The 72,089-nt window shown below is 38.3% G+C and overlaps 1 protein-coding gene across 1 annotated transcript; it reads left to right on the top strand.

The window, feature by feature from the left end:
* Nucleotides 1-16,231: 16,231 nt before the first annotated feature.
* Nucleotides 16,232-49,480, top strand: LOC149780412 (nose resistant to fluoxetine protein 6-like). Its single transcript, XM_089937334.1, has 15 exons — nt 16,232-16,736; nt 17,520-17,713; nt 18,439-18,526; nt 19,414-19,513; nt 22,477-22,742; nt 23,942-24,109; nt 39,583-39,679; nt 40,305-40,403; nt 40,737-40,902; nt 43,009-43,088; nt 43,739-43,861; nt 44,700-44,808; nt 45,695-45,881; nt 47,150-47,292; nt 48,797-49,480. Exons 1-15 carry the CDS (start codon nt 16,403-16,405, stop codon nt 48,917-48,919), a joined length of 2,277 nt encoding a protein of 758 aa, XP_089793460.1. The 5' UTR covers nt 16,232-16,402; the 3' UTR covers nt 48,920-49,480.
* Nucleotides 49,481-72,089: the final 22,609 nt, after the last annotated feature.

The following is a 72,089-nucleotide window of genomic DNA, read 5'->3' as shown; positions in this document are numbered from 1 at the left end:
ACTAATTGTTTTACCGTTCCATCTGTTGCGGCTCATTTCGCCAGAGAAAGAAATTCATGGAAACCAACACGATTTGATTTACTCGAGGACGTACGCGCAAGTTGCGTCGAATATGGACATGGCGGATTATGGAATACCAAATACAATTACAATGATGTTATTTCGGTTGATATGGTTGCATGTTATCCAGGAAGTTTTCTGGGATACGGAGATTGTTCTACGTACTTTGAAAGATTTGGTCACCCTACAAACGAGATGACGCGAGTGGCAATTAATGGACCATTACCTGATTTTGATCTGACTGGATTCGCCTGTATTGAATCATTCGAGTTTAACGAAAATCTTCACAAGATTTGTTATGTTTGGTTTGGTAGACATTTTTGTGAAAAACGTTGGGCACCTATAGTTTTGTTGCGATATATGCTAGATTGTATGATACTGACATCGTTGGTGGTCAGTGAGGCAATTATATCATATCATGCACAGACCAAAGTTTGGTTGCCCATGTCAGATTCTGAAGTTATTAGCGAGTTTAAGGATGTTTCCGAAGATGATATTCCTAATAAACTCAAAACCGCAAAAGATCTCGGTAGAAAAATTATAGGTAAATTTACTCAAGGAGGTGCATATGATTATAAAAGACATCACGCACGATTAATTCTAGATGATGCCGAGTACGATTTTATAATCGCTGACACAACAGCGAAAAATATATTTGTAAATCGAGAAAGTGTTTATTTATCCGACGGAACAAAATTAGGTACGATCGTTAGTTACATAAATGACGTCTCCCCGCAATATACTCATCTAAGATCTTCCATGTTGGCTTATGTTTCTATAAATTTATTATCGATGATTAATAGATTTCCTGAGACCGCAGTCAGAGTCGCAACAGATTCGTTTTATATTTCAAGTAAATATTTAGAATCTGTTATGAAATTTACAAGTGATGATGAACGATGGGGTTCGTGGAGAATAAAAAAGGAACTATTACACAATTATGTAGAATCATCAGATGTTCCAATGAGAGATTTTTATCGCGAGAGTAATACAATATCAGAAATGTCGAAAGCACCATCGTTGAGTGATCCAATAACTAGATATAAGACAGTATATCTCAATGGACCTGGTGGATGCGGCAAAACAACTCGAACGATTAATGTTTTTAGAAATTCAGATATAATCGTGCTGACACCCACACATAGACTTGCACGTGAGATGAAACAGCGGCAAGTACAATCGTGTACGTATCATAGTTTCTTTCGGTGGCGCGGAGATACAAGGACTCCTGAACGGATGGGAGAAAAATATATACCTAAAATAATTATTTGGGATGAGATTTGTACGGTCTCATTGGATACATTAAAAAAGTTTCTTGATTGGTTGTTGACGAAAAATACCGCCATAATAATGTGTGGCGATCATGGTCAACCGCCGCCCTTTGTTGGACCATCTCCACATGATTGGTTAAAAAATTTCGTTGATTATTACGAAGAAATAGATGATGATCATAGAGCTCTTGATGCAAATTTGAGGGAGTTTAAAAAATTAATCAGATTACAATCAAACAAAATTCAGTGTGAAATAATACGTGGAGTGATCTCAGAGACCTCAATGAGTGATTTTTTGAAATTATGGAGACCCACCGATTTGATCGTAGCAAGTAGAAAAATAATCAGAGACGCTTTACAACAGCAGTTATTTCAACTACATAAAGAAAAATATTCAGAATTACCCGTACCGTTGTGTTATAGACCATCAGATACACGAAAACAGAATATTAATGTTGATATTCCAGGACAGACTGAGAATCAAAATCTCGTATTAAATGATATTGTCGCCGTTGATATCAGTGTGGTCGAAGATGCAATACACGCTGACAAATCTCCATGGGTGTTGGGATACGCCATGACGATCCACTCGTCTCAGGGATTAACTATTTCTGATACACGAGTCTGGATTGTAGACGATCGCATCGAGTGGTCAAATTTAGTTTATTTGGCGGTATCGAGGGTCAGAAATATATCACAATTACGTAGAATTATAATTCCTGAAATCGTTGATAAATTTAACATCATCGATGATGATATAATAAGATAAAAATTAATCGGATACAAACAATCTGATAAAAAAATAAACACGACTTTGATCTTGATGTTGAATTTATTATTGAGTTAAAACAGCAGCAGAATAATCATTGCACCAGTTGTAATTGTATAATGTTATGGCGGTATTCGAGCAATGATTCAAGACAATTTACCGTAGATAGAAAAGATAATAGTCGCGGTCATACACGAGAAAATACCATGTTAACCTGTCTTGAGTGTAATCGACGTAGAGGCGCTAGCGCCTTGGGTGCTAGTTAAGTGATCGAAATCACCGGAGTGATTTTGGTGATAGTTGTGTATCCGCGGGAATTATTTGTAGTTGTTCACGTGTAAATCCACGTTGAGGAGCGGCCGAATCTAACCTGTAGATTGCAGGTCTGGAAACGCCTACATTTCTTCCAGTGGATCTTGTCACGGTAGATATTTTGTGTGTGGTAACACTCCAAATAGGATCAGTCGCTCTCGCTTTACCACCTTCAAGTTCACCAGGCTCATATAAATATCTGACTGTGACATCACCTAATATTTTTTGTTTTCCAACATCTTTTCGTTGTGTTGGTATATTTTTTTTTTGTGACCACGCTAATGGGTTTCATGTTGGTTGTTCGTGTGATCTCATTATTTAATGCAGCTATCACGCCTGGTAATCTTGCAACCCATTCGCGAGATCTTTTATCCTGAATAAATTCCCTCGCGTATTGATATCCAAATAACCGCTCGGCAAGTGTTCGATTAAATCGCTCAACAATTGCCTGATCACGGTGAATTGCAGTATGCCCTCGTCGTATTTTGGTATTATGTTGTTTCATCAACGATGATACTGGACCAAGAAATTCCTTACCAGGATCAACCTGTAATAATTGTGGCCATCGCAGACCACCTCGTGGTCCACCATCTCGTTGATAAATTCGTTCAAACGCATCGGCTACTTCAGATGATGTTTTCGTCGATAACGGTTCTGCTTCTTTATATCTACTTGCAACATCAACTACGGTTAACACGTATTTGTATGTTTTTCCACGCACAGTATCATGCAGTAAAAACAGAATATCAGCTTGATGAACTTCATTAGGAACACTGACATCGAAATACGCGTACTGAATTTGTTTAGGACGTGGTAGATAAATTTGCCATATTGCTTGTTTAGATAACCACGTTTTAGCAGTAGAATGTTTAACCGCCGCTGCATCAGCGAGTTTACCAATTGCTGCTTTGCCTCTCCAGTATCCTCTCGGTGAATAATAAATTGATTCCATTATTAATTACCAGCCCCAATCGCTAATTTACCTTTCATCGAGGATCTTACTAACCAATTAGCTAATGATTCTCTAATATTTTTATTTTTTATAGAATTTAATGAATGAATTAATTTTACATCTGCAATATGCCTATCTTGTAGATTTTGACTTTTATAAGCTACATCATGAGCATGACAAGCTCGATCAATAGCGTTTACTGGTTCCTCGCCTGGTTTTGGTTGATCCTGATTATCGAGCCTGATATCGAGTCGAGTACCAGGACCGCAATAATTATATCCTGGTAGATGTTTTTCTCCACTGTATTTAGCCCATGGAGCACCTGGAAACTTTGACATCAAATTAGCAATATCACCACCGCGCTTATTAGGTAAAAACGAAAATTTCTTTCTACCGCACACAGAACATTTTCCACCGTACGCTATTTTTTATTTTTTGTTATAACCGTGGCTAAATCAGTAGTTGGAGTTTTAACTCTACAGCGTAAACAATATAAATTCATGTTATAACATATATGGATATAATTGATTTCTCAGCAACTCGGCAACGAGAGCCAGTTAAGCATCATCCTGCGCTACCGAATTCCATCAGAATGATTATCATAGGACCATCTGGATCGGGTAAGACGCAATTATTACTTAATCTGATAATGAGATGGTTGAAATGGGATAAATTATATTTAGTAGCACCATCCGTTGATGATCAGCGATGTTATGATGTACTTAAAGATTTCAATGAAAACGCGCGATTACTGGATGAAGATAATGATGTTATAGAGTTTATAACCGATATTGATGAAGCACCATCCGTAGATTCCATAGACGGATTTATTAATAATTTAGTTGTATACGACGATGTGATGCTAGATAAACAATCAAATCCAGCCAGAATATTTTCCCGAGGTAGACACAAAAATACAGACGTGATCTATGTTACTCAACGATATACACAAATTCCGAAGGTGATCAGAGACAACTGCAACATTTTAGTTGTGTTTAATGGCGTAGACACACACACGTTGCGAAATATTCATCAAACTTGGTGTGGTGGTGACATGGATATAATTAAATTCAAAAATTTCTTCTCACGAGCGCAAGCTACCCCACATGGATTTATAACAATAAATTTACATGATCCAAGAACAAGATATCGTGTGGGTCTTGATAAAATATTTGGGTAACAGGGGTGATGATAAAATTAAATTAAATTAAACAGATATCATTAATATAATGAACAACTGTGCGTGGCTGCGTCACGGAACCACTAACAAATGTAATAAAAAATGCCGTGGAGAATATTGCAAGAAACATAATTATCTTATAAAGAAAAACCTTCATGCTGGTACACGAAGTTGTGTTGGATGTAACAACGGCGTTAGAGGATTATATCAGATTTGCAAAAATTGCGGTGGAGATCGATATCGAAGTTTGATGAACTATTACAGAAAAAGAAAGAACATAAATCCAAAAATAGAAAAACCACCATCAGAACTTGAATATTACTTGAAACATAGAACAAATTCCGAAGATTCAGATGAAGATGAAATAGATGAGGAGAAAGGACAGCGAGAACGCGTTGAAAAATATTCATCAAACTTGGTATGGTGGTAAATTAATAGCAGCAGAGAGGGTACCTACCAACGTTGGTCGTCAAAAAAATAAACAAGAAATAAATAAACACGTAGAGTACTTTATTTTTTCAGATACTATTTCGAACTGAGGTTTTATTAGTACAATCGGTCATTGCAGAAATAAAACATCTCAAGGAAAAGTTCATTTGTAAAATCTTGACCTTTCTACGAGATGTTTTATTTGTTTGTTTTATTTGTTTTGTCGGAATTCTATGGTCTGTTCACCCTCTCTGCTGCTGCCTTTCTTTCCAACTAAATTAATATAGCGCTGCAATCCTGCTATTTAGTTAGCATATTCAAAACACGGTATTCACCATGTAGTCGTCGCTTTTTCACTCTATATAAAATTCTTCAGGTTTTGTAACCTTTTATGAATATTTTCTAAATGGAATCTAGCTATATATGCTGATCTTAGAAAAATAAAAAAATAAAGCTAAATGTATATTTGTTATGTGTTGGAAGTGTTGCTCTACCAGTAGAAAAAGCCACGTGCTTTTGTTTATAGCGCTCATTAAGAATAATAGGTGAATAGGGGCAATGGGGTGACCTGTCGATTATAAATAAACAAGTTTTACGCGTGAGAAAATATAAACAAAAACTTATTTGGTATTATTTCTGTATTATTATAATTACTTTTTTTTATACGATTAGGTTTTAACTTTCAACAGTTCTAATTTGAAAAACTTTCTATGGTAGGCAACGGTACGATATTGCACAGTGCAATATGCGTATTGTTTGCAGTTCTAACCAAGTTTAAAGTGACATCAGGAAATTCATAGTTCATGACTTCTTTGGAAATTTATCTTATTTTTGTCTCATAACATGAGGACTGATGGTTGGTAAGTGCTTGAGTTTTTATTTGCAATCAAATTATTATATTTGATTCAACTGGGGTGGATTGTGGGTGTTCGACAATGTTATAAGCGAGCAAGTTTGTTATAACACATTTCTAGTGCTTACCGGGTTTAGAGTTGCACTTGGTTTTGTGTGACCAGTATTGTGTAATGTTTACAGGCAAATACGTTGATATCTTGATATTGTGCAATGCCTGTTTGACGGAAGCTCTATCAAAATTGTTCTGTCAGGTAGTGAAGAAGAAATCAAGGGTTTATTTCTAAATTTAGTTCCTAGAGAGTGGGTAATACAACTGAGACGACAGGTCTAAGACAACCTGACTGAGATAGGAATAGTAAGCTTAGTAAAACAGGTAGCAGCGAGTATTATTTTTTTTTATAAGTCTTCAGTATGGCTTGGCTGGGGTTCGAATCCAAGACCTCCAGCATTCGAAGCGGACGTTCTAACGTACGTGGGCCACCAGAGCGGTGAAGCAATAGGAGAGGGGGTAGGAGAACGCCGTCGTATAATAAAATTGTGCATCGAAGATACAGATAGGTATTGAAAACGTTATTTTAAATATAGTTATACATCTACCTTATGCATATACCGCTCCGGTGGCCTACTGGTTAGAGCGTCCGCCTCGGATGCGGGAGGCCGTGGGTTCGATCCCCGGCCAAGTTATACCAGAGACTTAAAAAAAAGGTACTAACAGCTGCATCGCTTGGCGTTCAGCATTAAGAGGTTAGTGTTAGGACTGGTTGGCCTGGTGTCAGTATAATGTGACTGGGTGTGACATCATGCTACATGTCTGCGGCATGATGCCCCTGTGCTAGACATCACTATAAACTGCCACATTGCATACATCGTAGCGATATGACTGAAAAATTGTTAAAGCTACGTTAAAAATAAAAATCACATCAAATCACCTTATGCATAAAGTTCACTTGAATGTACATACAAATAGACACACACACACACACACACACACACACATGTATGTATATATATCGTGACATGTGTGTGTGACTTTTAAAAGCGATTACGTTCACTGACAGAGGCCTTACCATAGGTAAAATTCAGTATGTGTAAACTTTACTAAGTCTCGATATCAATGCATTTCATGAGGTCACCTTGATAAAAACATTCAATGTCATAGTGGATTTGTTTCGTTCCTTTTAATAGATTCTCACAACAAGTTTAATCTACTGGATACCTTGCGGAATAAAGTATGCACCCACATATTAGTGGCTCTACATTGATCGGTTAGTTACATTGCTTCTCTTTGCCATCAAAGGCTGGAATGTTAATGGGATGTCAAGAGCAATATCTCACTCAGTACACATTCCCTCTGTCCGAACTATCGATGTCATGCATAAACCCACTCACTCTTTCAATCATGTATATGGTTTTAATTACGTATGTTTCAGTCCCGACACTAATACGCAAAGAATGTTCTGTAGAAACCTTATTGATATTGCAAAACGTGTTATTTAGTTAGGATGGCTTATGTCGTTTTCCAGCGTTTACAACCGTTTAAAATTATTCACCTTACTTGTCAGCATCTTTGATGTTTAATGTAGAAAAGATATCTTATTTGATTACACAGGTGTCGTCTGGGGGGGGGGGGGTATGGCATTTAGAAAAACCCTCGTGACCATAGCATGGGATGGTTATTGAAAATCCTTGATGCACACCTTTCAGTCAACAATATTAAATGCAAAGGTACACAGAGCTTTCAAGGTCTGAGGTGTTTCGTAGAAATTATAATATATCACCCTAACATTCGAGGAGGAAGGCTCAAAATCTTCATTTGAATCATGAGCCTTAATAAACTATCGATACTTTGTATTGCTGTTTAAACTTTAACATGACACTTAAAAATCGAAGACTTGAGTAAACAGTAACAAGAAAAGAGTGAAGACAACAAGCTTTGTAAAATTTAACAAATAATTTATTTTCGATTCAAGTCAAAAAATGATCGAAGAATAATCCGAGAATGAACATTAGACGTTCTAGTAATACAATTTTCTAATGAATTTGAGTTCGAATCCCCCAGAAAATCAGAAATGAAAAGCGATGACGTATGCTATAGCCAGTGTAGAACTGATGTGTCTACATTTCTTTGTTTTACCACGAAACAAAAAATATTCCAGTTTTGAATTCCGAATACAATTTCAATAAATGTCTTTGTCCATCAGTTCTGTATCATCACTTAAATATTTTCCAGGGAAAATAATTAATCTCTTAGAATCAAAATAATTTGAATTATAATTAAAATGTAACTCCAACAGAAACAAAATCTTGATATCTAAGTGTTTCAAGGCCCATCTGACTAAGTTCTGTATAGAGAAGGGTTATACACTAATTTAAGACGCAAAACAGACTCACGTATGAGGGTCACATGATCACTTTCTAGAAACATATAGAATCCTTTCATCACGTACATCCAGTACAGCTTAGATTTCACTATAATAATCATACATGAGGAATGAATGAAAAAAGCTGTTTACTCAAACTGCTACATATTATGATCAAGGTGAGGAACTAGGTCGGCATAAAGATACAAATTTCTACTATTAGGTGTTTACGAAAAAAATGTCAGGTCAAACTAATTTCTAGAAAATGTCAAATTCCAGTAAACAAAATTACATTACTATATCAAGTAATGGAGTAAAATAAATTAAAACTAACAAACATATATATTAAATCAAATATGAATTTAATCAGATATACATAACACTGCCCCCATAAAGGAAAATAAAGATTTAAATGATAAAGTTTTCTTTCTACCATACATTAATAATACAAGAAAAACATAAGAACTCTTGTTGTCATAGCCTGAGTGAACGTTTTTCCTTCCTAGCAATCACATCCTTGTTTTGGCTGTATATTAAATGTATAAGTCCCTTTGCTATTATTGATTTATATTGTAAATCGATCAATTATTGATTTATGTTGTAAATCGATCAAACTAAAATATAGCTCGTGATATGCGGAAGCATTTACACTGAGGTGATTTAAGTCCATTTTGTCTTACATATTTTTCACTTGGATTGATAGTGACTGAGTGAAAACTGTAACGTAACATCGAATGCGTGTCTTATTTATTGCCATAAAGCCAGAAAAGTAAAGTGAAACGCATTTCTAGATTGTCGATGACATTGCTTGAATAAAAGTGTATATGTATGTAAAGGTTTGGAATTTCTGTAAGTATGGCAGGAGGGCCTTTCAAAAATCGCCATCTAGGATATATGTAATGTAACAAAGGCCGCCTGGCATATTTGTTGTAGAGCAAATATTGCTATATCTTAATCTCATTCAACAAAAGAAATAATAATTTGTCGGAGTTTAACAAGAAACACAATTAAATCAGCAGCAATTGTACTGCCCTTTCACATAAATTTTAGTTGATATTATAGGAATACAGCAATTCTGCTATAATGGTGTAATTAGCAATATTTGTTTCAACTTTGTACAGGTTCCCTTGCTTACATATTGTTGGCCTTTTCTGTATACATAAAAGCCGTTATGATCCTCAATACAAAATAGGCGGCCGGAAATCTGAGTGCGTTGAATGGCATCCGCTTTCTTAGCATGTCGTGGGTCATCTTAGGCCACACGTCCACTTTAGGATGGCGTTTTGGCTGTGGGTGTTTGGTACTTTCATTTGCTTTATCCATTTTGTTTACTTTTTTCTCAGCTAACATAGGCACCTTTATTCCAAAGATGACAAATACATATAATATCCATGACATCGAGAACGCCACTGTTTCCGTTGATTACTTTTATGTCCTAAGGTACGTAACGGCTGAAGAGCATTATATACCAATCGGACATGCAGTAAAATGAAACGTACCGATATGTTAAACAGAATTAATAATTATATTTACATACTTTATACACTCGTTGGTTTAAACCATATATGTGAGTTGAAAGAATGAAATATGTCCTAACGCACATCAAGTTTTGTCTCCCTTGTACAAGGTAAGATCAGTTGTTATTGTGGGATTAAATTAGGTAAATTTCACTCGTTGTATAGTACACGCCGACATCAGTCTAATGTAGCTGGCGTAATTAGTAAGATCATACAAGCTGTACAAATTGTACAAAACCATTATCGTGTTTGTTTCTTAGTTTCATGTTTTTTTTTATTCCATTAATGTAACTATATTTACTGAATCTGACATTTTCCAGATTAGTTTGACCTGACTGTTGTTTTTTGTTTATCACTAACAATATAATCTTAGTATCTGATCCTAGTTCCTGACCTTGATTCAGAATCAGGAAGAGATGACATAAACAACTTTTAATATATTTTTTATTCTTTGTCAGAGTAAAAGGATTGGTTTTAGTCAAGGCCGACTGGGAGTAAGTGATGTTAGGCGTGTAAAAGGCTTCCCTCTTGTTCTAGAAACATCATCGAGTGACCCTCATACGGGAATCTCTTTTGCGTCTTAAATTAGCGTGTAACTGTTTCCTATAGAGAATTTAGTCCGTTGGGGTTATAAACCATTGACATTTAAAGGTGTTTTGTTGTGACAAGTTTGAGGTGGAATTCTATTTACGGAATTACGATTTTTTTTCTTTGGTAATATTCAAGTGCTCATACATAATTCTTTGGCAAAGATATTTCTTGAAATTTTATTTTGAATTCAAAACTGGAATATTTTTTCTGTGGTTCAACAATGAACTATTGACACATCAGGAAAACACTAATTTATGCATACGTCATGGTCCTTCATCTCTGAACATTTTTTTCAGGACGTAACTTAGATTCATTTAGGACTTTTTTTTAGGGCTTCTATTTTTTAATTCTATGATTCTTTTGGATTTGATTCGTAAAACCGTAACTTCTTTTCCTTATTTGTACCTTGTTTTTCTATGGAAATAAATTATGTTTTAATTTTACAAACTTATTGTCTTCACTCTTTTTTATTACTGTTTAAAATATCTTATACACGTGACAACATCATTTTACATCATTTTGATAAATTAGTTAAATAATTAAGTATGAAATAAATGTCTGACAAAATAAGACTTATTCTATGACATGTAGCACTGGAAAAGATCTAAAGGAGAAAACGTCTATAGTTCAGTCACCAAACATTGCTTTAGAACGATACAATGTTTTCCTAAATGCGGGTGCCTACAAATGATATATAGAGTAAATATGTACGAATTGTGCTTCCGTAGTACGAACTGAGGACCGTAATGGCTGAATGTCATGTGATACAAATATTAGCTCTCCTATTTAAACCGTAATGGAAAGGTTACAGAGCGACACATAATCGCGCGATTATCTTGCGTTATAGGAAAATAATTTGCATTTGCAAGGGCCAACAATCCAAAAAGACGTTGCTATGTATTAACAGCAGGATAGATGTGGTTGAGTTGTATTTTAAATGCTGTTTCTAAAGACAGTTTTATTGAATGAAAGCAGCAACTCTGGACAAACTTAAACACTTGGTCGTAATTTATGCTCATTTCAAATGCAGTTGTGTAATTGTTCAATAGAACACAGGTATGTGCATTTATTTATCAAGTAACAAAGATGACTGATTTAGTCAATAAAGCACAAAATTGAAATTTATAAAACTCTTATAAAAGTTATTCTGTTGTTTGTCAAGGCGTACAGAAGGTAAAAAAGGTTTAGTTCCGATAATAAATATAATTTAAAATAACCACACATATAAGGCAAGTTTAATCTTTTCTTTAGTGTATGGCTTAAAACTGGTATTTGGCAAACTATATTCGTAGCGAGCCATATGCGTTTGAGAGCACTATACATGTAAGTAGTCATTTGTAGTTGCCATTTGTAGATGTGTGATTTTTGTTTCCGTTAAAGATATAGAAAAGCCGCATACAGACCCGTCTCCGTCATAAAAGCGTCACACAGGGTTCGTATCAGTGTCGTACAGAGTTTGCTAAAAGTATCGTTTAAATTTAGGAGAGTGATATCATTTAGATTCATACTTAAGTAGGTACACTACAAAAATGTGAATGTTAACATTAGGAAACAAGCCTATACAGGATAATCAGATCTTCAGTATACGTTATATTTGTTCCTATTGCTTTCTATACGGCTTTTACACTAGATGTTACATTGACATTGTGATTCCATTTCCACGATAAATGTGCATCGTGATTCTTCCACTTGACTACATTATTCTATGAAATGACCATCATTTATGCAGTCACGAGTACTAAACTATCCTTAGATGCTATAGATATATTAAGAGTAACAAAATATCATTTTCCGCTGTTGATTAAAAAAAAAATACTATAATAATTCATTATATCTTTATTAGAATTTTTCATGGACTATCTACACTGGTATAGTTTCAGTAAATGTTGAACTTGAGTTTCAGTAACAAAAAATTAAGTTTACTTGTATACGAAGATTTCTTACTTATTGGTTGATCACACGATGTTTGAGTCCGGTATATTCCTGATGTTGGAGTCCGGTATATTCCTGATGTTGGAGTCCGGTATATTCCTGATCGCAACTTACATAAATCTGGAGTTATTGCATCCGTTATCAACGTTAGTGCTGCCATCATTGCGGGAGGTCGAAGGTTCACTCCCCGGCCGAGTCATACCAAAGAATTACGAAAATGGTGCTTACAGCTGCCTCGCTTGGCGCTCGGCATTAAGAGGTTAGTGTTAGGACTGGTCGGCCTGGTGTCAGGATAATGTGACTGGGTGGGACATCATGCTACATATCTGCGGCATGATGCCCCAGTGCTGGACATCACTATAAACTGCCACATTGCATACATCGTAGTGATATGACTGAAAACGTGTTAAAGCTTCGTTAAAAATCCAAATCACATCACAACACACATAATTGTTTGGAAAAAGAAATTTCCATATATATTTTTGATTTCCATATATATTTTAGATTTCCATATATATATTAGATTATTCCAATGAATATTTTCTTGAGCATATTACTTGCCTTATTATTATATTGCGTATAATATTATTTAAAATTTCGTATGCATTTTATTATTTATAAACAATAGCGCTTTGAAGTTAAATCACATACTTTATTTTATGTGACGTTAATATGTGAGAATAGTAATATGTGTGGTAGCTTCTTCACGTTCTATTACAGACAAAAATCAGGAAAACAAAAGATTCTTTCTATCACATACACAGAGATGAGAAACAACGAAACCCCATATCAGCAACGGAGTATCCATCCTTTATTTGTCCACAGCCAAATTTATCAAAACTTGTCACATGCACCGTGTATTCGCCATCTTGGCAAAATGCAGCAATGATACGAAAACTAGTTTGTTTTCACTGCAGTGCCGTTAACACAATCGCTATGAATGATGTGTCGGTGAAAATGTGTCATAAAATCAAAACTTCAATATACTTACACCTTTGAAATCAGCATTAAGGATTAGTGTATAATCAGGCATAAACTCTATTTGAAAATGTGTCTTGCAATATTTTTCAGGTTCGGTTAACGCACTGGTATTATGGAATACCAGTGTTACAGTACTATGGAATGGACCGTAATAATCTTTCATGTCTGGCTATGCGTTTTAAAGCCCAATAAATGCTGGCGGCTAATTTAGGAACTGGCTATTGTCAGTGAATCATTGGCCATCCAGTATCAAAGTGTGAACAGTGGAAATGTATTGTAGGAAAAACATTTATTTCAAGACTAACCAAATGTAATTGATACTATATATTTGGTTATAGGTGCCTATTTGATACTAATTAGGTTCTTGGTTATGTGTCCATTTCTAGATAGGTAGTTGCAGCCAGGAGAGAGAATGAGAGAGAGAAAGAGAGAGAGAGTGCGACAAATAGAGATTGCATTAATATTAGACACAGAATTGGTTTACTATAAATTTTAATCTTATTCAGTCTCGTGTGTAATTGCAGTTAAACATTATTAAAATGATTTAGCCCTTTTTTTATAAATATATCACAATAAAACCTCACATGAATTTTTAGTGGATTTTTTGGGCCAAAGTGTATTCATTGTTTTATCAAACTTCATTCTTACGCGTGATCGAATCGGATCTGAAGGTTTGACATCGTGAATTTTATTGAGATCAGCTGTAATTGAAATATGACTTTTGCGAGAAATAGTAAGAACATTTCGTCCTCCTCTGTGTCACGGTGACTAAGAGGAGTGTCTCTTCATCAATGCCGAAGAATTAAAACCGAAGAAAGAAAAGTAATATTGTAGATAAAAAGGTGGGGACATTTTTACAAAATGAAAATGCATTACACACTTCATTCATCCTAGGAAAGTAAGAAAAAAATACAATAATAGGCTTGTTAGTAGATCCGATAGTGCCTTTGCATCTGTTATCATAAAATTGCAAAAGGCAGCACTAAAATATTTAACGTCATTGGCCACGGTATATAGTTTCGATTGAAGAGTCCTCCATATTATATTTATATTTGTCTTCCTCATTACTGACAGTGGTGTCTATAATTCACACACGAAATGGGGATGATTCGAGTACAACAACAACTGGGTAGAAAATATAAGCTTGAATTGGACGCCAATTGTCCTTACGGGAAATTTATTGAAAATAGTCCACTCTTTTTTCTTTGTTATAGGTTTGCAATAAGGTTGAAAATCTACAGGCTTATACCACAAATTTAACAGGACAAAACCAAACCAGGACATCCAAAACATATTAACAGACAGATCAAACACCAACGCCAGAAACAACTATAGCTGCAAGCAATGCAATAATTAAATAAAACAAAACAAAACAAGCAAAAACACAAACGACAAAATACAAAAACAACTTTCAAAGCAAAACAATGGAGAATATTAATTAAACCTACACTTATCAATACAAAATAATGATTTGCAAATATTTATTGTTTGTTCAAAAAATCAAATATGCATTAGCTAAATGTTAGAATAATCAGAAAGTGGCACTGGATGTTTATTTAATTTGTGCTCACACCTTTTCCTTTTCAACTGTTGTGAACAAAGAAGGATGTAGCTACTCTAAGACGGTGGATGAACGAAGAATAAGGGGTTGGTTATATCACTCACGCTGAGCCAAGCCAACCCCACTGTCACATGCTAAAAATGATTCATTCACAAAGAGAGTTGGCTACGTATGCTCACAAATTAGTCACACCTGTCCCAAAAATATAAAAGGTCAGAAGAAGGCTAGATGAGAATACAAAACATACTAGGTCTGCAAAAAGAAACAACCAAAACTCACCAAAAATATATAAGACTAATATAAAAGCGAGGTAACACAGCTGGATGTAAAATAAAGTACTATGTGGCCATGTTCTTTTAATATGGCGTGAGGATGATGAGACAATATGTTATCATCATGGCGTCACGAGAGTAGACAGACTCACTTGGGACTCTCACAAAATTCTAAATGAAATATGCTTACAATAATTTATTCAGTTCAAGACACTCATATCTATAGGATTCGTATTTAATCCACTCAGAAGAGACTCGGTCAATGTAAATGCCAGTCCTGGCATATTCACATATTAAAGAGTCAAATTACATTTTCCACCAAATATAAGCGTAGTTTGCAAACATGAAAAGCACACAATAAGCACGTGCATCTTCTATTGTAAGTCACAGGCACAAGTAAGAGACCATAAACCATTCAAACGAGAGCAAGATTGTATTTAAAAACTTAAATACACTAAGAGAGAGAGAGAGAAGGATATGAGGAGGAAAGGTGTTGTCTTATAATAAAATTGTGCATTCGCGATACCATTCAGCATGTATCTATGAAATTGGTTACACATCGACCTTTCAACTTTGTTTAGCATAAAATTATCTTGAATATTTAAAGATAAAAGGTCTGCACTGTTGATGATGATGGCGATGAGGATGAGGTAATGTTGATATAAACATTCAGTGTCATGCTGAGATTGAGTCATTCCCTTTGATGAAGTCGCACACCAAGTTAACCTACTCGATATCTTGCGGTATCATTCGGGTATGAAGTGAACACCCACATGTTAGTAGCCAAACTTTGGTCATGTTCAAAATATCGTCTAGTTACCTGGCTTTAATTTGCTATCACTATTTACAGTCTTAATGGAAAATCATGAGTAGTATGTCACGCACCACCCTCTCCCTTGTCTGAATTATCGATTCAAGATATAAAATTAATCGCTCTTTCAGGCAAATATATCGTTTTATTTGAGTATCTTATAGTCCCAGAAATAATGCACAAAGAAGTTTCTGTAGACATTATACCAATCTTGCGAAACATATTACTTAGTTCACAAGGCTTATGTCGTTTTCTCCATTGTCTTATCTTATTCAGCTAACTTGTTAGCATCTTGAATATTTAATAACATCGGGGTTTGAGGTAAAGATGTAATGTTTAATCACATAGGTGTCGTCTGGCGGAAAGATATGGTGTTTCAATCAAACCCTCGTGACAAAACATGGCGAAGGATAATGCAAAACCATAACGCACACCTTGCGATCAATATTATTAAAAATACACTCAGGTTTAAAAGCCTGATGTGTATCGTAGAAATACAATATATCATACTAAATTCGAGGAGGAAGACTCACGACCTTCATTTGAATCATGAACCTCCACATACTATCGATAATTGTAGTACTGTTTAGACTACAGTCACTGACGTACAGCCATGACACGTTTAATACAGCAGACTTGAGTAAAATTCACACGGAACTCCGGAAGCTACAATTTGCGCTAGAATCCATAGTAACGGACGGTTCCCCTTTTAGCGATGTAATGGAATCTCCTGCCGCGAAGAACATTGGTAACCGTGCTAGCAGCCTAGCAGACGAGATGAGAGTGGGCTCATCGCTAGGTTACAATGTGAGTGACACTTGTCTTAACCACACAAGAATTTTGATTGACGCTTTGTCTGGTAGAGAAGAATGGGCGATTCGATGTAAGTAGTTTTAGATAGAATTTCATCTAAATTCTTTGTATTACGTTTATGATAGCTTGTAAACTCGTTTGCAATACTGATACTGACAGTAATATTTACAAGTAGTGCAGACTATATCAGCCAAGATGGAAACATTTGAAATCTTGATATAAATTTTGCAAGAGAAATAACGAGGGAAAGTGACTTCAGCCATGTCTAAAATCTAACCTTACGTACATTTCGTTAAATAGCAATACATCCTAGATTTGAAAATCGTTACAACTTAGCATTATAGTTCAGTGAACTCGTCACCCACGATAGACAACTCTGTCTTTGAAAAAGTAATTCAGTATTTATCCTCGTCTACATTTTTAGTGCTGACGGGTATATTGATCGGATATGTGACATAGATAACATGAGTCAGGTGTAATGTGTAATTTAAAACTGGTCGGGAATAAGGACATATTTATTAGTTCAGAAATAACGACACAGTTATAATTGAATATAAACCGATAACTAATGATATTGTATTAGTGTAATGGTTTGTTGATTTCAGTTTACCAAAGTGTGTGTGTGTGTGTGTGTGTGTGTGTGTGTGCGAGAGAGAGAGAGAGAGAGAGGTGCCTTGGTTTGAGTAGACAGCTAAAATCCTTTGAAAAATGACGGACATATATATATATATATATATATATATATATATATATATATATATATATATATATATATATATATATATATATAGTTGTCTTTTGATTATTATATTTATCCATAAAATTTAAGATTTTATTAATTATTTCTCACCAGTTATCGATGCCTTTGGAAAAATTGAGAGTGGTATACTTGACGGAAACTTGCTTTGGCTCGGGTCGTACGATGAATGTATCAAACTAAAGGCGGTTGTTTATGAGGACCCGACCAACAAATCAGGGCCTAAGTATCCCTATGGGGGACAGTATTGTTTGGCATCTATAATTCTTCCAAACTCAAAAGGTGTAACGGTTAGTAAATAATTATTAGATTGTATAAAGTTTATCGTACTGTAAACTTATATATATATATATATATATATATATATATATATATATATATATATATATATATATGGCTTAATTCCATTCAGCTGGGGCAGTAGTTACAGACTCAGTGCAGATTTATGTTGGTTAATTGTTCGAAATATCGAGAAAGCGATTCATATCTGAAGCGAATTAATAGCCTAGTTGCGTTAAAGTTGGACGAAAGATATAGTTCCGTAGCCGATTTCTACAGGTTCTTATCGTCAATGCTGGATGAAAAACTGCGGACAAAGCAGATTTTACTCTTTAAATATACAGTCGCAAGTCAGAAATAGTAATGACAATTTTGACTAATATTGGGCCACCATTTCTTAACTCGACTAAAAGTTACACCATTGTATCTACTGATTCAAAATTACTAGATTATCGTAAGTTTGATTCAAAATTATAACATTACAACTTCTGATTTAAAATTAAAAGACTGCAACTTCTGATACTCATTTATAACATAGTCTGATGTTTTGATTCAAAAGTATGACATAATAAGAATTGTTTCAAACTTATAACATAGTCTGTAAGTTACGATTCACAGATGTAACATTGTCTGTAAAGTTTTATTCAAAGTAACAATACTGTAAACAAGTTTTGTTTTAAATGGGTCTTACAACTACATCTAGGTCATAATTAGAAACTTTCAAATTATGTTACAGGCATCTGCCGGTCCCTCAGCGTTGTCGGTTGGTATATGTCTCCCAGAAACTTGTAATGAAAACGACGTTGTTGCTCTTATTATAACAGGTACTGTAATAATATAATAAGATGCCGTGAATTTAGGCACTTTTGTTCAGATTAAATTGAGTGATATAGCCGTTGCCACTTAAATTGGTGTATTGTTAAGGTCTTATCCCTGAGTCATTAAACTCAGAGTTTGACGTAGCCATGAAAATGTTCTACCTCACACATTAACTCATTAAAAGTGCATTAATTAAGAATAAACAATGGTTGGATATAATTGTGAGCTTTTTGTTACACACGTATCTAGGCCCAGAAAATTTTTTCAAAAATGAAGTTGTCTAGTCATCAGTAATGCAAGCTCATCAATAAAATGGTTATAATAAGGTAATCATAGGAAACTTTTAAAGTGAGTGAGACAACGAGTCATGTTTAACGTTTAATAAATATGTGATTAGATAGAGCAAAAGATGAGTCATTTGAGAGTTTTAAATCAAATGCTGAGATAATTAATTAAATCGGAAATATTGTTTTTGTTCAACAGCTAAATAGTCAGTAAAATCCAGAAACTTAGCACTTTGATCAAAATAAAGTGAAATAAATATTAATATTATCGAAACATAAAATGAATTAAACATATTTTTTGATAAGCTTCAATCAGTTTATCAAATGTTCCTTGAAATTTGCATGTTAACGTAAGTTTATATCACAGCTTAGTTACATTGTAAAATTAAGCCTCACAAATTCAAGATATTTGTGTGAGTTTTAAATTTTGAATATCGTTTTCATAGAATATACCTCATGTGTAATGTTGTCTATGTATTATTGTGAAATATAGTAAAGAGTGTTTTCATTGTTATATTAACTAAGACCATATATTTGTCACAACAATCATTGCGTCAGAATATACGAACATAAAGAACCGGCAGTTTTCGTCTCTATTCGTCTTTAAGGACTTAGCAAGTTACCTTTGAATGGCACTGCAAGCATAAACCCTATAGTACAATGTCAAGAACGAGACAAAGAGTTTGACGGTCGAGCCACAGCTGTGACGTGAGTACCTATTTTATATGTTATAGTCGAGATTCGAAACCTGTCGAAAACGCTAATATTGGTTGCAAAGTGTGCTTTTGAATTATTATTGGTTGAGTAGGTCGAACTTAGTTTCTTAAACATTTCTAAGTGCGACAACACAAAACATGCTGGTCTATCTATTGATGTACTGAAAATTAGGCTTATTAGATACCCCATTCTCCATTGTCAATCAAGGTTTAAGAAGAAAACACCAATGTTATAATAAGTTGATTATGACGTGATATAGAAAATGTTAATAAATTCAGAATGAATCAGTCTCTCTACCAACAATTTCACCAATATTAAAGTCATTGTGTGGATCCTTAGCTATTCAAATATTCCAGTTTTACAAAGAAAACTAATACGGGTATCCACTACATTATTGTGGCATTTTAAATTAGGCCACATATATCGTATGTACGTTTGGACAAAATCAATAACTTTTTATATAGAAGCTGGTGCCAGTGTTTACTTTAAGATATTTTTCGTGTGTATATATGTAAAATAACACTGGTCAACAGTGAAATCATTACTGACTTGAAAAGGCCCTAATCTGTAGTATTTTGGTGTGCCGAACACGAATATAACCGTGAAAAATTTGTATTGGCTCTCGTTTTGAAGATATTCATATACCTCATTTTCTATGTTTCACTGTGTAAATTTCTCCAGTAGGACTGCAGCAACATCCGGAATAATGATGTAACATTGCATAATACCATCATGCTCACATCATCCACAGTTGATTGCATCATTTTCTGATGCAATGCAATACTAATGCCATGCGGCTGCTGAAGTAAGTTGACGTCAGCAGTGTACTATACATGTGTAGGCCTATTATACTAATGCCAGGCGGCTGCTGAAGCTGACGTAAGCAGTGTACTATATAAAGCCCAATCAGATAGGTTCAGCATTTAAAATATTTTAGACGTTGTGCGAGACAGTTCAAGCTACTGTTACATAAAACTTATTATTTTATCCATTTACGTACAATAAAGAACAGTAATGCCTCGAAAGTGTGTTAATACCGCGGACAATTTTTGCTATATTTGTGGGGAAGTGACATTTGCCAACCAGAAGAAAAGTATCAATTCTTAAGTGAAGAAGGCATATCATCTTTACTTCGGATGCAAGGTTGGTGACCAAGACAAGCCTTGGGCTCCGCATATATGCTGTGCTACATGTACAACACAGCTTTCACAGTGGTTGAATTGCAAAAGGTCATCAATGCCGTTTGCAGTCCCAATGGTGTGGAGAGAGCCAAGCAACCACCTAAATGACTGTTACTTCTGCTTGGTTCCTCCTCTTTCCGGCGGAATAACGAAGCGAAAGAAGTCGAGAATAGTCTACCCAAACATTCCGTCTGCATTGAGACCAGTTCCACATGGTGAGGGACTTCCTATTCCAGAACCTCCAGCAGAATATTCTCTTGATTCATCTGACGAAGACAAAGGTGAGTCGACCTGTTCTTCTCCTGGTCCATCAGCATGCAGTGATCCAGATTTTCACTGTGGTGCATCATCAACCCCACACAGAATAACACAGGAAGAACTAAATGACCTGATTCGTGATTTGGACTTATGAAAGAACAAGGCAGAATTGCTAGGATCAAGACTCCAACAATGGAATCTTCTAGAAGAAGATGTCACAATTACTGCATATCGAAAGCGCCACCAGCAATTGGAGCCTTTCTTCAGAAAGGAAAGTAATCTGATATTCTGTTCCGATATTGAGGGCCTCATGAATGCTTTAAAAATCACTCATGACCCACAAGAATGGAGACTATTTGTGGACTCTTCGAAACTGAGTCTCAAGGCTGTGCTTTTGCACAATGGAAACATTCTTCCATCTATTCCAGTAGCGTATGCTGTCCACATGAAAGAGACATACGATAACTTAAGGCAGCTACTGAATTCCATTGAGTATAACAAGTACAGCTGGCACCTCTGTGGTGATTTGAAGGTAGTTGCCCTTTTAATGGGACTGCAGCAAGGATATACAAAATACATGTGTTTCTTATGCGAGTGGGATAGCCGAGCAAGGGAAATGCACTACATGAGGAAGGAATGGACTCACAGGCAGAATGTAGCCATTGGAGAGAAGAATATCCAACACCCAGCTCTGGTTGAGGCTCAGAAAATCTTGCTACCACCCCTTCACATCAAACTAGGTTTGATGAAGAACTTCGTGAAAGCCATTGACCGGACTTTGCCAGCATTCCGATACCTGCATGAAAAATTCCCTCGACTCAGCGAAGCAAAGATTAAAGAGGGAGTTTTTGTGGGTCCTCAGATTCGAGAGCTTTTCAAAGATGACCGGTTCAACAACTTGCTGGAAGGTGACGCGAAACAAGCATGGAATGCTTTTCGCCTAGTTTCTACAAACTTCCTCGGAAATGTTAGGGCAGAAAACTATAAGGAACTAGTAGAAGACATGTTGATGAAGTATAAGAAACTTGGCTGCAATATGTCTCTAAAGATTCACTTCCTTCATTCCCATTTGGATTTCTTTCCTAGCAACTGTGGTATTGTTAGTGATGAACACGGCGAACGTTTTCATCAAGATATCGCAACAATGGAACAAAGATACCAGGGAAAATGGTCCACTACAATGCTGGCTGACTACTGCTGGACACTCCTCAGAGATGCTCCCGAACAGCTGTACAAGAGACAGGCGAAGAAATCTAAGATGTAGTCAATGACTTGATTTTTTATAGGTAGGCTATTACAGTTGACCTTTTACTATTGGAATGCATTTCGTTATGTAAACATTAATTTCTTGCAGATTACAAAAAAACTAGAGCCAATTTTGCAATTTGACTGTCATATTCGTGTTCAGCACATAAAAATTGATAAGAATTGACTAATTTTATTTCAGTAACATGACTTTTGTAAAAATTTGTTGTCCAGTGTAATTACAATATACCATTTACCATTTGATTTCAGTGTTATTGCATCCTTTATTGCGGTCATGGTTATTCTTGGTACTGCTTACGATGTCTTTACTAGACTGATTGCAACATTCACTACACAGTCAAATATAGAGGAGGAAGCTCGTGACTCCCTTCCTATTGCAAAAGACTCTCACAGCAACAGCGACGTGCATGAGAATGGAAACATCCATGATACTACTCATCTTCTCTCTGAAAAAAGATATGAGGGGTATGACTCAGTTGGAAAACACAAATCCAGAGAGACACAAGCTGATGTAGGTACGTTCTTGGGTCACTGCATTTATCCACTTCATTTCTGATAATTATTAATGGTTCCTTGTCGTACGAAAATAATCATGCATCTGAACATGTCTGTATCTGCATCATAAAGTCTACTTGTTCCCATCAGTCATATTTAATTTTTTCATCTACCGTTTATTTTGTATAGATATTGTTTGCCTGGAACGGAAGGCTACTTCTACCTGTATGGATATAACAGAAGCCTAGTCTTCAGTGAATATTGGTCTTCAGCATTCGGAGACATTAACTGTTTTATTATCCATTCTTTCCTAAGCAGGAACATACATCGAGTAGACAAAACCTTATGAATATATTGAAATTATCTATGTGGAGAATACATCTAAAGGCGACATACGCATTGACATTCTTATCGTTTGATCTATTTACAAAACAAACCAATTGTAGAAGTAAGGGCGTGTAGACTAATACCGATAAATCGTTTGATACTGTTAAATACCTGGTGTGAAATTGGGGAATCCACAAATAGGGTACGGTTTTTCATGTAGTCACTGTTAAATACCTGGTGTGAAATTGGGGAATCCACAAATAGGGTACGGTTTTTCATGTAGTCACTGTTAAATACCTGGTGTGAAATTGGGGAATCCACAAATAGGGTACAGTTTTTTCATGTAGTCACTGACTAGCCTTGTCTGTATCGTAAATGTGTAAGTCATTTTCATAAAACGAGTTTATGCTTTAAGTCAATCAAACAATATGGTAGCTCATGATTATACCGAAGCTGTTTGTTGCGTAGTTAGGTCTATTTCAATGTAAACATTGTTGCTTTGAAGGATAACGAAAGAGTAAACATCAATTGCTTTAATCATGTATCCTCACAAAACCTGAAAAGGAAAGTGGAATGCAATTCTAGTTTTCGATGACATTGTTTGACTAAAGAGTGTATATTTACGAAAGGTTTGGACATTCAGGAATTATGACATTTAAGAGCCTTTTAATAAATGCCATCAAAAGTTTCATAGTTTCACTAAGGGCACATAGCAGATTGTTTGTAGTGTAAATCATGCTACATTACTATCTCATAAAGGTATTTAGTCGGATATTTCAACTAGAACAAAGCCAAGTCACAATTTTATTTCACTAGAAATTAATGTAAATTATTAACACGGCAGTTCCGCTAAAATTTTGCAATTAATGATAATTGTTTCCACTGCGTACAGGTACCCTTGCACATATTTTGTTGGCATTCTCCGTATACAGCAATGCCGTTAAGATCCTCAGCACAAAACAGGCGTCCGGAAGTCTGAGCGCGGTGAATGGGATCCGTTTTCTCAGCATGTCGTGGGTCATCTTAGGCCACACCTACTCTGTCGGATGGAGGCTCAGCTGTGAGTGTTTTTTACTTTCATTTTCGTTAGATATTTTGTCTACATACAAGTATTTTTTTAAATTCTATTTGAAAACTTTGTTTCATGCCCTTAATTAAATGTGATCTTATTATTACTATAGAGACCGCGTATGTGACCTCAATAGCAGCAGGGAAGTTGAACAGACCAGTGCGTCCAGCCAAAATAAACCTTCCTACGAGAACTTTCTCCGTAGAAGCCTCAGAATTCAAAAATAAAGCCTTCTACGGAGATCAATTTTCATGCATTTCAGACCGGGTGCATCGGTTGGTCGCGCCGGTGTGTTAGTAAATATAGCATCCGAGACAGGAAAAATAAATGAAGGAAATTTTTTTGTTGCAACGCGGGGCTGCTTTGGCCAATTTTACGTCGCATTAAAATAATATACTTGAAAATAATATGAGTTCGAAAACTAGCATAGTTGGAGAGCCTCATTCCGCTAGATTAGCGCGAGAACAATTAGCGGCACTAAAGAAACTTATTTCAGTAAAAAAATTGTTCAAGAAAAATGTTCGCGATTACGAAGACGCGAAGTATCATCTTACCGATTTATCGTCGAGATTGTTAAGTCCAGTTACCGAAACAGTCGAGCGAGTCGCATATGGTGACAAAAAAGATGATAAGGAACTCAGGAAACGCGGAATTGTTCCCATGGTGAAAGACATTGAGGAACATACTCGAGCAGTGCCAGATAGACTGGATCAAATTCGCCAAGCACAAGCACAAGCGCGGCAAGAACAATTGCAGCAAGCACAAGCACAAGAACGAGAGTTGCAAGAACAATTATTACAAAAAAGAAGAAGAATTATTGGAAAAAGAGGAGGAAGAAGAAGAAGAGGAGGAGAAAGATCCTATCGGTAAATTAATGGAATATTTTACCCCTGGAGGCTGGGCCGCGTTAGGAATTGAACTTGATAAAAAGGATGATATCAATGAAATTGGTGAATTTGCGGAAGATTCTTTCACCGATAGAGGAATAAAATATTTAACGAAGGAGGGACTAAAAAAAATTAATGGGCGAGATAAATGGTATAAAACGATATATCGGGCTAAATTTAGATTACCCAGGATAGACACCAATGAGGCGAGGTATATTCAATTTCGGATATCTGCGCGTAACAGAAAGGATCCTAAGAGGAGAAAAATAAAGATAGATACATCTTCAGGATTTTCCCCTAAAGTAAAAGAAAAATTACCGGAAACGACATCCAAAGTTGAAAAACCTAAATTTCATATTAGTAGTTATTTTACCAAAGATGCTCTTGAAAAACTCAAAGACGAGGATAAATTAGTCGATATTGCCACAAATTATGATAAAAGGAACGAATATTTAATAAAAAGACTTCACGAAAAAGATATCGACAAATTAAAATGGATCGATTGGGTGTATTTTGCAGCAAAGCCTCACCCTCACGAAACAGATTCTAAATATATAGAATATTTAGAAAAAGTAAAACGAAGAGAGAAAGAAAAAGAAGAAGAAAGAATAAAACAAAAAGAAGAACAAGAAGAGGAAGATGTATTGTCAGCGTGGTTTAGTGAGCCATCAACGCCGGTACCAAAAACAGGAAGCGGATATACCGTTTGCCCTGACAGCGTTGTCAACGACGTATCTCGCCTCGAAATATTAATCGGAGGAAAACGAGCCGGAAATAACTCTCGTGAAATAATCAACGAGGCCTCAGATATTTGTCGGCGATTATTTCGCGGCGGTGTTATTGATTCTTACATTTACAAGGAACTCGTTGACGAACTCATCGATTAAAACAACGCAATTGAAATAACATGATTGTTCACAAACATCAGCGCAGACCTAGACAGGTCCGCATAGTTAACTCTCGATTGCCTGTATACAAATATATTCACGGCAATGGACTCGGCGACATCGTTAAAAGTTTCGTTACGCGAGTAGTCCCTAAAATAGGACCCGCAGCTAAGCAAATCGCATCAAAGGCAATAGGAAAGATTGGCGAGACTGTCGTTTCTGGTATTGGTAATTTGGCCACTAAAGGCTTCGATTTTGTCAAAGGTAAAATATCAAATTTAACGCGTAAAAAAAAGCTGCCCGTCAAATTACCTAGCACCAGCGAAATGCCCCCCGAGGTTAGTAAAGCTATAAACGACGCAGCAAATAAAAAAATAAATGAGCTAGCACAGGAAGTTGCTAACACAAATCTAGCACAGGAAGTCGCGAACACAAGCTTCATATCGGGCAGCGGTCTTCGTTTTAGATAAAATTCTTATTAATAAATGTTCGCACAAGTGTCAAACGAAGTGTTCGACATGGATGAGCCTGTAGGTAGAGACACATCCGTGCGAGATTTCCAGTATTTCTCGTATGACGCAGTTGAACCAAATACTGGAAATCGCTTGGAAATTCAAGTTCACGATACAACAAGATATTTTCTCCCATCTGAGGCGTATATCGAAGTTGTTGGGGAAGTTGTTAAAACGGATGGTACCAATTATGGAGCAGATTTTAGGGTCGGATTTGTTAACAACGGTATTATGGCATTATTCAAGAGCGCCACTTATATGATTGATGGAAGAGAAATTGAGTCAATTACCAACGATGTTGATTTGGCAACGACGATAATAGGCCTAGCTAGATACTCGGATGATTTTACTAGATCAGCTGGCCCTAGTATGATGTTTTCCAAGGATAATACTAATCGTCCCGAAAGTAGGCCGTTCCTTGTCAGACAACCTAAGAATCGTGCCGATCCTGGTATTGATCAAGATCTCGAAAATATGATCATTAAATCTTATCCTGATTATAATCTCGGATTTACCACGCGAATGTCTATGCTAGCACCAGATAACAGAAGATTCTCTTGTGCTATCCCGTTATCCCATATATTCGGATTTTGCAGACATTTCAGGAAAATTATCTACGGAGCAAAACACACCGTTACGTTTGTCAGAAAGGAAAATAGCAACGATGCTATCTGGCGAGAAGGTGCTGTCGATTACGCTACTGGCGTGATAGGTCCCAATGATGCCGCGAATAATAACGGCATAGTAAGATTACTTAAATTTACTTTGTGGATGCCAGCGATAACTCCATCAATAATCGAGGAAGAAAAATTATTATCATTCATGAACCAAGGCGGTAAATCTGTTATGTCTTGGCTGATAACAACAACAGATTCCACAACTACCAATATTAATGGTGATTTTACCTGGCGTATTGCATCGCAGCAGGGTACCTCTGCGCCTAGGCATATCTTTATCGCTTTTTTGCGTACCAATAGATATCATCAATTATACAGTCACATGATATTTGATCACATTGGAGCAACAAACGTATCGTTGAGAATAAACGGGCAACAAGAACCATCCGAGGAAATATCGATTGATTTTGAAAATTATTCTACGGCCCGCGCGTATCATCGCTTGCTAAGTTTCATGGGTCGCGATCAAAATATCGATACCGGATTGCAAATATCACAGCTAGATTTTAATAAATTTTATCCTATCTATTACTTTTCCCTGGAGCATCTTGATCTGGTAAAGCAATCTGTCGTTGATATCCATTTCAAAGCCAGAATTAACACAGGTGGAATTAATCACAAAGCGATCGCAGTTATTCTCAGCGATAGAACAATGATCCTGGAAGGCATCAGTGGCAGAATGAGAATCATCGACGCTCCTGTCGAGAAAATGTAACAAAATCGAAGATTTCTAAATTTAGATTAAACGATTATTAATATGCCATACGAACACGTCAGCGTAACTCTGACCCCGGGTCAGATGAAAAAACTCCAAACAGCAATAGCAAAGCGATGCGGTATGAAATTAACCCTGAAAAACGATCAAATTCAGGGTGGGCCTAACAAACTGTCGCTAACTAAGAATCAACGTGAACGTTTCACCAAAGCCAAATCAGCGAATTCCGGCGTTCATGTGAATCTTAGTATAGGTGCCATCAGAGACATGGTCAAAACGGGCGGAATTTTCCCTTTCCTAGCTGCTATTCCTGGATTATTATCCGGGGCTCTTCCGGCAATTGCAAAAGCGATAGGATTAGGTGCGGCCGGAGCTGTAGGCGACAAACTAGTACACAAAGTAATGGGAGGGCGATATGGTAAAAAAAAGGGAAGCGGCCTTTATCTAAGACGCCCCCCGTACGGATCCGGCCTAAGATTAGCGCGCCCTATTCAAATTTAGATTTATTCAACGGAGCAAAAAATAAAAAAATAAAATTTTTCAGAGGCGTATTTATGCGGGATCAACTACCAGAAAAACCAAACCCCACCGAGACAGGAATAATAAATCTCGATTCAAATACCGGCCCTGGCACACACTGGGTCGCCTACGCGATTAATCCTCGCGAAGTTGTTTATTTTGACTCGTACGGACTAGCTCCACCAAAAGAATTTATCGATTACGTGTCAAAGTTAAATATTCCAATTTGGTACTCGACACTTCCAACGCAGACGTTAATGGATCCACCGATATGCGGTCCTGAATCAATTAATGTCCTTGATGCAATTTCAAAATCATCCGACCCGTATCATAGGATCGTATTTAAATACGCCGTAGATAAATATCATGGTTGATATTTACGGTAGATTTATCTACAGGAAGAAGGAAGCAGAAGTGACTGACGTCGATCTATCAAAGTTCGCCACAAGGGATGATATTAACAATCTTCTATCGCTGTCAGAAGTGGATCCTGGCGAAGTTGCTATTTTTCAGAGCCGCGAAGGGAGATTACAAACAAGCAACGTCAAAATAACTGATATAATCAAGCGAGACGAATATAACGATCGCATTAATCAATTTACTAGCCTGTCAGATTCGGTATCAAAATCCATCGCTGATATCGCCGATATTATAGCGAAGTTACCCCTGAAGGCTAATATCGCTGATGTGGAAAAAAAAGACAACGAGCTATCAGCAACGTTGCTTCTGAAGGCTGATAAAGCATTACACGATGATCTTCAAGAAAGATTGACAAAAAGATTAAACGGGCTAAATAGAGATCTTAAAAAACTCGACGATACCTAGCTAAATTTAGTAAAAAAATCGAGGAAGATATAAAAACATCCGTCGATAATATCTCCTCCGCCGCAAACGAACTAGCAAAGAAAAAAACCGATCAAGCATCGCATGACGATCTTAGCGATAAAGTAAGAAAAATCAGCGAAGATATTACTAAAATTTTCACCGATATTACCGAAATAAAAACCGTAATGAGTCAGAAAAGCGATAAAACATCGCACGACGATCTCAGCGAGAAAACAAAAAAAATCAACGATGATATTATCAAAATTAACGATGAAATTAACGTGGTGCGTGAATTGGCGCGTCAAAAGGTCGATGTATCGTTGTACGACGGAGAAATTCGAGACTTAAATGCGAAACTTCTCGACGCAACTACAAAAATTAGCGATATTAACACAAAAATATCGCCATTGAATCTTCCAAAATTAGCGCGTTTTTATGTGCCGGATGAGGTGGTAACAAAAAATCTCCCCTGCCATGTACCATTTGTGGTAAAAACACTAAATAGTATATGGACACCCGAGAATGACACATTTAGCTTCACCGCGCCAATTACTGGCATATATCGAATATATTTTATCGCTGGGTTAAAATTTAAAGTACAACTAAGACAAGATAGAAAAATCCATGAATTTTACCCTGGATTTTTTATTATTTCGCTAAGTGAAGATAGCAACACAGTATTCGTTCTAGAACCACCAGATAGAACCATCACAGGATCAGTGCATTATTTTGTAATTTTCGAATATTTATCGGTATGGTATGAAGTTGGTGAACTCGAATAAACTACAATTGTTCACATAGGTACTAATAAATGACCGCATCGGATTACCGATACAATCAGGCGCGTTCATGGCAGGATTCGTTAAAAAAGCTCCTCGACGAATATCAAAAAAAAATAAAAAAATATCAGCGTAGATTAGTTGCCATCGATGTCGCCGTGTACGCGGTAAGCGCAATAATCGCCGGCGCAGGTATAATCTTATCCGCGGTGACAACAATCGCGCCGATCGCAGCAACGATAATAATCTCGTCGACAACAACAATCGCTGGTGTTCTTAATATTATCGCAAAAAAAATATCATCATGCACGAATGAAAAATTGTCTCTGTACACGAGTGAACTATCCCAGGTCAACGAGGCGTATTCGAAATTATCATCGCTGCTTTCTGAGAGTCTCAACGACGGCGTTATATCCGATCTCGAATTTTCTGTGATGGTAAATATCTACTCTGAGATTGAACAAATGAATATCAATAATGTCGGAACTAACTCAGATCGTGACAAACACAACACCGCCGATAACAACGCCTATATCGGCAAGCTCAACCAGGCCAGAATTTAGTATCGATTTTCCAATACCAATTAGCGTCAAGGAAATTGCGCTGTCACAGTTACGCGTCTATAACAGCTGGCCCAATGTTAGATCGAAATCATTCGGTAGATTATCATCGAACAATTCGCTTGTTTTTGCCAATAAAAACCGCCCCGATGGAACTCCCGATTGGATCGTCGTTGGCATACCAACAGGCAGTTACGAAATTGAGCAAATCGACAAGGAATTCACATATAGGATATCAAATATAACCGGCGATGCTGAACCAGGAATAAAAATATTAGCACACGAACCAACGTTGTCATCGATAATCGAAGTAAAATCGCCATATGTCGTCGATATTTACCAGTCATCGATTAGGACAGTGCTAGGTTGGCCTGAAATCCCACCTCTGGAAAAACCAGAAAAACCAGATTTTATTATTCCAGGTTGGCACGAAGAAGCTCCTCCAGAGTTACCGGAGCCAAAAAAATCAGATTTTACCACCGACGAAGGATGGTACGGAGATATCAGACATAAACCTATAATCCACAGCGCCATTAATCTCATGAACAACCACAAATTTAACCTGGTAATGTTCGCTTTTACTTTTAGGGACGAAAGAATTCTCTCGTGGTTGTCTCTTCCTAAAATTCCCCCCGGTGTGAAAATCTTCGACGCTACCAATATTAACAGGATAATAACCCCCGTAGACGGTATCTTGATAAGAAGAACCCTCGACGAATTTATTCAAGAACATAAATTACAATTAAATTTATTGCGGGAATCCTTTCATGAATGCATCTTAAATAAATCAGGTTCATGTAGCGAAATTATCGAACGCGTGAAGATTTTAAATCAACTCGCGAATGATGTTGAATATTATCATGGTATGTTCATTCGGGCGATAATCGACGATATATCAATTGCCGATTATGTTCTTCCTATTAGCAAATTCGAGTTGATCAGAAATTCAGGAGAAAAACAAAAATTCATGAGAGTATTTGGATTAACCGAGGAAACGCTACCAAATTTCAAATTTCCTGATTATGATGTTGATGAAATGAGAAAATCCGTCACTGATACCATCGATGATTTATTTCCGAAATTACATGCCGCGTGGACTAAAAAAATACAATCAGAATCGATTCTCAAACACAATAATCATCCTGCCGGGCAAGGGCGGCATATCTCGCCGGGTATCGTCAATATAACGGAGGTTATCGCGATTTATCTTCACGCGGACGTCGTTGAAGGTAGCTACAACGTGGATTCGTCTGTGTCAGAGCAGGCAGAGCAGGGATTTATCTTATATTCGTTTTCACCTAGCGCCTCTCCGGTTTTTTTTATAATAAAAGAGCCAGTAAATCCGTTTTATCTGCGATGTCACAATCGATTATTATCGAAGATAAATTTCAAACTGACGGATCAGAATGGAAATTTACTTGATATACGCGAGGAAACACTGAGTATCAACTTGCTGGTGAGATCGTAGAATTGGAATCGAAGATTCTTAAGATTCTTAAATCTGCCCGCCAGAGAAAAATAAATAAAAACCAGGAAATTTTTCAAAATTTGTAAAATTTTTTAATTTTGATGGGGTAAATACCCGTCAAATTGAATAATTTATATAATTTAGTAAATCTGTTGGGGTAAATACCCGTCAAATTGAGTAATTTATATAAATTTATGTTTTTGATGGGGTAAATACCCGTCAAAATTAAGAAAATTGCACAATTACAGTAAATAAATTAATTTAGTAAATAATAAAAAAAAAATAAAAAATCAGGGAAATTAAGAAATTTGTGTAATTTTATGTTTTTGATGGGGTAAATACCCGTCAAATTGAGCAATTTACATAATTTCGTGAATCTGCTGGGGTAAATACCCGTCAAATTGTGCAATTTATATAATTTCGTAAATTTGTTGGGGTAAATGGTAGTCAGAAACAAGAAAATTGTACAATTTCAGTAAAATGAATAAAAAAAAAAATAATAAAAATTAGAATTAGAATCGAAGATTCTTAAGATTCTTGAAATTTTGTTTTTTTTTGTGGCAAGAATGAAAATCAAAGATTTTTAAGAATCTTAAGAATCTTTGACGCTAATTCTACTTTCATCGACCAGCTTTTTTAGCTGCCTGACGCGCGAGCTGGTAATTTTTCTTGACTCATATTCGTCAGACAAACTCGACCTAACTTTTTCTACCAGCGTCGATAATTTAACAAAATCCTCGATTTGATCATCGCTGACAGACGCAAGCGATTGGTACATCGCAATCTGGATTTTCTTTATAAATTTGTATTCTGACGGTAGCGTGTACCTGTATTCCAGTTTCCCCTGGACGATCGTCTCAAATTCGGACCGGATTTTACCTGCGTCCAAATCAGAAGATAAATTTACATTTTTATTTTTCAGATCCTCGATGGCTTCGATGATGTTATTTATATTCTTCTCGTTCATTATACAAATTTGTAATATTTAATTAATTTTTAGAAAATCCTGAAGAATCTCCGATTCCTTATTTTTAGTCTGAAATTATCGGAATATAAGAAAACTCGATCCATTCACCAAATCGATAGGAAAATGTCGCGTTGATTATTTTTTATGTTGCACGTCGCACCGAGACCAAGTGAATACCAAAGTACCTTGCAGCGGCATTCATCGATGTGAATATGATTTCTTCATTTGTTTCTTTATTTATTGATTTAACCGCCTTAGCTGGTCGATATCCGCGGCCGGTATTGCCGGATATGCAATTTTCACTCTGAGTTACCGCGCGAAGATTGGACAGTTTGTTGTTAAGTTTATTTCAGTCAATATGGTCGATTACCAAATTATTCTTGATGGGTCCGTGAAAACACTCGAACACAAATCTATGAAGGGTATAATTTGTGTATCTTCCTTTTCTACCCCCGCTGAAGGTACATATCAAATAACCCGAATTGCCAACTCTACCAACATGTTTCTTCGTTTTGATATGTCTGACAACAGCATCCGATGACGCCTCGTATCCCTCGATCGTTGGATGAGATTTAAACTCGCATGTCATTGTTGTTTCTGGAATCACTGATTTCAAGTTCATTATATAATAATTATATGTCTAAATCGTTATTTGCCTTGAATCGATTAATATAATCTTCTTCACATGTTATCACCGACGAGGATCTTTTTTCATAATATCGCCGCAATTCCCGATAATTCTTTCCTCCGCAGGCCAAACACAACCTAGTTTTTCCTCGCGTGCCAACTTGACAAACTAAACATCGCTGTGGTCCTTTACTGCCACGTCGAATCGCATGTATATGAGCGCCGCAATAATCGCCTCTGCAGGATTTGTCACAGAATTTTGTTGAGCCGATTAATATCCACTTGCATTGATTCATTATAATTTAAACATTTGTCTAAAATATAATCATGGATGTATTTGATCTTGATGAGGAAGAATATATTATACCTGAGGCTGATCTGGCGAAGAAAGAATTTTTCGATGACGGAGCCGTTCACACTTGGTCGACCTGGAAAACAAATTCCATCGATGCCACGATGAACCTGGAGCGAGCTAAGAAAATAATCGAGTACATAAAAACCGAACACAAAGAAGAGCGATTTATCTTTGGAATAAAATTTATCGCACAAATGCCTGATGATACTTGGATTATTCGCGATAAACGAGATCCAGTGCGTGGCGGTAAGAAAAACGTTATTCTCGATAAGAATTCTAAGCCCGGATTGTTATTGGGAATCGATGGTCCTTATTATGCTAGGGCATATCCATCTAGTGCAGTCGTTTATGGAATTTATCGGCTAAATAATAATCCGGATGTGAAAAATCTACCTGCGATGAAAGAATCGCCGATGATAAATTACGTGGCTGAGCGTGTTATCGAACATATGAAAAACGCTCGACGTGGATCTGGTTTGACCCAGTTGAGGTTGGATAAAATTAACGCGTGGGCGAAGACCGTCGCTGATGGTGCATCGGTGGACGATGTAGCTGCGTTGAGTAAAAATCTTAAATTTCCGATCACGGTGAAAACGTTATCGGGAGAAATATTATATTCATCGCCGTATAGATCCCGAGGAGCACCAATCGAGATTGTCGATCATAATTCACATGCGTGGTCGCAGTCGGTAATGATATTTCCGCGGGATCGTATTGTTAAATTTTATCCTACAGATAATAAATCTGCGGAATTTTCCACGGCAGATGTTGAGAATAATAATTCCGATGCCATGTTCAGATTTATCAAAAAATTAAGCGCATCTGATCCAATATCGATATGGTTATTCTCGAGTGAAGAAAGATACGATCAGTTTATTTTGCCATGCGGTGATATTTACAGGGATGAAATATTACACGAGTCGATGAAAAATCTCGCGGTGAAATATTCCTCGAATCCCGATCAGTTACTGACAAATTGCTTTACAGTTCCGTCTGTGGCCGCTCATGCCGCTAGAGAAAAAAACTCATGGAAGCCTACAAGGAACGAATTCCTCGCTGATATTCAACTTAGCTGTATCGAGTATGGCCATGGCGGATTGTGGAATACCAAGTACGATTTCGAAGATATGATCTCCGTTGACACGAGCGCGTGTTATCCTGGAAGTTTCCTCGGATATGGCGATTGTGCAGATTATTTTGCTAAATTCGGCCATCCTACCAACGAGATGACAAGAGTAGCAATTAACGGGCCGTTGCCTGATTTTGTCATGACCGGATTCGCTTGTGTAACGTCGTTTGAGTTTGCTGAAAATTTACATAAAATTTGTTATATTTGGTTCGGCAGGCATTTATCCCAGCGTCGTTGGGTTCCTACAGTGTTGTTGAGATATATGCTAGATTCGTCGATGTTAATGTCGTTGACGGTGAGTGAGGCGATTATATCGTATAGGAAACAGACTAATGTGTGGTTGCCGACGGACTGTGACAACGAGAAAGATATAGGAAGAAAGATAATCGGTAAATTTACTCAAGGTGGATCCGTTGATCACAAACACCGGCACGCTAGATTATTTATCAACGACGCCGAGATGGATTTTATAATCGCCGATACGGTATCACGAGGAATATTTTGTAATAGAGAGAATATTATGATTGATGGAGCAAAGTTAGGTACCGTAACTAGTTACCTTGATGGAGAATCAGCACAATATACACATTTGCGATCGTCGATGCTCGCTTATGTTAGTATAAATTTACTCTCGATGATAAATAAATTTTCTGATATCGCAGTAAGAGTCTCAACGGATTCATTTTATATCGATAAAAAATACCAATGTAGGCTGGAAAATGTAATCACCGACGGTAGCTCCTGGGGAACTTGGAGGATAAAAAACGAAGATATTCTAGATTATTGTGAAGACACCGATGTTGAAGATAGCGATGAATTTCATCAAGGTAAATTTGAAAAATCTTCGATTTTGGAAATATCGGCAGCCGCATCTGCATTTGACCCAATTTCACGCAGCAAATTCGTTTACCTAAAAGGGCCTGGTGGTAGCGGTAAAACAACGCGAGTAATAAACTTATTTGCGAACTCCGATATGATCGTATTGACTCCGACACATAGATTAGCGCGAGAAATAAAGCAGCGCGGTGTTAATTCTTGCACGTACCATAGCTATTTCAAATACAGCGGTGGATCATGGGACTCGGCACGCATGGGCGATAAATATATCAACAAGATCATAATATTTGATGAGATTTGCACGGTGAATTTAGATATATTAAAATCGATATTAGCTTGGCTGGAAGGGAAAAATACCGCTGTGATAATGTGCGGAGATCATGGCCAACCTGATCCTATCGATGGTGAATCGCCTCACGAATGGCTCAGAAACTTCGTTGACTATTATGAGGAAATCGACGCTGATTATAGATCGACGGATATTTTGTTGACCGAATTTAAGAAATTGATTCGATTACAGCAGAATAAGATTCAGTGTGACGTAATGAGAAGAATAATCGACGAGACTCCGATGAACGATTTTCTAAATTTGTGGCGTCCCGATCATTTGATCGTCGCTAGTAGGAAAATTGTTCGTGATATTATTCAGGAAATGTTATTCAAGCTGCATTGCGAGAAATTTCCAACACTGCAGGTACCGTTATGCTACAGGCCCACTGATACTCGACGACAAAATATTAATATTATTTTGCCATGTGGAAGGGAAAAAAACTTGGTCCTAAATGATATTATCTTTGTTGATATTAATCTCGTTAATGACGCGATAAATGCAGAAAAATCACCGTGGAAATTAGGCTACGCAACAAAGATACACTCGTCACAGGGATTGACCGTAGATGGACAAGTTTGGATCGTCGATGATAGAATTTCTTGGTCAAATTTAGTATATTTGGCCGTGTCGAGAGTTAGAAAATTATCCCAGTTGGGACGAATTATCTTAGTGACGCTGGCGGTAGTTGAGTATCTTCTGGTACTATTTGTAATTCTTCCTTGGTAAATCCGCGTTGAGGCGCTAACGAATCTAGGATATAAATAGCTGGTCTTCCTGACGATCTTGTTACAGCGGATATTTTGTGTGTTGTAACGCTCCAGGTTGGGTCGGTTGCTCTTTTTCTTCCTCCTTCAGCCTCGCCTTCTTTATATAAATATCTGACTGTGACGCTACCTAGTACAGGTTGAATTGTGGAATCTCGCTTTAGGGGTATATTCGATTTTGTAATTGCAATTGCGGGTTTCATTGCTATTGTTCGAGTTGTCTCGTTATTTAATCTTGATACCCAATCGTGAGATCGATTATTCTGAATAAATTCACGCGCGTACTGGTATCCGAATAATCGTTCCGCGAGCGTTTTGTTGAATCTTTCGACGATAGCTTGATTGTGATGAACACCTACAATACCGCGACGGATTTTCACATTATTTTTTTTCATCAACGAAGTAACCGCGCCAAGAAATTCTCGACCTGGTTCAACCTGGAGAAGATTCGGCCATGTTAACGGGGATCGGGAATAAATTTCGCTAAACGCCTTAGCGATCTCCGTTGCTGTTTTATTCGATAATGGCTCGGCTTCTTTATACCTACTAGCGATATCAACGACTGTCAGGACATATTTATATGTGACTCCGTCGACGGTATCGTGAGGAAGAAACATCAGATCCGCTTGATGGACCTCATTGGGGACGCTGACGGTGAAACTCGCGTACGGTATTTTCTTGGGCGGAGGGAGATATATTTGCCAGATTGCCTGTTTCGATAGCCACGATTCAGCGACGGATTGTTTTACTTTAGCGGCTTTGGCAAGTTTGGCAATTGCTGATTTTCCTCGCCAAAATCCTCGCGGAGAATAATATATTTGCTCCATATTATTTACCAGCACCGAATACTAATTTGCCTTTCATCGCGCCTTTTATCAACCAGGATGCCAATTTCTCTTTGAAACTTTTATCAGGAATCGCGTTTAGTGCGTGAATTAGCCTGATATCAGCGAGATGTCTCTGTTGCAAATCCCCGCTGCGATATGCGAGGTCGTGGTAGTAACAAGCGTTATCGATGGCGTTTACCGGATCTTCACCCTGAAATGGTTGGTTATTATCGTCGAGTCTGATATCGAGCCTTGTTCCGGGTCCACAATAATTGTACCCTGGTAGATGCTTCTCTCCGGGATATTTCGCCCAGGGCAGCCCAGGTAGATTTTTCATGGAGGCGGCAATGTCTCCTCCGGTTCTATTTTTTTTTTTTACAAATCTAAACTTGCGTGTCTTGCAAACTTCGCATTCTCCTGCAATTGCGTTCCTGTTATTTCGTGTGACGATTTCGGTTGGATTTATCGTAGCTGTGTGTGTGCGACACTTAACACAATATAGATCCATGTATTCTAGTAACATGAATGTAATTGATTTTTCGGCCACGAAACGACGCGAGCAAATAAAACATCACGCGGTATTACCGAATTCGATTAGAATGATAATCATCGGCCCGTCTGGATCTGGTAAGACGCAATTGTTATTGAATTTGATCATGCGATGGCTAAAATGGGACAAATTGTACTTGGTTGCACCATCCGTTGACGATCAACGATGTTATCAAGTGCTAAAAGAATTTAGCGACAACACCGACGAAGGCACAATCGAATTCATCACAGACATCAACGAAGCTCCATCCGTGGAGAATTTGGACGGCGATGTTAATAATCTTGTTGTATTCGATGACGTTATGCTGGACAAGCAGACCAACCCGGCCAGAATATTCTCGCGTGGCAGACACAAGAACACCGATGTTATTTACGTAACACAGAGATATACGCAGATTCCAAAGGTGATTAGGGACAATTGCAATATTTTATCGGTGTTCAATGGCGTGGACACGCACACGCTGAGAAATATTCATCAGACTTGGTGTAACGGCGACATGGATATAAATAAATTTAGGAATTTGTTCAGCCGCGCTCAGGCAACGCCGCATGGTTTCATCACGATCAATCTTCATGATCCACGCAGTCGGTATCGAATTGGTCTTGATCAAATTTATTCATGAGAAAGCAGCCCCGCGTTACAACAAAAAAATTTCCTTCATTTATTTTTCCTGTCTCGGATGCTATATTTACTAACACACCGGCGCGACCAACCGATGCACCCGGTCTGAAATGCATGAAAATTGATCTCCGTAGAAGGCTTTATTTTTGAATTCTGAGGCTTCTACGGAGAAAGTTCTCGTAGGAAGGTTTATTTTGGCTGGACGCACTGGTCTGTTCAACTTCCCTGCTGCTCCTCAATTTATCAACAAAACACAATGCTGTAGATGAAGTAACAGGATAACAGAAATCTCTTTAATCTCAAATGCTCTCTCTCTCTTTTCTGGTCGGTGATTCTACCTGGGGCTTTTCAGGGTTCATTTATACTGACCGCCAGGTATGGCCTATATTTCGCTGTTAATTTACGTTAAACCCAAGACAGCTAAAACAGCAACATTCATAGTGCTGATTCTGTTTGCATTTATAATGCTTCAAGACAGTTTCAACCTATGAGTACAACGCTCAAAAAAAGAATATTTAACACAAAGTTGTTTATCTGAAATTGATAGTAAAATTGCAAATGAAAATTTGTTTATTAAATTGAATAAATAAACAGACATTCAACTAAGGGCAGTTTTCTTTATTTCAGCTAACATAGGCTCTTTTTTTCCAAAGATGATGAATAGATTTACTTTCCAAGCCATCGACAACGCCTCTGTTTCCGTTGATTCCTTTTTTGTACTGAGGTAATTAACATGTGAAGAGCATTGATACTAAAATTAATTCCTCTTTTGTTCTTAAGTAATTAACGGATTAGGAGCAATCAATAGCAAAGTAAAATCTGCGATATTCTAAATAGCATAAAGATTCATTTTAAAATGCAGTTTTGCACTTGCAGTCAGAATATGTTCTTTCTTTTTTACATAAATACATTGAATAATTTGTCGCCAAACACTTTTTTAAGGGTATGAAACTTCTCATCTGACACATTCTGCATACATATCAGTACGTTGCATCATCTAAGACATTTTCACTGACAAGAACACAGAGTATTTACAGATCATGTATTATAGAAAGAAAGATAACAACTTGCTTTGTGATACGCTTGAAATATGGCGTTATGTATAGCTCAAACAAACATGTCGGTGTGTATTGAACTATTGAAATTATTGTTAAATATTGAACGCTTGTCGATTTCCAAAGATGACAAATATCGTCATGTTGCGTGTCAGTGTTTATTTTGGGGTATTTGTAACAGACATATTTTCATTCTATAATAACGTAATACATATGGCCTGCAAAATAGTGACGTATATTTTACTATTCATTTTAAGTACGAATATTTTATTCTTAATTACCATATGTTTGCAGCGGACTTCTCCTTGCTTATTTGACCTTTCGTGAGTTAAAGAAAGTTGGTGGAGTCCGGAATTTCAGTTGGGGAATGTTTTATTTCCATCGCTTCTGGAGGTAACTTAAATATGGCCAATTATTTGATATAATTACAAGTGTATTGTCACGAATTGATCACATAAGAATACTTTGTGTACTTTCTCTAAAAAGGCAACAACCACAATGCGTCAAAATCAAGCAATAGTCATGTAATTAATACAATCGATGCTAATTTTTCCTGCTTGGCTCGAATCACATTTGTATTTAAATACTTGTATAGAGAGGCAGATGTTCTTAGGGAAGTAATACAATTTGATAACAAAGAATCAGTCTCATATACTGAGTTGACCGAAATATCTAGTGAGATAAAAACAATTCATAGTTAAACAAAATGTTACGATATATCTACAGACTGACGCCGCCGTATATGTTGTTAATGATGGTGTATGTCCCGACAGTGAAATACTGGAGCGACGGACCAATTTGGCCAAAGGATGGTTTGGACATTGATTACTGCAAAGACACGTGGTGGACAAATTTACTGTACATCAACAACTTCGTCAATATCGATAAAATGGTATAAATTGCACAATGTTATACTCTGCATCAGTAGCTTCGTAGTTAGGAATAGAATGGGGGAAAAAAATTCCCCAAATGATTAACATCAGTAACTTTACAAATAATATCCTGATATACTCTACATCATCAACTTTTTAAATATGATGCAATGGAATAAATCTGTCAGAATTGCTCGGGAGATGAAAGCTTTGTAACTTCTTGTAAAAAGTAAATGCCATTTAAATTTTCGTCTTAGTATATTCAAACGGATCCACTCTGTGTTTTCCACACTTAAATAAGAATGCAATGCCAACAATTCAGTAGTCTCTATTTACGTATACGCCATTAGTACGCGGACGCCATTAGTACGCGGACGTTCAGCAGATAATATGCATCGCTTTTCGTACATGCAGTTGTGTCTCTAAACAGTTTCTTGAATTTCATTAAATATCCTTTGTAGCGGGTAGTAGAGAGGTTGAAGGAAATGGTACAGTTCTCAAATGTCGTTCTTCCCCGGGTGCTGCTATAGGTTTAAGTAAAGACCAGTTTGACTGTGAGATCAGAACACCGAAAAGTCTGGTATTTGCTTCATTGTGAACTGTCCTAGTCAGAGGTTTTTTCACGGTCATCACTTTATAGGAAATGTCACAACCAAGTTACTTCTAATTTTCAACCACAACTATGCGTTTAAAGAATTTAATATATCCTAAAGCATATTAAATTGTAATACCCTTACACCACTTAAGCTCAGCTGACAGAGTGGAATTAAATTAGTTAAATATATCGTGCTGTATAGTACATTCCGACATCAGTCTGGTTTGATGAATAAGAGCAAACAAATTAAATGAAAGCTTTCGTTGAATACATTTTGATTCAGTTAGTTAAATAATTCGAAACGTATAAGTATGAAATAAATAGCTGTTGAAAATAAGAATTATTCCTGGAATTATAGTATCGAGAAAAAATACGAACTAGTTATACGAAACTAAACTGGTAAAGGCCTGAATTATGACAACCCTAAGACTTTAGGATACTCCATTCACCAAATATTGAATCATAGAGATATACTATTAACATAAATCCGAGTGGAAATGCTTGTTTGGTTTTTCCTAGTCATGTATCCCAAAGAGATGACCACATATGTCACTGGTGTTTTTAAATTTTGTTTTCTAACCTCAGCCTTAGAAAATAAAGGCAGCTAATAAAGACGAGCGTAAATAGTAAATTTACAGTAAATATGATCGAAATACAGCTTCTGTAATGACAATCACTGAGCGATGTCAAAACCGTAATGGTGGAATGTTACATGATACAAACGTTGCCGCGCCTATTAAAAGAGTAATTGAAATGTATATAAGCGAATCTCAATCGGGTAATTCGACCAGTGTGAAAGGAAAATAATTCGTATTTACAAGGGCCTGTAACCAGTAAAGCAGTTAATATGTATTTGAAAGTAGAATAAATACTGTTTTGAATATCTGCAGAACCTCTTAAATTTATAATATAATTTTATTTAAGTCATTTGAATTTATAGCTGTGATTCGTCAGTAATGCTAGCACGTTCGCAAATAAACGCATTAGGACATTAATTTGGAATACCTTAGAACAATGTATGGATAAATGTAAAATTGATAAATCAGTTTATGATATTCTAGGAATTTATATACTGTAAGTTATTTTAATTTTTTCCACTTTTCATGTTATATGCATACATTTATATTTTAGAAATGCTTGTTTGGTTTTCCTAGTCATGTATCCCAAAGAGATAACCACACATGTCAGTGGTGTTTATAATTCTGTTTTCTAACCTCAGCTTTAGAAAATAAAAGCAGTTAATGGAGACGAGCGTAAATTGTTGGTTTTAGTCTATGCTCATTTCAAAATGAACTTGCTAAATTATTTTGACATATTTTGTTTCAAAAGACAAAGATATGCGCTTTTATTTATCAAATAAAGGCGATCACTGATTTGATCAATTAAGTTCAAAATTCTGGAATTTATGAAGCTCTCCTGTTAATTGCATTCCGGTTTTTGCCAGGGCGCACATAAAAGACGTTGTTTCGTTCTTCTAGTAAATGTGATAGAAAATAATCACTCACGAAAGAACAGTGTTATCTTTTTTCAGTGTATGGGGTGGAGCTGGTATTTAGCAAACGATATGCAGTTCTTCGTAGTGAGCCCTATTCTTCTGATAGCGTTATACATGTAAGTGTTCATTGTTATTTGCTATTTGCAGATTTATAATTTTGGTTTCCATTAATAAAATCCACACACAACCCATTCTTCTTCATATAGTCGTCACTAAAGGATTCGCTCTAAATAACGTTTGTGCGAGCAGTATCACACCTTTCTACGGAGCATAGCAAAGAAGAAAACAGTTAAGAGAGTGAGTCAGAGAGAGTGAATGATAACGATGAATGCTTTAACGGCGTACGTCACTATGTAAACTGTAACATTTCGCGACAATGCTATAAGAATCTTAACATTTGGAAACGCATCTTCAAAGGATAAGCGAACCTTTATCACAGGTTATTTTTGTTCCCATTTATTTTCGTATGGCTTTTCACTTAATCCTGCATAAGTCTTAACACCGATTCTATATGACTCTATTATTAAATAATGTGACCAGCAGTTATGAAATCATTAGTATTAAAATTCCATTGTACGCCGTTTATTCCTAAGAATACTCCAATCTCATTTTACGCTGTTGATTCCTAATAATTAGGTAATATTTGTTTCATATCTTTATTTCAATATATGTCTACATTGTCTCACTCAGAGTTATTGTTGAACTTTAATATCAGTAACAAAAAATATGATTTACCTGTATACAACGTTTTCTTACTTATTGGTAGATCACCCATTATTGGAGGCCTTGTGTCCGGTATATTCTTGATTGCCACCTACATTACATCCGGCGTTATTGCATCCGTTAACAACGTCAGTGCTGTCATAATTGAACAAGAAGGAAATGTCGGGTATCATCATTAGCAGGAACATTATCATCATCACCGTCACCACCAAGATTTCTTCCTTCTCATAATCATTTTAAGAAGACGTCATCTTCAACACCGAAATCAATTATTATTATTATCATTATTATTATTATTATCATTATTGACTGAAAAATAAATGTCTGTAATTTTGCGCTCCTATAATTTATATTTCACTGATTCGGATTAGTAAAGACTTAATTTTGTTCTGGTTGCAAAATAAATGAAGAGATAATTGAAGAAACTTAAAAACGATTTCTACGTGGAAGAAAATCACTGTATATATATATATATATATATATATATATATATATATATATATATATATATAATTACGCAGGAAGGTAATGTCGGGCATCATATATTTATACATCGCAGCGATGGTCAACATAGATAGTGTTCCTTGCCCTTTCATTAATATGGAATTCTTTATCAAGTATCTCTTTCACTTGCTGGAGTAGGAAGTTGTAATACATACCTATGCTGCCTGTCAATATCTTGTTGTGGAGAAATCTTGTTTTAGTGCTAGAATAGTCATAAAGTTATCTCAAATATCGTATGCAATTTATTGCTCAGAACCAATTACGCTTTGAATTGATATCATGGACTATATCACATGACATTATCTTGTAAGCGTAGCGATGAAGAGTGTAGTAGTTTATTCATATTTTATTGCACGCTGAGTGAAATGAATAGTATATGTATCAAAAAGCGGAGGAAATAAATATTCTTACGATTTTGAATACGATCTTTACTTGTTTTCAAGCATTACCATGATATTCGTTATTAATATCAACCTTTATGTTGGTTCTTATCATTTCAGTTTTCAGGAGCTTTACATTAAACCGTACTGTCGGATAGGACCATATATTGTTGGTATCATTACTGGCTATATCTTATTTAAAACAGATTGCAAGGTCAGACTGGGCAGGGTAATTATCTTTATCATTACAATGATTTACTTTTGATACAGAGGACCAATCTTGTATGAATATGCTACATCTGGCTATACGTTAACATTGTTTTTCCTTATAAAAATGGTCAGTGACGTGGATATAGTTGTCTCACTGTTTAAGCATATGTAGTGGTATCAGCGATATCTTTAAATTAAGAGTTCTTAAATTATGACTTCTACATTCATTTAGATGTGTGCTACATAGGAATTCTTCACAAAAGGTTCGGTAGGTTCTTTTTCGGAGAATATATCAAGTTTACCAAACATCTGACGTCACTTCCCAAGGGTCTGTTGTTGATCTTCGATCAAATGGACCTCTACCGGGATAAGGGCCATAACATGATATGTTTGTTTGTTAAGACGCATTCAAAAATTACGTTTAATACCTACCAATTAGACATTAAATTGCAGCCTAAATTCTTGTTTTTAAACCATTTAAAGTTAAAGCTTACGAGCAGCTCTTGTCGGTATGTACTTAGGGGAACCTTCTGTCTCATTTTTGCAATGTTAGGCAGATACATAAATTTTACCAACGATACACTTGTATCGCGTGGAACTTGGCGGCGTGTGCTATTTCTGAGTGTAATGTACAGATGGAGAAACCATGTAAACATTAGTATCATATGCAACCTACCCGTTTCAGCGACTGACCAGTCTTGAACATTGACCTTTCATTATCTGTTTATATACAGCTATCGAAATGTCCCTAAATGTTGTGGGAATTGGTAAGAGGTTTAGTTTTTCATCGGGATGTAAAAAATTGAATACCATTTCAACTAGGTACCGGATGAATGGAGAATTCCATAGCTTTGTAGAAGAAACGCAATATACTAAACACATTCATAGAAACAATTCAATTTCAGGTACACAATCTGGTGGGCTGGTTAATAGCTACTGGCTTTGCGTTGGCAGTGTTATATGGGCTGTATAATCCTAACAATGAAAACCCACTCAGCACCGGGGTCTCCGCCTTTTATCTATCCACGGCCAGAACGGCATGGGGTGTGGCTTTGGCATGGATCATCTTCGCATGCGCCACTGGAAATGGAGGTGATTAGCAGATGTTCAGAAATGACTTAATTTGAACTTTGGTGTTTCTTTTTTATTTCTGCATATGTGACATATGTGTGACATCATGTGATACGTTTACATTGTTCTGCATCGCGTATCGATTGAACGTTCTCTTGCCTAATAGTACATATAACTGTGGCATCTCTGTCAGACTATGCAGTTCTTTAACAAATGATGATGACTATTTTGAACCACTCCACTACTTGAAATATTAAGTACGAAAATACGGAAAAAGTAATGAAGTTATTAAAAAGGCATGATATGAACCAGCCATTCTCACAGTCATTTGTGAGTGGTAAAACGTCTGAATAATACTAAAGCATAATTATATCTCCAAATTGTTTGTGTAGCACGATGTTGTTTTGCGTTCACAACACTGTGGTGAATGCTACATGTAAGAATGTTATTTACGCGATTCAGACACATAGTAACAGTAACTACTGTAAACACAAATATACCTTTGAACGTCGGTCTCCAAAAGTGGCAGCATTGATTGTAATAACAATAAAGGTTTAAGGAACTTATTACAATTAATATTAAACATAATTTCTGTTCGAGGGTGGATATTATATACAGCATGTCTCTTATAAACTGACTATATATAGTAACATTCAATATGGAAGTTCCAACAACAAAAACAACAGTCGATAATAAACAGTGGTTTTAATTGTAAAGTTTTACATTAATTATAGGATACGAATATAATTTTTTAAAAAATAAAAATAAAAAAAAAACAATAAAGAAAATTTTAAAAGTGCACTTTTGGGTGCCATGTTCTAAATTTCTGTAACACTAATCAATATACCAATGTTCTAGAGATGCATACTTGACAATGTACATACTGCAAGCTCCGTGTAATCGTACAATCTAAAAATGAATAGGTATAGCTTGGACAGTCATGTGAACATTCTTAAAGTATTTCATAAATTGCTAAGTAAGCTTTTCACAGAAACAATTCCAAACGTGAACGCTTTCTTTCTTACTAGAAACTGTTCTTAATAAAACATTTCGAACCGACAAAATCGCAGTATTAAGTTAAAGAAAATCTCATTTTCAAATAAACAAAAATAACTTATTCTCATTTCAGTTGATGCTCATTATATTTTCTGTGTACGTTCCTACACTTTTATAATTATATGCAGGATTTCTGTAAAATACCAGGAGTTTATATCTTTTAAGTCAGCATTTAGGACTGGTTGTAATAAAACATAAACTGTAACTGAAAAATTGGCTTGTATTTGTTTCAGGTTTTATAAATACACTGCTATCATGGAATGTGTATGTACCTCTCGGAAGACTGACATATTGCGCATATCTCATTCATCCAGTCGTGCAATATTTCTACTTCTACAGTCGCCGTGCCACAATTGTCTTCAACGATCTTGAAGTAGTAAGTGTATTGTTTTGGAATGATCATGCATTTTCTTCTATCTCAGGTCCTTTCACGCGTTTCATTATTTCCTTATACCCGTAAAGCCTAATATAATGGCTTTGTACTGACCCTTGCCCTGCCAAATTAAAAAGAGAATTCGATATTCAGTGAACCTACGCACACACATACTCTCTCTCCCTCTCTGTAAATATATATATATATATATATATATATATATATATATATATATATATATATATATATATATATATATACGCGCGTGTGTGTGTGTGTGTGTGTAAATACAGTGATGCGCTGTAAAACCGATTCCATCGTCAGTATGGGATCACGTTTGCCGGAACGCTGACCCACAACGTTCTACAGATGTGGGCTGATTAAGTTGATTAGACTGCATGGAACCGACTAAGCATTCCTTTGCTCAATTCCCTTCCCACATATCCCCTTTCTCGGCTTGCTTGATCTCCATGGAGAATAAATGTTTGCGGCTAGGTCCTGTAATCCCGGTGGCTCCTATTACATCCTTACACGTTAGATCATGCTAAAGAGTTCTTTATCCATCGGCAAAGTCCAGGCCATACCGCCATTTTGCTGGCATAATTATTTGAGTGGCTGATACATGGCCAATTCATTCTCATGGGCCTCCTCCATTATAGCGTTTCATAGCACTGTCAGTTCCAACGAAGTATCTGTTTTAGACCTACAGGACACAGAGCCATATCAGATCTGAACATGGTGTTACAGATGTCTCTTGGAAACTTCAACTGACCTTTTACAGCTGCCTGCCTTTCCTATCCTACACACAAACGCAAACACACACCTATATATGTATATATAGATGTGTGTGTGTGTGTGTGTGTGTGTGTGTGTGTGTCACAGTGCTAATGGTACTGGGTTTGTTTTACTTAGTTACCGTTCTGCCGTCAGTTTTTGAAATCGTGGTATTTCACATCACAGGTTAGTTCATTCGTCTATTTCTCATCAGGTTGATTGTTTTATATCCTTTGACCTAAATCATGTCGTCAGTTTTCTTTCGAAGAGAGAATTTAATAAAATCAGTTTAGAAGAGATTTATTGCTTTTAGATCTCTTTTCTATAGCTTTTCGTTGAACAAAATCATTTTGGGAACTCGTTTTAAAATATCACAGGAATATATGGGTTATGGTAACAATTGAACGGGGTACTACATGGTTTATTAAGTATGAATGCGCCATTGGTAGTGATTTCATCAATCAGTGAAATACTGCATGAATGTTGTTCTACATAATCTGGAATTGACCAAATGGATATTTTGTCAGTCTCGTTGCATTTTGTTCATTAGCTATCATTTGTTTGCGCGCGCGCGCGCACACACGCACACATCTCGCTTTCTCTTTCTGTATATATATATATATATATATATATATATTGTACTTAACAGCGATTGGACATAGGTAAGATAAGATTGAAGAGATATACTATAATGAGTGAGTTATAATAATTATCCATGACATTCCTTTTGCAGTCCTACCTGTTTGTAGGCCATCTAGTATTCTCGTACGCTGCAGCTTTCATCCTGTCGTTGGTCTTTGAATCTCCAATGATGGGGTTGGAGAAGGTCGTTTTCAAGAGAGACAGAAGAAGCTAGTGAATAATTTTTTAACAATTATCTGTGGTTTGAAATTTTCAAGACTAATTTTAAAGCTTTATTTTAGGAAAATATTATCGTCAAAATCTGATAGGTGCGATCTAGTCAACCGAACATATTAATGTTGTACACAAACATATCAGTCAAGCTCGAGATTGTTGCGAATGATAGGTACAAACATAATTGTACTGAAGGAAACCGTATTGACCAATTGAAACATTTAACCAATATTGCTTACGTTTATGGTTTCACTCTTAAAAAAATTCGAATTTACTTGAATCCATGACGTCGGACTTAATTTGATGCTTTTAATATTACGCATTTTTCAGGGTCATTAATATCTGTTATGATAAATTTTTCACACAATTAGAACGGAACATTAACAAAGGAAGCTTCAAGGTTATATGTTACGATAATTTCAAACAAAGAATTTTACTCTTCTTTAATGATATCAGCACTTCCAACATATAATTAATGATATCCAAAATGTAATTAATGATATCCAAAATGTAATTAATGATATGTGAACCAGTTTGGTAATGTATGTCAGTACGATACTAATCCGGGTCTTTGTGTGTATTTATTTATAATTGTGATTACTGGCAGATAGATAGATAGATAGATAGATAGATAGATAGATATAGATAGGTAGATAGATGTATAGATAGGTAGATAGATAAATAGATAGATATATAGATATACTGGTCTTTTTCTTCCAGAACGTCGTAACAATTACGAAGCAGCAGTCCTTGTTTTGACAAACATCATACATTTGGAAATGTAATGTTTCAATGCGTTGATCAGTATTAAGCATTTAGTAATTGAGAGCTGATTCTGTAAATGTCATATGAGATGCGGTCATTCATAGCGTAAACCTGGTGTGAAATAAATATTTATAAATAACTAAGATGCAATAGGGTTTTGAAAATGTAAATCTATATCATGGACATAAATGACCTTTGCAAAATTGGACGATTTCATGGACGTAAGATCATCATTATCATTACTACATCATGCATGATTTCCATTAAAGCTTTGTACCTATTCTTTTGCATGCGATATATATAAATGTGCATTATCTATCTATCTATCTATCGCCTAAATGCTTTGAGAAATTTGAAAATAAAGGTACTCAGTATATATTTGAGAGTCAAACATATAACATAATTGGAGAAAAAGGTTTCGTGTGTCTACAGTGTTTCAATTTTGTTTGATAAAATATATTCTAAATGATTGTATCATCCCATAGAACACTCTAACATATATCCCAGCAGGAGTTATCCTAAGAATGTTGAGCTCGATACATACATAAAAGTTGCATTAACTTTTAGACATTGAGAATAGTATTTGCAGAAGATATACGGCTAGTCACCGTTCACTTGTCTACGAAAAAATGCCGCATTAAGACAATGTCAAAATGCAGAGTTCAGATTAGTTCAACTAGGCTCCTCAGTGACCTTGAAACATCTACGTTGATCGAGAGCTTGGTAAATGTCTCTGACATTGACTGTTTCCGATAGTTGCAGCTCATATTTATGGTGCGTGTTCTGTCTGAAACAAAATCAATACCATAATGTCCGTTGGCACTATATTTACACAAGCGACGAATGTGAACGTATTTGTAATATACATGGCAAAATATACTGGTGCAAATCAGGCCCATTGTGTCCCTTTTTCATTAGTGGGTTTGAGTCATAGTCTGATGATTTGCAAGATTTTTCGTGCAGAATAGAAACATCTATTATCTATATATTCTGGTCGTAAACATATCTAAACATTTGAAAACGAAGTATTTATGTGATCTATGTTACTTGATCAATTATAACACACACCGTGAAGCACTCAGCGACGTTTGCATACTTCTTGTAATCCTCGTTTTGAGAGGGTCAATCGTTTGCATAGACGTTAACCAGACCGTTGGGTTATGAAGATATAACTGAACCACGCAAGATACATGTTTGAACAAGACTTCGCAGTTTTATTTCTCACTCAATTCTGTTTGATGCAGCGCTCGAAGACACTAAATATATTCGATCGCATGTCAAACATATACCTCATTTCAAAAGATTGGGTGATTAAAAGAAACTGTTTTTGTAAATTGCTGTAGTATTATGATGCGTCTATAATTGAAGCTGCGGCGATGATACTAACGAAGGTGAGGAACTGTATGATAAGTTTAGCATGATGAGTGGTATTTAATAAAAACAGAATTCCTGTTTATCCATGCGCTACCTTCAGATATGTTTTAGAATGAGATACATCAAATATATAATTGTAAATTATGTCCTCGACAATTTTTACAATATTTCCGTTTGTGAAAATATGAAAACAAATATAGAGTTTTGTTGCTTTTGAATAGAAAATATTACCTATATGCCGACAGGTTCTACAGTTAAGCGCTATAATTTTAACTTAGCCAGGAACCTTTTGAAACGTAAATATTGGTTGCTTCGGCAATCAAATTTATGCTTTAAAAACACAGAAGGAAATGAAAGTAAGCGAAATGGATCAATCTAGAATATCAATGACGAAGCATTCAAACTGAGAACGGATAGTCATATGGGGGGGGGGGGGGGTAAGGAGGTTGGGAGAACGGTTAGTCAATTCGGGGGTGGGGAGAACAGTTAGTCATACGGGGTGTAGGAAGTGGGGAGATTTTCTGGACGTGACAAATCCAATAAACGATAGGTATTATTATTCATAGGCCGAACTCTTAACAATTACGAGAAAGAATTTTGGAAAAATTTATAACATGACGGAGATAAATGAAAATGTTCAAAATTTACAGTAAAAGTCAAAGTTTTAACATATCCATACATCTTTATTGATAAAGAAATGAATAACAATTAAACACCCCAAAAACGTTTGTTTTCAAGAAGATGTAGGTGTTACAAAAAGATATTGCTGTAATTTACAATGAAGTGACTCGGAAACGATGCATATACAAAATGTTTATGTATTCCGTTTGTCAAGAAGATGTGGGTGTTGCAAAATATATTACTGTACATTACAATGAAGTGACTCGGAAACGAAGCATATACAAAGTGTTTATGTGTTTGTCTTGCACAATGCAAGGAAATAAAGCAAATTATATAAAATAATCGAGACGAATTGTTCCTTTACGGAAGAGTTTAGCTTTATATGCATGTATTTGGTTCATTGGTCTTTATCAGCAAAAGAGAGAATACGTAGATAAAAATATACTTCATGTTTTCTAAATACCTGGAGGAGGAAATACTGACGATATTAATCTATTAATTTTGGAAATGAAATTGACTTCAAGTTATACATTTAAGGAAACCACTTCCTTTTACATCTGTTCAAGACACTCCTTCTCCAGTGTCTCTAGATTTTAAAGAGTAAAACTCTAAAAAGGAAACGCAGTGGTTGCCATTATAAAGGGAAAGAAATGTGACAATCTCATGACTCATTTGCAATGTTTACCTTCTCTATATTTCAAATATAGTTGTGGACTCGTTACTGATAATCACAAAAAGACCTATCGAAGAGGAAAAAGTAATGCATACATGAATATGATGATGGCTTAAAGATTTAAAATCAACAGAGTCCCCTGTTCAAATATAAAATAATTAACACACTTCATCTATGAAAAGGTCAGTTATCCCATTTGAACATCTAGATCTTTCATTCAAACATTAGAATAGACAGTTAAGAACAGGCTACTAAACTATTAGATGTGCGATACTGTTACATTGCACGCGCATTACGTACTTTATATTTTCCATGTAAGTTAGTCTCATTTTTCTTTTTGTACTATGTTCTTGTTTTCCGTCATTTCAAGGACATCCCGCACTGGATAAAAAAGTTAGTTTAAAATTTAACTTACTTTTCATGTTTATAGATAAATTCAGAAGAGATTAAGTTCCAATTAGAAAATGAACTCAACATCCCTATAAAGGATCATAAAACGGCTAGCTCTAGCGAAAACAGCCCACATCCCTTTTTCATGGGTTTCGTTTTAAACCCATGGAAAACAGGCTACACATACAACCAAACACAATTGTCCCTGATGTGTTCAAAAAGAGCATGTGGCGAAGGCTGCATAAATCTAGGTTCTACCAGACAGAATACGTTGTGCAAGAGCCATAGAAACAAACAGCCCTCCCCCTCCCCCCCAATTAGTACGATCCGGAACTGATACCAAATATACCATTACCTGAAACCTTTACAGGTAAATATATGCAAGAAAACTGTATAGTGGAGAACAGTGATAAAAGTGAAAACGATTGTGACTGAAAAACCACAAATGAGAGGAATAAGGCGAAGAAAAGGCTAATTCTTCTTTTGTAAGATTAATGATGTCTGGGTCGTATAAAGACATCAGGGGCATTGGCAATCGTCTTAGTGGCATTTCGATGTCTTTGGTTGCAAAGTGATGAGCTGTTTCTTTGAATTTCCCTAGTCAAATAGGAGGCTCTCTAAGTTCTGAATGAATCTCAGCTGTTCTGAAACCAGCGCTGATGGAGGTGGTGGCTTTAGCAGCAGAGAGGGTGAACAGACCACTTGCCAGAAAGTCCATTTACAAAAAATAAAGCTTTCTACGCAAATGAAAAAGACAAAGAGTAGTGAATGGGGTCACCCTACGTACAATGGGAATTAGCATTACAGGGACCCCTGGGTCACTCTACGTACAATGGAAATTTAACATGGCGAAAAATCGTGGGTCACTCTACGTACAAGGGGAATTTAACATGGCAATAAATCGTGGGTCACTCTACGTACAAGGGGAATTTAACATGGCAATAAATCGTGGGTCACTCTACGTACAAGGGGAATTTAACATGGCAATAAATCGTGGGTCACTCTACGTACAAGGGGAATTTAACATGGGAATAGAGTTTAGGGACAAAGGGAATGGAACATGGGATTTTTTTTTTAAAAAAAATTTTAAAAAAGGGGTAGGCAATGGAAAGGCTATCTCTTTTCGAGAAATATGGCTGGCCCTGAAAAGGGCCTTTGGGTTTTATGTTAATGTATTCATTAACATAAATGGCACCGCATTGGTCTTCTTCTTGTCCTTAGGCTGCGTCTTACTGTTGGTCCGTACATCAGCACTCTTTTCAGGCATCCTTGTCTTTCGACGTAGATCCTACGTATCCACAGGCTGGTGTTTGTCCTGTGGACAACGGTCCACTTCGATCGGACATACATGAGCAAGTCTGTCCGAAACATCATGGAAGACACAAGGGTGGATGACTCAACTGTAGTCCACATCTTGAAGCGACGAGAACAGGTGAATCAATGCATTGAACGGCGCTTATTTATAGGCGGAGGAAGGATTGAAACGGATTGAGTTCATTTACCAATCCGAACACGCGTTACAGAATTCAGTCAGCTTGCATCCAATCCGAAGAGAGCAGTCTGTGACGTCACGTAGTCAATATAGATTCGCTAGCGCTTGTGTGCAGTCAATCTATGCGACAGTGATTCAACATGACGGAAACTCAGAAAACGATCCAGTGGGGTGCACCAGCAGGGGAGACTGCCCAAGGGAACCCGGACTTACTTTCAGAAGAGGTGAATTGGGATTTTGTGGATTTTCTCTCCTCGCAAGAATTTGTTCCGGAACCTTCGTTACTTTCTTCATTACCGCAAGTGGAGAATTTTAGACAGAGACAGAATGAAGAATTGGAGAAATTTATACAACGACAAAAGGAAGCGGAACAGACTTTTCTCCTACAGCAACAGCAACAAGAAGAAGAGGTAAGAAAAAAACAACAGCAACAACAGCAAGAAGAAGTAGCAGCAAAGAAACAAGAGGGTGAAAATGAAACGGTCACGGTACTGTTGGACATTTTAGCGGAGTTAAGAAGTCTGAAACAAATGTATCAGACTTCTTTATCACGACCGAAGAGAATACGACCTTCCCGAGCCAAACATGTCAACCCTGTGACTAAGCCTACCGTACCACCCTTAGTGATTTCAACCCAATCATTATCATCATCAACATTACGCAGTCCAGAAGTAGGCCTTGGCCGTGGCAAAGGCTTAAGGCAGTTAAAATTGATTGCTTAAACTCACCCCTACACCATGAAGAAAAAAGGCCCTTTTCAGGGCCACCCACATTTCTCGAAAAGAAATACAATTTCAATTTGCCAATAACTCAAAAAAAACTCACCCATGTTACCCTTTTAATACGTGTCTGTGTATGAGTGCGTGAGTGTAGCTTCTTATTTTAAAATCACAACTCAAAGACACTTACCTTATATCATTCATTTATTCTTTTCTCCATTTTTTACAATCCAATTCACAATTTATAACACAACACTTTAATAAAAAGTTCATTAATTTCTTCTTTTCTCCTTGTTTAGTCTCTCTGTTTTTTGAATTTCTTCACCGTCGCACTCTTTTCCTCTTCTTCCTCCTCGCTTTCTTCCCTTCTTCTTTTTTTCTCCTGTTTCTTTTTCTTCACCTGTCTTCTTTCTTCCTCAGAAGAATCCCTCTCTTCCTCTAAAGAATCCCTCTCTTCTTCTGAAGAATTCCTCTCTTCTTCTGACTCCTCTTGTTTCTTTTTGGGGCAATCTGGAGACCAATGTCCTTTTTCTTTACAATAATAACAGGTATCTTGACTTTTGTCTCTTTTATCCCCTGTTTTTTTTCTTTTTTGACGGTCTGGACACTCTGAAGACCAATGCCCTTTCTTCTGACAGATATAGCAAGTATCTTGACTTTTATCTCTAAAGGAAGGAGAGTAGTCCGTAGGCTGGTCTGAAGAGAATTTTCTAATGACCCCTCGCAAAGCTCTGACGAAACGTTCCATCTGGTCAGTCTCTTCCATCGTTGTGCTCGGCTCGAGAGTGAAATGAATAGTGAAAGGACAAGACACACACCCTTTTATATACGCTGGTCTGCTATGACTATAAAGTAGTTTATGGTGTTTGAACTTGAGTCATTTGACTTTTTGCTTTCAAGATGAAACGATCCCATTCATTCGAGAAGAAAGAAGAAGAAAGTAAGAGGCAGAAACGTGATCTATCGCCTCGTACCAGGGCTGAGATCTTGGCACAAATTCATGCCAGTGATTTTGAAGAGGACATGAGTGAACCAGAATCCGAACCCTCTAAACCAAGTTCATCACCCTTAGTTAACCCTGAAAATTACTATTCCATTCGAGAGACGGAAAAGCGCTCCTCTAGAAAATTTAGAACCACGGCTTACAAATACACGGTGAAGTTTAAAGATTTCAAGGCTGAAGTGCCGTTAGAGAAAGCAGAAGGGTTCATCACCCAGATGTGGGATTCTTTGCTCACTTCACTCAAGCGACAATGTCAACCCAAAGAAGACGATCGCTTGAGACTTTCCATACAACACGACGGTTTGAAATCCCCTGTTTGGATCGAGTTTAGCACCCCTGCAGAATTAACTGCTTCCAAAGTCATGGACAAGATTCAACACGTACAACAATCTAATGATCAGTTTGACATCACCGATGGTAAAGCCACACTGGACATGACCCACGTCTCTCCTCCTCAAGGGACTGGACGCAAAAAGATGTTATTGGTGGACGACCTTCGCAACACCAAAACGAGTCTCGTCCGAATTAACAACCCTCATGACCAGATGTGTTTAGCCCGTGCCATCGTGGTGGGACGAACCTATGCCAACAAGAACGACACGGTAGAATGGAAAAGAACCTGGAACACTATTCAACGTTCCGACCGAGCCAAACAACGAAACGAAGCAGAACTCCTGTTACAACAAGCCGGACTGCCCAAAGACACACCTTGTGGCATTCCCGAGATGCAAAAATTGCAAGATGTCCTAGCTCCACGATACACCTTGAAAGTGCACCCTCAAGAAATGCGCGGGCCTCTATTGTTTCGAGGCCAAGATTTTAAGGACGGAAAATACATTCACCTTTATCATCACGATGACCATTTCGATACCATTACCAGTATCACTGGATTCCTGGGATATGTTTATTATTGTGAGAAATGTGACTATGGTTATAATAATCGAGAGCAACACAAACATTGTGGATGGAAATGCTCAGGATGTTTGGCCTCTCCACCCTGTCTGAGCGAAGAACCAGTGCCTTGTTCAACTTGTCTGCGCACGTTTGTCAGCCCTACCTGTTACCAACAACATCTGAAGACGCAAGGTTCACAGAAGAAATGCGCTTGTCAACTGCTGAGATTGTGCCCTACGTGTGGACAAGGCATACGTACCAATAGTACCAAGGCACACGTATGTCGAGGAAAGAAAAAATGTCACATTTGTCACCACATCGTGGACTTGGAACACGAATGCTACGTGCAAAAATACCAACCCCCACCAGAGAAAGAGGACGGTCACAAGAAGAAAGGCAATTTCATCTTTTTCGATTTCGAATGCATGCAAGAGACTGGCATTCACATTCCTAATTTCTGCGTGGCTCATCGAGCGTGCGAGAAGTGCATTCAAGAACCTATCTTCAGTCATTGCCCTCACTGCAGCAAGATTCCTGGAGGACGTGAAAAAATCTTTCGGGGACCAAACACGTTAGCCGATTTTGCACAATGGGTCTTAGACCCCATCGACAAGACGTGGAGCCAAGAGGACATCGAACGTTACGGAGATTGTCATCGTCATGCCACGGTGATGGCTCACAATTTCTCCGGATACGATGGACAGTTTCTTTTGAGGTACTATACGGAACAAGGCACCGAGCGTCCTAAAGTGACTTTGAACGGAGCCAAAATCATTTTCATGCAAGTGGGACAAGTACAGTTTAAAGATTCGATGAGTTACTTGGCCATGCCTTTGAGTCGAATGCCTAAAACGTTTGGAATGACAGAAATGGCTAAAGGGTACTTTCCACACTTTTTCAATACGGAAGCCAATCAACATGCCGTTCTACCCCATTTACCCGAGGCTCACTATTACGACCCCGACAACATGCGTACCGAACAACGAGAAGCTTTCTACGCTTGGTACCAGGCTCATGCCTCTGACCCCTTCGACTTTCAGGAAGAAATGTTAAAGTATTGTCGTTCCGACGTGGACATTTTACGACGTTGCTGTGGAAAATTTCGAGAACTGTTCATGGAACACGGAGGGGTCGATCCTTTGAAAGAAGCTTGCACCATTGCCAAAGCGTGTTCCTTAGTGTACCGCCAACGATTCATGCCTGAAAAGACCGTGGCTGTCATCAGTCCTCAAACGACCCACTATGTCAAGCGTCAATACTCGGTCAAAGCCCTACGTTGGTTACATTACTTGTGCGACAAGGAAGACAAGTGGATTCAGCATGCCCGCAACGGAGGGGGCGAAAAGACCATCGGAACGTATTCGGTCGATGGCTGGGACTTAGAAAACCCCAAGATCGTGTACGAGTTTAACGGTTGCTTATTTCACGGATGTCCCGTCTGTTACCCTGACCGTGGTACTAAAAATCAGTTTTTGCAACGAACCATGGAAGACTTGTACCAGGACACTTGTCAGCGACGCCTAAAGTTAGAACAGGAAGGATACCAAGTGGTGGAAATGTGGGAACACGAGTACGATCACCGTATGAAAACCGATCCCGAGTTTAAACGCCTCGTGGAAAGTTACCAGTTCATGGACCCGCTGAACCCGAGGGATAGTTTGTACGGAGGAAGGACCAATGCCACCTGTTTGCTGTACCAAGCCGACGAAGAGAAAGGAGAAGAAATCAAATACTTGGACGTGTGTTCGCTGTATCCCTACGTGTGCAAATATTGTCGTTTTCCCGTAGGGCACCCACAATTGCTGACGGAACACATCGACCTGAAAAACATTCGACAATACGAAGGCTTGATCAAGTGCAAAGTTTTGCCTCCCACGAACCTATACCATCCCGTCTTACCTCACCATTGTCAAGGCAAACTGATGTTTCCCTTGTGCCGTACTTGTGCCGAAACGTGCAACCAAGACCAACCTTGTCAGCACACCCAGGAAGAACGTGCCTTGACGGGAACCTGGGTCAGCGTAGAATTGTTCAAAGCTCTGGACATGGGATACCAACTGTTAGAAGTGTACGAAATTTGCCACTTTCCCAAGACACAACAATACCACAAGGGTGACCCTACTCAGAAAGGCATTTTCGCCGACTACGTGGATGCCTTTTTGAAACTGAAGCAAGAAGCCAGCGGCTATCCTTCCTGGTGTCACACTCCCGAAGACCAAATACAATTCAAAGAGAAATACCGGGAACAAGAAGGCATCACTTTAGACCACATCGAGAAAAACGAAGGCAGGCGATCGTTTGCCAAAGTGATGTTAAATTGCTTGTGGGGTAAAATGGCACAACGACCGTGTTTACCCAAGACGGAATATTTGACAGAACCTTCCCGCTACTTCCAGATGATTCACGATAAAACCAAATACATGAAACACGTGGACGTCGTTCGAGAGAATTTAATCTTGGTCAATTACGAAGAAGATCTGGACTTTGTACAAGACGACCCTTTTGGAAATGTCATCATTGCGGCTTACGTGACAGCCCATGCTCGCTTAAAATTGTACGAAGCTTTAGAACTGTTAGGGGAACGCGTCCTGTACTTTGACACGGACAGTTGCATTTACATCCATCACCCTATTCAACATCACCCTAACATCGAAGGAGACCGTTTAGGAGCCTGGACAGACGAACATCCCGACGACAAGATTCTAAGTTTCGTCAGTGGCGGTCCCAAAAATTACGGCTACGAATACCGTGACAAACAAGGAGAAGTGCACACGACGTGCAAAGTGAAAGGACTGACTCTGAATTATCGTACCAGTCGAGTGGTCAACTTTGGGGTATTGAAAGAAGCCTTGCAATCGGGAGAGGATGGAAACTTTAAAGTGACCACCTACCAACCGAACAAAATTGTACGTTTACCCACTCACCACATCGTCAGTCGGCCCTTGGAAAAAGTCTATCAAATTGTATACCAGAAGCGAGTTCGACTTCCCAATCATTTCACCTTACCGTACGGTCACGTCGGTATTGGTCTGTATATAAAAAAGGAACCCTAGGCAAGATCGATAGTTCATTGTGACTACCAAGACCGAGCGAACAAGATGAATACTTTGAAAAAGACATCGTTTCAGTTTGGGGATTGTAAAAAAGTTGTATCTTCCTCTAGTGTGACTAATATTGGATGGATAAGACCCATGCATTGCGACGGAAAATGTCCGGAAGGAAACTGCGATTGTCCATGTGGTTACCATTGTAATTGCGTAACGGAGTTTGCAGACGAGTGCGATTGTGAGCCTTGCGATGGGACCGATGCTGTACCTTGTGACCTGAGCGATGCCGTAAAGCATCATGGGAACTTTAGTGCCCCTACCCCTGTCATGGAAAGTGATGCTGTGCGTGTCAAACCTGTGGGATGCGAAAGCGATGCTGCTCGTCCTCTTGGACATTTTACTGGGTTTCGTTTTAAAGGGGAATGTCGACCTTCACGTTTACCTCCCTACGGATGTCATCCAGCCCTGAGCAAACTCCTACCCATTTCACTCAACCCTCATCGAAACGAACCTGTGAAAAACGAATATTCGTTTCCTGTGCGTTCGTCGGAATACTGCGACTTTGAAAATCGTCTTCAATCGTTCAAAGGAAAATGGCCAAAGTATCTGGGAGGACCGACCCCCGAAGAATTAGCCAGAGCCGGATTTTTCTACTTGGGCGAAGGAGATAAAGTCAAGTGCTTCAGTTGCGGTGTGTCACTTCACCACTGGGAACCGCAAGATTCGGCCTACGTAGAACATGCTCGATGGTCACCGAATTGTCATTACTTACCTTTAGTGGGACCGAGACATTGAAGTAACTTCTTACCATAATCATCTGTTCATGGATACTTTACAAGAGAACATTTGTGCTTTGCCTGTGGAGTTGAGAGAACGCATTTACCGAGAGCTGGTCAAAATACAAGTGAAACGTAAAGAACAATTGCATCCGATACGTCACCGGTGTTTGAACCACTGGTACCTGAAGGCTATACAAGGACTGATTCAATTGAAAGTGTTCCATTGGACAGACATTGATCAACGACCTCCTGGTTATAAAAAGGAATGGTTTGGTATTGACGATTCTATCTACTACATTGTAAACGTATTGCATCGAATTCCAGAGGAAGAGTTAACGAATTACCAACATCTTTCACACAATGTCAACTTGGTGAAAGAGGAAACTTCTGAACGAATTGTAATGTGTAGATTAGTGACTCAACGATTTAAATTCGACACTGAAGTGAAACCATGTTTGTGCAAAGAGTACATTTCTTGTGTCAGACCAAAGAGGATTTAGTATGACCTATTCATGGATACTTTACAAGAGAACATTCGTGCTTTGCCTGTGGAGTTGAGAGAACGCATTTACCGAGAGCTGGTGAAAATACAAGTGAAACGTAAAGAACAATTGCATCCGATACGTCACCAGATCTTTAACCACTGGTACTTGAATGGTATAAGAGAACTGATTCGTCAGAAATTCTTTCAATGGTCAGACATTGTTCAAAACTTTGAGGTCGCTAATGATCGACATGTTCATAATTATGGTTACTTCGAGATTCACCTACAGCAATACATTGAGGAAGACAAGTTAAAGGATTACCAACATATTTTACGTGGAATCTACTTAGAGGAAGAGGAAACACCTAAACGAACTCTGACGTTTCGGTTACAGTATGCAAGATTTAGATTCCCTACTGGAGAACGAAGATCTCTGGCTAGAAAGTACGTCTATTGCATCCGAAAAAAAGAGAATATAAAAACAGGCTGCCATGCCACGGTTTATGTCACATGTCATCCAACAGATTCCGTGGAAGGAACTCAATGACCATATTCAAACCGTGGATCATTACCATCAATTATTACAAGAACTGTATCCATTCAATTTTGGACGACAAGTGGTGTGTGTCTTAGTGACTTGTTTTCTGGGATTTCGTTTACCAGCCGATTCTTTGTGGACTCTTTACGATCAGTACTTACCACCTCCATGGCCTTAAATGGTCACGAAAAACTCCTTTTGCTCAAAGCCTTGCGTTTTCATCTGGATACTTCTCGACCTCAACAGGAAAAAAAGATTCGTCAACTTTTAGCGACCCAAGACGTGTATGACGATGTGTGTGTAGCTTGTGACTTACACCCTCATTGGACAGATGTTCGTGATTGGAAAAAGGGGGGTTTTGAGGCTTGGACCCAAGAAGTGGCCCAGTATGCACAAGAGTTGTTCAAGGAAAAAAGTTACTTTTCAACCTGTGTTAGTGACGGTGCCAGAAGAACCCGTCACCGAGAACAACCACTCGCTTCAGGACAGGACTGTCATGGACATGCCTGAAAGGTCATTCCGGGAGGACACTTGTGTGACAATACCTCATGTAGAGACTGTAAGAACATTACACACTGTCCCTAGGACATCTTGGTTAACCAAAACATGTTGTACAGACACTTGTTTATATTCCACTTTGATCGCTTTGCTGTGTTTTATATTCCTGTACATCACTATTTGGGTTGTATGTATTTTTGTCTTTCGTGTTCATATTTGAAACATTCAATAAACGTGTTCTGAAAAAGTATATAAACTCTTGTCTTGTTTGTTTTTTCGTGTCACAAGTGACATTTCTCATACCATGGCTACCTCTGCTGTCTCTGCTCCCTCTTCCTCTACTGTCAAAGTCATCGACGAACACTTAGATCGTGCCAGTTGGGAGGCTTTGTATCTTCGCCATCCCTTTAACATGCTCATTGCTGGACCTAGCGGTTCAGGCAAAACCGAATTCGTCAAACGTTTGATCGAACATAAACATCATTTGATCGATCGGCCCCCTCAACGGATCGTGTGGTGTTACAAAGAGTGGCAATCGGCGTACAGCCTTTTGCGAGAAAGTCAAGGCGATTCCATCGTGTTTGTGGAAGGCATTCCTAAAGAAGACGACGGCATCGTCTCTGACTCCCGTCTAACCCATTTGGTCATTTTCGACGACATGTTGGGAGAAGACGAAGAAGAAATTAAATTGTGGTTCACGCGCAAAGGGCATCACCGTAATGCCAGTGTCATTTACATCACCCAAAATTTGTTTCAACAAAGTAAAGCCCATCGCACCATCAGTCTCAATGCGCATTACGTGGTCTTGTTTAAAAGCCCTCGAGATAAATCGCAAGTGCAAGTCTTAGCCAAACAGTTAGGAACGCCTTGGCTGACTCAGGCGTACGACGATGCCACTCAAACGCCACACGCCTATTTACTCGTCGATTTGAAACCTACGACCCCCGAGGATTTGCGATTTCGTACCCACTTGTTTCACCACTGGTGCCAAGACGGAGGGCCTGTCCTGTACACGTCTCCGTCCTCGACTTCATTTCACTCCTCCCATGAAAAAAATCTATAAAAACCTCAGACCCTTTTTCGTCTGTCTCACACAGTGTGAACATGACGTCCCTTCAGTCGCATCTTCCCGTCAAATTGATTCGTGCCTTGTATGGCATCAGTCGAGAAAAAGATCCACAAACACGAGCTCGTGTCTTAGAAGCTAGTCTCAAAGAAGTCTTACGATGGTTCACGGTGACGGCACGTCAATTACTCCAAGGAATCATTCAGATTCCTCATCAAACCCAACGCTTTTTCGATCGAAACAAAGTCGCTTTGGTCCAACTGGCCGATCCCCGCATCGACACTCAAACCAAAAAACAAATCATTTTGAAACCTGGAGGGAGCGGTACTCTGGGAGGGGTCATCATTCGCTCACTCTTAAGATGGGATCCTAATGCCCCCAAAGTTATCCCCAAGACAAAAGTCCAACGAATCCCCAAGAAGAAAAAGAAAAAGACCAGGTCCCCAAGAAGAATAACTTCTCCAGTGGCAGGACCCTCCTCTTACCAGACACCACCACCATCACCCCGGAAAAAGAAAAGAAGCCCCCAGAAAAAGAAACAGAGAAAAAGTCCCCAGAAAAAGAAAAGTCCACAGAAGAAGAAAACTAGTCGCAAGAGAGGCACTTCGGCCAGGACGCAACCTTACACTCGCAAGCCACGACCTGCCACAGCGTCTCCGGCAGCCTCACGTTTGTCCACTTCTCCGTTGATGTCACCAGGAACTGAAGAGTACTTGGAGACGTTGATTACACCAAGAACTTCTCCGTTGATGACCCCCAAAAGAACTTCCCCAGTGGCAGGACCCTCCAATTTAGCGGCAGTGGCTGCTGCTCACAAAGTACCTTCTCCCAAAATCAAAGTCCACGAAAGATCGGGCATGTTACAAAGTTTACTGGATTTGTCCAAGCAAGAACTGGCTCGATTTAGTCCGTTGCGTACCCCTGCACGACGTGTCATGCCTGTCCTCAAACTGATAAAACGTAAAGACAATCAGTGGCGACGCGTTCCAGTATAAAAAGAGCCTGTGACCAAGTCGGGGTATCAGTGAACTTGTAAAAGATGTCACCTCCAAGAAGCCACAAAAGAAAGAGACAAAGGCAGACGCGTCATCCGACAAAGCGCTTAGCCAAGCATCGACATTACCCTAAGAAAAGACACAGTCGTTCCAAGAAAAAGAGGCGTCAACAAAGGGGAGGATTCCTTGGCGATTTTGGGAAAAACATTGTCACCTTTATGACAAAGCGATAGTCCCAAAAAAAAAAGATAAAAGGGTGTGCGTTAAGTCATCGACGTTAGTGTCTGTTCGGTGAATGTCCCGGAACCCACAAGCAAAAAATGTCACCCTCCAGAAAACCCCAAGGAAAGAAAAGGAAAGGACTGCCACCACGTTTAGCTAAACATGGGGACCTGTTATCTGTCCTGTCCAAAGCTTCTCCACCCCTACGAAAAAAACTCATTCAAACGGCCTCCAAAGAGGTCATCGATACCGTGTGCGAATGTTGTTTGAACGTCTTGAAAGGCACGATCCCTTTGTCCAAACACCAGAAACAATGCTTAGGCAAACATCGTCACGTTCTTCGGAAAATGGTTCAAAAGAAAATTCCCATTCGTCAAAAAAAGAAGATGTTGGTCCAACGTGGAGGCATTTTGCCTCTCTTGTTAGGCCCCATACTGAAAGGAGTCTTGGGAACCATGTTGGGAGGACTGATGGGAGCAAGATAAAAAGGCCTTCGAAAGTCCCAAGATCTCAGAATCGACCCCTGACAACCCCATGGAAGGACGAAAACTAGCTTTAGTGCCTTACAAACGATGGATGGAATACCATCGGTGGCAAGAACAACGCACCCCGCATTTACCTCCCAATCCCAATTTGAGCGAGATGTCCCAGTTACAACACGAATTGCAGTCCTTGATGGATCGCCAAGATTTGTCCGAAACAGAAAAATCGCAAAAGTACGGTCAACTCTTGCAACGACTGCAACTCTTTCACCAGAAAGCTTTAGACGAAACAGCTCTACCCACTTTGAAAGATTTTAAGACCTTGATGAAAAGTCCAGCACCAGTACCAGTACCAGTACCGGTACCAGTGGTCAAGACAGAAAAAGGAGAAGAAGAAGAGGAAGGGTTTCTAACTCCACCAGAAAAAGTACGCAAGTTAACAACACCACCTACCTCCAGAATTGGATGGATTAAAAAGATGATGGCCACCCCTTCTTCATCACAAGAGAAAAAGAAAGTGAAGACAGAAGTGAAGACAGAAGTGAAACAAGAACCGATATCCCCCGCTCAGACATCCTCCTCCTCTTCGACACCTATTGCCGGTCGCACACGCAAAGCCTTGCAATCCAAGAAAATACCCCAAGAGAAAAAGAGTAGCCTCTTCCAAGAGTGGGTGCCTTATTAACACACCAATCAACACAAAAAATGGAAAAAGTCTTAGCCAGCATTTACTACGATCCCTCCCATCCTGCAGGTTACGCAGGAGTTCAAAAATTGTATCGTGCTGCCAAAACGCGACTGAAAAGTCTCCGTTTACCTCAAGTACAACGATGGTTACAAGAACAAGCTACCTACACTTTACACAAACCCATTCGACGCAAGTTTGCCAGAAGTCGCACCCGAGTGGAAGGCATCGATCATCAATGGCAAGCCGATTTAGCCGATGTCTCTCATTTGGCCAGCTACAATCGCGGCTACAAATATTTGTTTTGTGTCATCGACGTCTTTTCCAAATTTGCCTGGGTCGTGCCCTTGACTTCCAAATCGAGCAGCGAGTTAGTGCGAGCCCTGCAACGGGTGTTGAAACAAAGTGGTCGTCGCCCTCTTCGATGGCAAACGGACAAAGGCACCGAATTTCTGAACCAAGCTTTCCAAAAAGAATTAAAGAAACGTGACATTCATTTTTTTACCACCGAGAATCCCGAAACCAAAGCCAGCATCGTGGAACGTTTTCAACGCACTTTGAAAGAACGCATGTGGAAATATTTTACGCATCACCACACTCTGAAGTACATCGACATCTTACCGCACCTGGTGCAAGCGTACAACCAATCTTACCATCGAAGCATCGGACGTGCCCCGCAGGACGTGACTCCCGACAACGAAGTGCTGGTGTTTGAACGCCTGTTCGGTACGTCCCCGACGAGGGCTGTCCCCAAGAAAAGTGGAGAGTTGGCCGTAGGAGATTGGGTGCGCATTGGCAAAACCAAACGCACTTTCGACAAAGGTTACTTACCTAACTGGACGACCGAATTGTTTCGCGTCACTGGACGAGTGCATGGCCGTCATCCTGCCGTCTATAAATTGGAAGACATGAACGGAGAAGTACTCAAAGGAACGTTTTATTTGCCCGAGTTACAACGTGTCACCAAAAAAGAAGACGACGTGTACGACATCGAAAGCATTCTCGAACGCAGAACCCGTAAAGTGGGCAAACGACGTGTCAAAGAAGTCAAAGTACGTTGGAAAGGATATCCACCCAGTTTCGATTCTTGGATCGACGCTTCGCAAGTCATCGACTATAAAAAGAAGAAGTGACCATCATGCCCTTTCACACAGCAGCAGACGCAGCTACGTCGACCACTCCTTCTTCCCCTAGTTCTTCTGTGCAAGATTTACAAAAACAACCCTTGTGGGTGTGGTGTGGAGAACGTGTGCCTAAAACGCAAATCGTCTTTTTCTGCCAAATCTTCGTGGTGTATTGTGTCATCGGGGCAGCCATCGCCAATTTGAGTTTGCAACAAGGAGACAAACAATTGTGGACCATTTTATTGAGCAGTTGCATCGGTTACCTGCTTCCCAATCCCTCCCTGAAATTCTCCTCGAACGGGAACGTTGTGTCCAGTGCCAGTGCCAGTCACCACTCCAACATCCACAATCAGAACCCCATTTTGGGTGGAGACACGCCTCTGACATCCAGTAACCCCTCGGACAGCCACAGAACTCTGGAATTATGAGTCACCAAAACCAATTTTACTTAACTTTACCCAGTGACAGTTCCATGGAGGTGTTTCCCCACAACACGTTGTGCTGTTACACGGCCAAATTACCTCAGGCCATCCCCTTAGATCACGAAGCCCATTGGGAAGTGGCTTTAGTGGAAATCATTCACCCGACCCAAGTCCTCAATGTCCTTCCCAATCAAAATTTTTTTCATGTGGAAGTTCATGACGAGTCATTGCAACAGGAGTTGAATAAGAAAGTCATATATGACAATAAAACCTATAATGAGAAAACTCAAAAGTGGACCTACCACTTTTTCATTCCCCCAGGTTATTATTTCAGTGGTCAACATTTGGTCAACATCATAGCTGCCAAGTTTAATGGCGTGTTTGGGAAAGCTTTGGAGCATATCAACAAAAGTGTCACCATGGAGTACCACAAAGTAGCTCGTCGCTTCTCGATGAAATTTGAGCGGAGTAAAATCATGTCCATTTTATTTTGTCCTGAATTGTTTGACATGTTGGGCGGAGACATGAACCTGAGAATGAGCATACTCAAGAACAACGAATTACCCATCGTTTACGACAACGAGTCGTTTAGCAAGTTATTTCGTACCCCAGTAGAACTGAACCAAGGACTGAATTTGATGTTCGTGTACTCCGATGTGGTGGAGTATAACGTGGTGGGACACACCTCCGTACCGTTACTGCGTGTCATTCCTTTCAAAGTGGATTCTGCCGCGAACGCTGACGAGGAAGGTGGAAACACTTACCACGTCCACCGCGAATTTGTCCATCCTCACTATTTGCCCGTCAGCAAGTCGTATTTGGACACGGTCAACATTACTATAAAAGGAGATCTGGGACAAAATATTCCATTTACCAAAGGAAAAGTCACGGTGAAACTCCATTTTCGAAAACGGTTCTCTCACGATTCGTAAGTAAGTCATGTATCCAGTGTACCAAGGGGTTGCACGACAGCGAGGACACGGTTTAGGAGACATGTTAAAATCGGCCTTTCGTTCGGTGGCCCCGGTGTTGAAACCGATGGTGACACGCGGATTGCACGCCTTGAAAGATGCGGCACTGACGCAAGGCAAAGAATTTCTCCAAAATGTCATCATCGACAAACAAAACCCTAAAGAAGCCTTCATGAGGGCAGGCAAAAATGTCCTGCTGCAAACGGGTAAAGACATTTTAGGCCGACGAGACACACCTATAAATGCCCTGCACGCTACCGAGTCAGGCATTCAGCAAGGACAAGGCAGAAAGAGACGACGAAGAAAACACCCTTTCACCAGACTTCAAGCTAGAAAAGCCAAGAAAAGAAGAACCGTTCGAGACTTAGACGTTTTCGATTATTGAGACACAGAAAAAATGATGCACCGAGAGTCATGTGCTTGTTCCAAGACGGAACTGGATATGTTTGCCATGCCCCCCACCATGATGACGATGCAAGAATCCCAGTGGGTGGAATTTCATCCCGTCTCCTCTTTGACGGATTCCGCTCCCATCGAGTTCGAAATCAAAGGACAACCCGAAGATTACATCGATCTGAATAGCAGTTACCTGTATTTGAAAGTCAAAGTGATCAAAACTGACAACACCAATCCTGGAGCCAATGATAGGGTAGCGCCCGTCAACAATTTCATGCATTCCTTGTTCAGCGAAGTGGACTTGTACTTGAATAACAAACTGGTCAGCAGCAGCATGGATACTTACCCATATCGTGCCTACTTGGAAAATCTCTTGACGTACGGAAAAGAAGCCAAGAATACTCATCTGGATGCTTGCGTGGTATGGAAACCTGACACGGCAGGTGCAGGCACGTTTAGCGACACAGCCCTGACAGAAGATGACAATCCTCACAATGTGGGGTTTAACACACGTAGAACTAAAATTTTGCAAGGACGTAGTTTAGAACTGATGGATCGTTTGCATTTGGACATGTGGTTACAAGAAAAGTATTTACTGAACGGAGTTGATATTCGCCTGAGACTGAATCGTAGCACTGCCGCTTTCCATTTGATGGCCCATGCCAACGAATACAAAACTGTTATCCAAGAAGCCAGACTTTACGTACGCCGTGTGGAAGTGTTACCTAAAGTGGGAAACGACATCAGTCAGACGTTGAGCAGAACGAACGCCAAGTATCCCATACGACGTGTGGAAGTGAAAACGTTCACCATTCCTGTTGGACAGCGATCCATGATCGAAGATCATCTGTTCCAAGGACAGTTACCCAAGCGTTTGATCGTTGGTATCGTCAGGAATTCAGCTTTCAATGGACTTCATAACGAAAATCCTTTTGAGTTTCGACACTCTAGCGTGTCCAAAATCGAAGTCAGTCGTGACGGCAAGACCTTGTGTACACGACCCTTTGAGCCTAACTTTGCCCAGAACAATTACTTGAGATCGTACTTGTCCCTGTACGAAGCCACCGGACAGTTAGGAACCAATACCAGTCACGGTATTACGTACGAAGATTATGCAGGAGGCTATGCTTTGTGGGCCTTTGATTTCACTCCAGACCAAGGCAGCGACGAGGGACATTTCCACCCTATAAAATCTGGCCAGATTCGTGTGGAAATTCAGTTTGCAAATCGAGACCCTGCTGATCCAACGTTGAACGTGATCCTGTATGCAGAATTTGACAATACGATAGAAATCAACAGTTTGAGAGAAGTCATTCTAGATTACTAGAAGCCATGGAAGACTGTTATCCCTCTTTACCTAGTGAAGAAACTTTGGACATGAAATGTGAGGAGACCGTGGAAGGAGAATCCCAAGACAAAGACGAAGAAATTGTCATGATGAAGTCGAGATGGCCAGAACAAGAAGCCCATTTAGTCTCCTGTTTTGCCAAACACTTGGTCGACAAAATGACGGAATTGATCAAGAAAAATTGTTATGGATGTCAAAACGATCATCCCAGTCAAATTCAACACGATAAATGCCTGATGTTGAGTCAAGAAGAAAAATTGGACGAGTATCTGGACGAAGCTTGGAGTCTCATCTCAAACAAAGACGTGTTGCACCAGTGGTATAAAGACTTGCGTGAACATTCTTGTCCACCATTAACCACTCAAGAGATCCATCGTATCGAAGCTCTCCTGAATCAGAGTGAGGAAACAGAACGAATAACCGTTTATTCGTCAGACATTTTCAAGCAAAAAGTCAGGATCGAATTGACGACTTATTATTACCTGTGAAGAAGAAAAAAACACAAATCAATGGATACCTGGGAACTTTATTACCTTTTGAACCATAGTTCGTATACGGCTTCTTGGAATCCTGTCGTCTGTGCTAAAGATGAACTCCCTCATCGCAAACCTAAAGACCATCAAGCTTACGTGATCAACACGGACGACAGTCATCTCCCAGGAACCCACTGGGTAGCCGTCTACTTTCCTCAAGAAGGATGTGTGGAATATTTCGATTCGTACGGATTGCCCCCTTTGGAAGACGATATCATCGACTTTATGAGAAGAAATGCTCAAACCACCCGATTCAATAACGTGAAATTACAAGGCACAGATTCCTTGGTGTGTGGACAGTACTGTGTGTATTTTCTGCATCATCGCAGCCTGGGCTATTCCTTAGAACATTTAGTGACTCATTTCGATCCTCGTTCTTCTGCTAGAAATGATGTGAAAGTAGATCGATGGTTTTGTGACCATTATGCTTATCTTTTGTCTCAAGCTAGGAAACGTAGTGTCCATCAATGGCCTAATGATTTCCAACAGTGGAAATCACAATTTCATTCACAACGTTGTCAGCCTTGTTTAAAGTAGATGGTATTTGAAGAAAAAAATGTTTGTGATTTGAAAAAAAATTGTTTGATGTTATAGTGTTGGATTATTGTTAAAAATGTTAGAGTTGTTGTTTAGTGTTAAGTGATTTTTGAATAAAAATGTTGTGTTTTGAAAAAAATGCCTTTGTGGTTTGTTTAGCTATAAGAATATTGGATTGATGCTCTTTCATTTCTTACTATCCCTCTCATGAACGTTGCGGCTCGAAAACCGTGTGGGGGATGTTTTCCTTCACGTCCGCGCTTTCACTTTAAGAACCGGGGAAGTTTCCAGTCTAGCCATCCATTGTCGACTCATCCTCCTAAGAAGATGTGCTCCAAACTAGCTAAGCTCAACGAAGCCTACGTGAATTTGCATAGGGTCAGACACAGTCTGATACCGAAGCCAGAAGAAATAGAGAATGTGAGAATGTTAAAAATCACTGAAGACCTGATAGAAGAGCTCTTCCGAGAAGAAATGAACAAGGAGAAAGAAGAATGGACAGAGAAGTACAGACTTCAGAGACAGCAGCAACAGCAGCAACAACAACAGCAGCAGCAACAACCTGAAGCTGACAGAGGCTTTGTCGATTGTCGTATCGACACCAAAGAATTCTTCTTCTCTTTCCGAAGAAGCAGACCTATTGCCAGAAAGTCTATCCTCAGAGGACATCGCATTCTTAGAAACTAAAAAAGAATGCCATAGCAAAACAAAAAACAGCCCTTTTCAGGGCTACCCAATACTCTAGAAAAGAAATAACGATCGATTTGCCAATGTGTGAAGGTAGAGTAGTGTGAAAATAAACACTAACTCTTTTTAAAAATGTGAGGGTATGTGTTGGTGTGTTTGTAAGAGCTCAAGTAAGTTGGTGTGGATAGTAGATTAAAATGATATCTTTTCTTAGTGTTTGAGGTGTATATTAGGAGTTAGATTGAATTGCTTTGCGTATGTGGATAGTCTATTGAAGTGATTTATAAAAAATTTTAAAATAGTGATGGGTAGCATAAAAAAGTGAGTGCGTGTTTCTTTTAGGTCAGCGCGTTGTTGTTGTTTCTTGGTCATGATCTAGGTAAGATGAATTTTATGTTTTTAGGGGGATGTTTTCCTTCACGTCCG

The sequence above is a fragment of the Sinohyriopsis cumingii genome, chromosome 16, assembly GCF_028554795.1.
Source record: "Sinohyriopsis cumingii isolate HCF-2022 chromosome 16, ASM2855479v2, whole genome shotgun sequence".
NCBI classification, from domain to species: domain Eukaryota; kingdom Metazoa; phylum Mollusca; class Bivalvia; order Unionida; family Unionidae; genus Sinohyriopsis; species Sinohyriopsis cumingii.
The sequence above is the reverse complement of the archived record's forward strand: the minus strand, read 5'-3'. Positions and strand labels throughout refer to the sequence as shown.

Coding starts and splice junctions, on each gene's coding strand:
- LOC149780412 (XM_089937334.1), top strand. CDS start 16,403: ATGAACCTCCACATACTATCGATAATTGTAGTACTGTTTAGACTACAG. Junction 19,514..22,476: donor GGTCGAGCCACAGCTGTGAC/GTGAGTACCTAT, acceptor ATTTGATTTCAG/TGTTATTGCATCCTTTATTG. Junction 40,903..43,008: donor TCGTCAATATCGATAAAATG/GTATAAATTGCA, acceptor ATCTTTTTTCAG/TGTATGGGGTGGAGCTGGTA.